At 37.0% G+C, this 72,089-nt stretch overlaps 2 protein-coding genes across 6 annotated transcripts; one reads left to right on the top strand and one right to left on the bottom strand.

Annotated features, from left to right (window-relative positions):
* The first annotated feature begins 14,404 nt into the window (after positions 1–14,404).
* On the top strand, positions 14,405–42,831 carry LOC135638826 (glutathione reductase, cytosolic-like). The gene is made up of 16 exons (XM_065152276.1): positions 14,405–14,833; positions 15,317–15,381; positions 22,268–22,337; positions 26,475–26,546; positions 30,733–30,936; positions 33,898–33,971; positions 34,054–34,137; positions 35,414–35,501; positions 35,603–35,684; positions 37,403–37,476; positions 37,791–37,898; positions 37,999–38,063; positions 41,368–41,481; positions 41,813–41,912; positions 42,109–42,162; positions 42,556–42,831. The coding sequence occupies exons 1-16, from the start codon at positions 14,693–14,695 to the stop codon at positions 42,649–42,651; spliced, it is 1,491 nt and encodes a 496-aa protein (XP_065008348.1). The 5' UTR covers positions 14,405–14,692; the 3' UTR covers positions 42,652–42,831.
* A 1,295-nt stretch (positions 42,832–44,126) lies between these two features.
* Positions 44,127–70,410, bottom strand: LOC103972992 (transcriptional corepressor LEUNIG_HOMOLOG). 5 transcript variants are annotated; one of them, XM_065152570.1, is made up of 19 exons: positions 70,214–70,395; positions 70,109–70,144; positions 69,910–70,030; positions 69,709–69,806; positions 68,364–68,473; positions 67,985–68,268; positions 67,817–67,892; positions 67,604–67,715; positions 62,650–62,699; positions 62,266–62,571; positions 60,258–60,335; positions 59,805–60,032; positions 59,566–59,707; positions 59,383–59,492; positions 58,229–58,378; positions 45,686–45,841; positions 45,488–45,604; positions 45,179–45,376; positions 44,127–44,675 (listed from the first exon to the last, which is right to left on the bottom strand). In XM_065152570.1, exons 3-19 carry the CDS (start codon positions 69,939–69,941, stop codon positions 44,532–44,534), a joined length of 2,391 nt encoding a protein of 796 aa, XP_065008642.1. In that variant the 5' UTR covers positions 69,942–70,030; positions 70,109–70,144; positions 70,214–70,395; the 3' UTR covers positions 44,127–44,531. The 5 variants fall into 5 exon arrangements, with proteins under 5 accessions (XP_065008642.1, XP_065008640.1, XP_065008638.1 ...); XM_065152568.1 differs by having other exon boundaries at positions 70,117–70,144; XM_065152566.1 differs by having other exon boundaries at positions 70,117–70,410.
* Positions 70,411–72,089: the final 1,679 nt, after the last annotated feature.

The following is a 72,089-nucleotide window of genomic DNA, read 5'->3' as shown; positions in this document are numbered from 1 at the left end:
TCCGACGAGCTTCGCTTGGCAAGCTTCTGGACTTCTCGGATCTGTTCTCTCTGAACCTCCGACGACCGTCCGAACTTCCGTCGAACTCTCGAACTCCCAACGTGATCATGATCTTGACTCCGGCGCAACTCCTGCTGCTTGTCTTACTCTTATCGTAGTTAATCCTGCACAACAAAAACAAAACTTCGATCGAGACAATTAATCCTAAGCAATTAACCAAGTTGTCCGACATGTCATTGGTCTCTCGACGCTTCGTCCGATTCTTCGGCGCATCGTCCTCTCCTGCAGCCTATTGCCCAATCGGCCAGTTGACTCCGCAACTCCGATATCCTTGGCACAATACCTGCTCTTCTTGGGCGAATGCCCGAGTCCACGGCCCGAAGCCTTCTGTCGATACGCCGACCGATCCACCGGCCCGACGTCCAATCTTCTGACATGTTCCTTCGGCACAACATGATTTTTTTGCTTTAATTGTCTCATCGCCTGATCGAAGCATCCTGCGTCACTCAAAACGCAGATTAAATCATAAACATATATCAAGTAGTTTCATCATCAAAATACGAGATTCAACAGTCAGAAGATTGGACGTCGGGGCGGTGGATTGGTCGACGTATCTACAGAAGGCTTCGGGCCGTAGACTCGGGCATCGGGCCAAGAAGAGCAGGTATTGTGCCAAGGATATCGGAGTTGCGGAGTCAACTGGCCGATTGGGCAATAGGCCATAGGAGAGGACGATGTGCCAAAGAATCGGACGAAGCATTGAGGGACCAATGACATGCCGGACAACTTGGTTAATTGCTTAGGATTAATTGTCTCGATTGAAGTTTTGTTTTACATATGCAGGATTAACTATGATGGAAGTAAGACATGCAGCAGGAGTTACGCTGGAGTCAAGACTATGATTACGTTGGGAGTTCGAGAGTTCGACGGAAGTCCGGACGGTCGTCGGAGGTTCCACGAGAATAAATCTGAGAAGTCCAGGAGCTTGCTAAAAGAAGCTCGTCGGAACTTGCCAAGTGGATCGTTGCAAGTCCAGGAGTTTGCCGGAAGTCCGTAGGAGCATCACCGAGGGTTCATCGGATGATCGACGAAAGTTCGCCGGAAGCTTGCCGGAAGAAGCGATTGACGCACCGGAGCAAGTTGCAGTAAATGTCTTAAGAAAAATCGTAGTTAGCACGATGATTAAGTTAGAAATGTGAGGTGATCCCATTAACATAATCTTGAGGCAATTGGGCCCTTAACAGACCCAAATTGGGCTGAATGGATCAACCCATTCGGACCCAGATTTCTTGGCCAACGGTAGCACCGCTTGGGTCGGTGGTGGCACCGCCCAGGGCTTAGTCTCCGAGTGAGACTAGGCAGTGCAACCGCCCCTGATAGGCGGTGGAACCGCCTGAGCTCGGTCTCCGAGCTCTGCCAAGCGATGCAACCGCCCCAGTCAGGTAGTGGCACCGCCTGGGCTCAGTCTCCGAGCGAGACTGGGCAGTGCAACTGCCCCTAATAGGCAGTGGAACCGCCTAAGCTCGATCTCCGAGCTCTGCCAAGCGGTGGCACCACCCAGAGGCTCAGTCTCCGAGCTCTGCTAAGCGGTGCAACCGCCCCTGTCAGGCGGTGACACCACCCAGAGGCTCAGTCTTCGAGCTCTGTCAAGCGGTGCAAACGCCCCAGTCAAGCGGTGCAACCGCCAGATCACGGAATTTCGAGAGATGACAGTTTTGAACTCAAAATTCAAACTAGTTTGGAGCCTATAAATACCCCTCCCATCCCTATGTAAAACACACAAGCATAGAGAGATTAAAAGAGAGAAAACACTGCTACAATCTCTAGAATTTCCCTCCTGTAGCTTAATTGTTAGAATTCTGTTTAAGAGAGGAGAGTGAGTGCTTGTAAGGGTTGTCTCCTAAACTCGGTAAAAGGAGAAGAGGGGTTAAGAAGGAGGTTGATCTTTGCCTAATAAAGGAAGATCGTTAGTGAATGTCGGTGGCCTCGACGGAAGAGGAATCAGAGGAGTGGATGTAGGTCACGATTGACCAAACCACTATAAACTCTCGTCTTCTCTGGTTTGCATTTATTCTTGCTGTTTACCTTACTGCAAACCTGCATATGTGCTTTACTTCCTCATTACTTTTGCTGCACTCATTTACGAACTCGCTTTCAAGTTAAGTTTCCGAAAACGGTTTTACGTCGGAAACGATTTCATCGTATGAACGCAGTTTTAAATGTCGAAAGTTTTCCGCTGCACTAATTCACACCACACCCCCCTCCCCTCTTAGTGCTCTTGATCCTAACAATTGGTATTAGAGCCCGGTATTTCTCATTTCGGATTTACACCCGAGAGAAATGGCTCTTCATGGCTTTCAAGAGGGCATATCGATTGTTCGTCCACCGTTGTTTAATGGTTGGACTACACTTATTGGAAAACTCGAATGAGAGTTTTCTTGATTTCTATGAATTTGGATTTATGGAATATTATTGAAAACGGTTTTCAACTTCCCTCTAAATCGATGAACAAATGGTCGGATTTGGAGAAGAAGTATTTTTCTTTAAACGCAAAGGCTATGAATGCCTTATTTTACGCTTTGGACAAAAATAAGTTCAATTGGATTTCTACGTATGAAATAACTTTTGATATTTGGCACACTCTTGAAATTACACACGAAGGCACTTCTAGAGTTAAAGATTTAAAAATCAACTTTTTAATGCATGATTTCGAGCTTTTTCGAATGAAGCTGAGCGAAACCATTGTTGACATGTACACCCGTTTTACGGATGTCGTCAATGGTTTAAAAGCTCTTGGCAAATGTTTCTCAAATTTTGAACTTATTAGTAAAGTTTTACGATCACTTTCTAAAGCTTGGGAATCAAAAGTAACGACAATACAAGAAACTAAAGATTTAAATATTTTTCCACTTAAAGAACTTATCGGTTCATTGATGCCATATAAAATGGTGCACAATGCACATGATGAACATGATGAAAAAAATCACCTTCCAAAGAACAGGAAGGATTTGGGACATAGAACATTTGAAGACCACTCGAGCATAAGCTCAAGTGATGGTGAACAAGAACTACTCACTAAGAAATTTAAAAAATTAATGAAACGAGAATTCAAGAACAAAATAAACTTAAAAAGAATGAACCTACTTGCTTTGAACATAAGAAAAACAAAAAGTGGGATGAATCGAGCTCCTCTGAAGACAAGGAGAAAATCAACAAAGGCGAGGTGGCAAACTATGCCGTAAATGCATTCAACGATGAGGTAATCAAAACCCCCTTAATTTATATCGAAATTATATGATGCTTTTCATAATGCATTTTCTTTTTTAGTATAGAATTAATTTTCTTGAAAATTACATGTTTAAAAAAAATGAAAATGCAAAAAATTATGATCATGCTAGTAGTTTTGAAAATAATCATGAAAAATACATATTTTATGATAAACAAACAAAATAATTTTAATTGAAAATATGAAATTATGCTATATGTGGTTAAGAAGTAATAATGTGTATCATGTTGATTTCCATTGTTATTTCTCGATTTTGATTAAATAAAATCATGTTTGAAGAAATACATAATGATGTAATATTAAACATTTTAATACCATGATTAACAATTTTATGCATGAGATTTTAAGTTATACATGATGATAAGCATGTGTTATTTTCATGACTGTATTTGAAAAACATATGGCAAAACCATGTCTGAATGCATGAAAGTATTAAATTTCATTTTTGGATTCTCTTGATCTTTGTGATTTATTGATCTTGATGGTTTTATGACGAAATTCATTTTTCGATCCTAAACGTTGATACATGTTTTTATTTAACATAAATAAAAAGCATGCTAACATGAAATCAATCACTTAAAATGAAATACTTCAAAAAGGGAAAATATATTATCAATGAAATCATGAATCTACTTATGTTATGAATTTTGTGAACCATAAAAATGATTTTGGTGAATTGAATTTGAGATGAGTTTTATCAAAATCATGATCTTGATTTCTTGAAATAACATGAGATTTCCCTTGATGATCATCTCGATTATTTAAAAGAAGATTTGTCGAAATGATTCATGGAATTTTCGATTCATGGCTTGATCCTTCATTTGTTTATGAGATGTTTGAAATCTTTGTACCTTTGAATTCTTCCCTTCTCCCTTCGATTTTTGAATTTATGTATGTTATATGTTGAAGATTTGAAACCATGTTTTGATATCATGCATACCTAAGAAATGTTGATTTGACAAAATGAATGATGATTTTTCTCTTGAATATAACTTGTGATATGTTTTTTTTTCATCATCTTGATTTCTCGATATTCGATACATGAAATTTTATTATGAATCAAGTTTTTTTTTTAATCGATCTCCTAAGATTTTCTTTCGATTATTTATGAGGAGGTTTTTCAAAAAGGAATCATGTCTTTTGGTATTCACATGTTTAAATATTTCATGATATGATCTTTATGCAATTCCTTGTATTCATGAAATGTTTATCTCATCACCCAACTAATTCTTCTTGATATTCTTTATGTGATGATATGAATGCATGAAATATTCATAAATTTGTAATGATGCATGCAATACTTATGATAATAATGTACATGATGTATTGCATATGATGTGTATCATGAATGCTTTAAATGATGAATGTTTGATATCATGATCAACATGTTGATAAATGCTTAAAAATTTTAATGCTTGAATATCATGTATGATATGCTCATAATGATGATTGATTTATTTATATTATGCATGAAAAATGAAATGTATGGTTTTGAAAATGTGTATGTTTTAATTTGAAAATATGATGATAAGATTAATACTTACCTTTGTCATGATTTAGAAATTGACGCAAAGGGTCTTCCCTTCTTTTTAACATTGACAAAGGGGGAGAAATATCACTAGCTCATCTTGCAAAATTTAGAAACATGCACTTTGCAAAGGAAGCAAATATTTGCTAGCTTACATATTGCAAGGAAAAGAACTTGACATCTTGAACATCACAAAAATTTGCTACCTTACATGATGTAAAATTTGCTAGAATTGCTAGCTTGTGATCTAAAGAGAAGCAAAAAGTTGCTATCTCAAAAGAAGCAAATTGCACAATTCAAGAAGAAAGCAAAAATTACACTTATGAAAAGAGAATAAATTGCTATCTTGAACATCACCGAGAATTGCTAGCTTGAAATCTCAAGAAAATGCAAAAATGTGCTATCGTGCCTATCTCAAGAAAAGCAAATATGCCAACTTGCATATCTTTGAATTTGCTAGCTTGTATATTGTAAAACTTGCATATTTCAAGAAGCAAGAGTTGCTTTCTTAAACATCTCTAAATTTATAGCTTGCAATTACCAAAAATGCTATCTTGTATGCTGTAAAACATGTATATCTAAAACTTGATAGCTTGAATGTTCTAAGCATGATGTAACACTTGCTAAATTTTCTAGCTTCAAAATTGTATGATGATAAAACTTGATATTATGTTTTTCATGCAATGAGTTAAACTTATATTACAAACATAAGAATAGTTGTACTTCTCCTTTTTGTTGATGACAAAGGGGGAGAAGTATGTTGATGACATGACATGTTATGCATAAGTTTATGATGACATATTGTTTGGATTTTTGAATCCAAGAGGTTCTATCAATATGGCCTATTAATAGGAGTAGTTTGTCTAAACTCCAAGAGTTAAGGTTAACTCCGTCAAGTGGTTGTCATCATCAAAAAGGGAAAGATTGTTGAATCTCGTATTTTGATGATGAAATCATTTGATATATGTTTATGATTTAATCTACATTTTGAGTGACGTAGGATGCTTCGATCAGGATGAGACAATTAAAATAGGAAAAATCATGTTGTGCCGGAGGAACATGTCAGAAGATTGGACGTCGGGGCGGCCCATTGGTCGACGTATCGACAGAAGGCTTCGGGTCGTAGACTTGGGCATCGAGCCAAGAAGAGCAGGTATTGTGCCAAGGATATTGGAGTTGCAGAGTCAACTAGTCGATTGGGCGATAGGCCGCAGGAGAGGACGATGCGCCGAAGAATCGAACGAAGCGTCGAGGGACTAATGACATGCCGGACAACTTGGTTAATTGCTTATTAATTGTCTCGATCGAAGTTTTGTTTTACATGTGCAGGATTAACTACGATCGAAGTAAGACATGCAGTAGGAGTTGCGCTAGAGTCAAGACTATGATCACGTTGGGAGTTCGAGAGTTCGATGGAAGTCCAGACGGTTATCAGAGGTTCTGTGGGAATAAATCCAAGAAGTCCAGGAGCTTGCTAAAAGAAGCTCATCGAAACTTGCCAAGTGGATCGTCGCAAGTCCAGGAGTTTGCCGGAAGTCCGTAGGAACATCACCGAGGGTTCATCGGATGATCGACGGAAGTTCGCCGGAAGAAGCGATTGATGCACCAGAGCAAGTTACAGTTAATGTCTTAAGAAAAATCGAAGTTAGCACAATGATTAAGTTAGAAATGGGAAGTGATCCCATTAACTTAATCTTGGGGCAATTAGGCCCTTGACAGACCCAAATTGGGCCAAATGGATCAGCCCATTCGGACTCAGATTTCTTGGCCAGCGGTGGCACCGCCCAAGGCTTAGTCTCTGAGCAAGACTGGGCGGTGCAACCACCCCTGACAAGCGGTGGAACCACCTGAGCTCGGTCTCCAAGCTCTGCCAAGCGGTACAACCGCCCCAGTCAAGCGGTGGCACCGCTTGGGCTCAGTCTCCGAGCGAGACTGGGCGGTGCAACCGCCCTTGATAGGCAGTGGAACCGCTTGAGCTCGGTCTCCGAGCTCTGCCAAGCGGTGGCACCGCCTAGAGGCTCAGTCTCCGAGCTCTTCCAAGCGGTGCAACTGCCCCTGTCACGTGGTGGCACTGCCCAGAGGCTCAGTCTCCGAGCTCTGCCAGACGGTGTAATCGCCAGACCCCAAAATTTCGAGAGATGACAGTTTTGAGCTCGGAATTCAAACTGGTTTGGAGCCTATAAATACCCCTCCCATCCCTGGGTAAAACACACAAGCACAGAGAGATTAAAAGAGAGAAAATACTACTGCAATCTCTAGAATTTTCCTCCTCTAGCTTAATTGTTAGAATTCTGTTTAAGAGAGGAGAGTGAGTGCTTGTAAGGGTTGTCTCCTAAACCCGGTAAAAGGAGAAGAGGGGTGTAAGAAGGAGGTTGATCTTTGCCTAGTAAAGAAAGATCGTTAGTGGATGCTGGTGGCCTCAACGGAAGAGGAATCAGAGGAGTGGATGTAGGTCACGATTGACCGAACCACTATAAACTCTCGTCTTCTCTGGTTTGCATTTATTCTTGCTGCTTACCTTACTGCAAACCTCCATATGTGCTTTACTTCCTCATTACTTTTGCTGCACTTATTTACAAACTCACTTTCAACTTAAGTTTTCGAAAACGTTTTACGTCGGAAACGATTTCATCGTACGAACATAGTTTTAAACGTCGAAAGTTTTTCGCTGCACTAATTCCCCCCCCTCTTAGTGCTCTTGATCCTAACACATATATGATACTAAAGCACCATTTATCACTTCATGATACCAAATTTAACATAACATATACTAAAGCATTTTTTAACCATTTGTCACTTATGCATGATACCACATTCAACATCATTTTGGCATGATTCCAAAAATATTTATTATTTATCCCCTTTTGTTATAAAAAAAAAGGAGAATCATTCAACAATTTATGCAATTATTTTAAATTATTCAAATAAATTTTACACTAATTTATCCAAGCTAGCAAATTTATGAAATGAGAAGTTAAATAAAAACTTTGCATGATAACTACTTTTGCTTTTTGAAATGGGCAAGCTAGCATTTTTGCTTTAGACTTGCAAGCACTTTTTGATTCTTCTTTAGATTTATAAGTTTCTTTCTTCCTTTTATCGTAAAAAATAAGAAGAAGAGGAAGAAAAATAAGGGAGGAATTCAATCATCACAAGCAAAATAAAAAAACAAATCCATGAAAGGATTTGAACCAAATAAAATTAATAAAAAAAATAAGTTTCATTGAATCAAGCTTCTACTTTTGCAAAGAGAAATGATTCATCGTAAAAGATCAAAATGTGCATACTAAAAATTCATGAATCAAATCCCTTTACTTGTAAATATAAGGAAGAAAGATTTATAGGAGATGATTATCGTATAAAAGATCAAATATAGCAAAAATCCAGACAAAACCTCAAAAGGTGATAGGAAATTATCTCGATAAAGAGAAAACTTAATTTCCAAAAGTCAAAAAATCCAAAAAAATATAAAATAATTCATGCATTCGGATATTCGTAATTTTCTTCTAATAAAATCAAATTGTTCCTCATTCAATGATTTTGTAAAAATATCTGCTAATTGATGTTTAGTATCAATAAATTCTAAAGATATATCATGATTATTAATATGATCTAATGTCAATATATTTAGTTCTAGAGTGTTGAATGAGATTTTTTTGTTAAATCTATATTGAAAAACACTTTGAGCTTGGGATTTATTATCTTTGTTTTTTTTACTTCTTTTAATGTTATAATACTTCACATTTCTTCACTTCTTTAACTACACTCTTATCTTCTTGCACTTGTATTTTCATATATATTTATTTCTAAAAAATTGATGTTTCAATAACTCATATATATTTTCTAAATTTTTTCAAGGTAAATAATGTCTAATATACCAAATTATGTCGTGGTTCGAAATTTCCCTTATTACGTAATATACCATCACAATCTTTTTTTTTTCCTTCTTTGATGTCTTTTTTTAATTACTCTTATCTCCAATTATATTGATTTAATTATTAAAAATATTGATATGTGTGAGATGAATAAAGATAACATAAGAGGATAGTACTATATATTGGTAATAATTAAAAGAGTCAGATTACATATATTAAGTTTGACCTACAATTTAAAAGTTTAGGTTTTTAAGTTGAATCAGTCTCTAACTTGATATATATTAACCTTAACCTGGATAACTCGGATTCGTTGTTGTAAGATTTTTAACGTGGTATCAATCTCACTCACATCCATCCCCTTAATCAATCTTGTTATTGTTGCTCAAATTGGATTGCTATTCCTTAAGTGATGTGTTTGACTAGCAACATGGATGATCTGAATCATCTGACGATGACTTGCTGCTTTTGGAGGTTCGAGCATTCCAAGTCTTCATTATTGTAGCTTAAGCATCAGTTGTGGTTTAATATTAGTGGAAACCATCTTTCCATGAACAGTAAGACTAGAAAAGAAGCTTAAGTGGATTCAAATCCTCCCCAAACCACTGTAAGTAGCCTCGTCGGGATTATGTTGCTTCAAGACTATGATCAAATCCTCCCTTTAGTGGCTAAATCAAAAGATATACAGAATTGGATTTAAGGTTTTGAAGAGGAAATCCTATAGGCAATGGTGAAGGAAGAATTCAGCTTCCGTGAGAGAGAGAGAGAGAGAGAGAGAGAGAGAGAGAGGAGAGAGATTTAGTCTGATGTTGTGGTTTGCTCACTCGTTAATGTCGTTTATCATCTATGTCGATTGTAGTTGCTACCCACCATCAAACAGAGAGAGAGGGAGATTAGTCTCACGCCTTGAGGGAGAGGATGATTTCTATTAACTCTTTAGAGATTTCTATAATGACAATGAGCTTTCTTGTATCATTTACTAACATGGCACATCCTAATAACTATAGAGATTTATATTAGCAATAATTTTTGCTTATTTTTAATCTTATTTTATGAACTTTTAATATTCCTTTATGGGACATAAATATCTTTATTATCTTCTTTTTTCTTTTTTTCTTTTTGCTTTTCCTCATGAGTGACACAAGCGCTAAATGATATTAGATGATTGCTACTTCTTCTCCTACTTTATTTCTCAAGCGACAATCAGTAAATGATGTTGAACAATGGAGCAACAAAGAATGGCATTGACATAGGTAGGACATAAATAATTAACTATAAATGAAATGAAGGATTGTAGTAATAAATATGATTGGTAATTGATGGCCTATAAATAGTAAAATTATATTTTATTATTTTCAGTTATTACCAATAGGGTTGCCAATTGTAAGGTTCAAAACTTAAGCAAACATGATGTTTGATCTTGGCAGTTTCTTTTGTGAGGCTGAGTTGACTTAATTTGATCTTAAATGTAGGATTTGATTATGTAGATCATTTGTTATCCTATAGTGTAGATAATAATCCCTCTAATTTGATATAATATATATATAATAAATGTAAAAACATAAATATAAATTAGTGATAAAGTACATGTTGTGTTCTAGTGACAACAATAAAAAAATATTTCTCAACTTTTTAAAATACTATTTATCACAATCAGAAAGTTTTTTTAGAAACTTTTGTGACAACATTAATAACAACCTCAACATTAATATTCAAAATTTAAGGATTTAGTGATAATGTTTTAGTGATAAATGATGATTCGCCACTAAAAATATATTTAGTGATAAGTTAGTCGCTAAATCATTTTTAATAATAAATCTAAATATTTATAGACTAATTTTTGTGACTAAGAAGATGTTTCTTGTAGTGAGTAGAGTGTGTTTCCGTTCCACATGGATTTTGGATGATCAGCACAGACGTATATTACACATGCTTGTTTAACGTGATGGAACTCTTGGATACATCATCCATTTCTTTCTTTGAATAGATGGGAAGAACGCAATGAACATTGCAGAGACTCGGAAATGCTATCTCTCAATATCCAGGTTCAAGTACTTGCACAGACATATACACAAATGTTTACTGATAAATATTTTGCTCCATACAACAGCTGGAAACAGCCATTTCTGCAGTCATTGTTCTCTAGTAGACTTATTAGCCCTTAAATTATGAAACAATAGACCAAAGTTCCTAATCGCCGTATGATGTGACATGTAGCAAGTATTCCATTCACGAAGACGCAGGATGCGAAAGACAAAAGCCAGATCTTTTTCTTGTTCTCCTCAACCAATCACAGAGTTTGTAGGACATATTTGTCAAGTCAGCAGAACATTAGCCATCAACTATTTCCTTGAGGAAGCAAGAGGTCAATAGTTTTTTAGCAACATTGTAAAGATAGGTTATTCTTCCCTAATGCATTTCCATTTTATATCTGGCACTCCCATTATCAAAACTCATTCAGGTCTGGTTGTAAACGGGAAGATATCAATTTCTCTTTTTTTCTCTTTCTAATTTTAAAAAATCCAAATGCTAAAAATACCTCATATATATATATATATATTTCATTTGGCGTACAATTCCACCTTAGAACAATTGGATGCTTTACTTACGTGGGGCATATGTACAGCTTGAAGACAGTCACTGAAATTACATAATTCCCCCATCATTTTTTTTTCACTCAGGGTTTCTTTTGAGTATAAAACAATCCTGAAATCATCCAAAAACAAAAAGCTATCAAATTTTACTTTTTTCTATTTTCTATTTTATGTCTTCGGAAAAACTTGCTAAGCCTCCCGCATCATCAGCAACTGATTAAGTTTGATGTTTACTTTTTTGTATTTTATATTTTATGTCTTTCCAAAAATCATTAATCAAAAATTTAAATTTAAATTAATAATAATATATTCATCAAACATATATAAATCAAAATTTTTGATACCAGACTAATCTGAATGTTACAATCTCCCCGACTATTTGATGTTGTCGTCAATGCATTAAACCTCAACTGCAGCATACATAATGATGATTCCATTCACTTATAGCACTTTTTTATTCTATTATATTCTTCTTATCATATTTATTTTGATGGATTAATTAATCTATCAACTTTTTTTTTGACTTAAATAATTGATAAGAATATTTAAACTAAAATTAATAATAATATATTCAGATTTATATAAATTAATATTAGAATTAATAAGGAGCGTTAGAATATCAATAGCCTCATGGAGATTAAACTCGTCCAAGCTTCAAACACCAGCAAGCGCCATCCATGGTAGTGGAGATTTTGATCCGACCCTTGGTACTTTGCGAGGACAGGTCTCAGAGTTGAGGCTCTTTTGACAGAAGGCTACTGACACAACCATGTTGGCACATGCTCTCATTTAATGATTCTTTAAGAACCCATCCATTAAACATTGATCGGAAGATGCAGAGATTTCTTTGGACGTACCATGCATTCAATGTTCAAAGCTCTGGCCTTTTTCCCTCTGTTCTATACAAGTAGTGTTCATCTCCTCGGTTCAGGGATGTGTGGGCTCTTTGGTGGTGCACTCCAGATCCTGAGACTGATCGATCCCCGCATGGCAAACGAGCAAGGCCAGTGGAGATCAAACCTGTTCAAGTGTTGGCTGCTCTTGTGCCTGTTTCTGCTCCCATTGGCTCAACTATCAGAGAGCTCGAAGATCTCAGTAGCCTATGTCTCTGCGCGGCGCCTGCTGTTTCCTTCCGCATCTCAGACCTCCACTGCCGCCTCCAAGTGCGAAGAGAGCAAGCACGAAGTCCACAGCGGCCCCAACCCTGTCTCAAACAGGTAGCGCAACTCGTCTTCACTATCTGCTCTTCCTTTGGCGCATGGCCATCGCTGCTACAGACAGAGCTGTGAAGTCGCTTCGTTCACTCTACTATGACGGCCGAGATGGGATTTTTGGCGTCTTCCTTGAGTTCTTAATCGACAGTAAGCAATGTAAATTTCGATGAATATATAAATGTATGCACTCCTAGCGAAGCATCAGTCTGCAAACACTAAGAGGCTGTTGGAGTTGACATATCCCATCCTTACGTATCACTGAAGAAGCCATGATTTGACATGTAATCGAAGAAATAAAATTGGCAAGTGGGCGGGCTTCGTTTTACTCACCGTGAGCATAGCATGATGATGTGTAATTGTTAGCCATGATTTATTCTTGTCGTACTTAGACAATCAACCGGAGCACGGTGTGACAAAGTCCACCGTCATTTATCTTTATCCCGATGAGCACATGGCCATCAAGTATTGTCCGTCTGTTTCGAGTAGACTGCACAATTTTATCTCTTGTACATCCAAAATGTGTGAGGTAGAGATATCTCTGAGCTATGAGGTCAGAGATATTTATTTTTTCTTTATTTTATTTATAAATGTTATATATATTTATTTTATTATTATAAAATTTATTTTATTATAATATTATTCGTATATATTTTTTTATTTTAAAAAAATTATTCAACCTGCGGATTGGATTGATTAGCGCATCATTTCGATCAGTGAGCGAGTGACTTGAGAGTAGGTCGGGCCGATGTCCAAACCAGTTTTAGTAGTGAGTCCTCGATCATCTTTCACAAAGAAACATTTTTAATATTTAGAAGACCAGATAAATAAGTCATGTCATGCATGTGTCTCGTCCTGTCATGTTATTAGCATATTAATTAGGATTCAAATCTGTCCGAGCACTTCAAGTTAACGATCCTTAACGTCTTGAATTTTACAATTTTTAAAAAATTATATATATATTTTTTTTATAATTATAAAAATAAAAATAGTTAATTTATTTTTATTTATTATATACAAAATTAGAAAATAAATTTTTTTTTATAATCTTATCGTCTAAAAGATCCTCGTGAAAACTTTGTTATCCTTTTGGGTGATGTATCCAATAATCTAAGATCGATGATGCTAGAATAAATATAACTAAATATTTTACGTTTGTAACTATAAAGATATTAATATAATTTTTTAAAATATATGAAGTGAAATACTATTGATAGCGAATTATAATGATAGCCTTCACCTTCACCGTTATAAACATCGAGATCTAAAACATAAACATAGTCATAGACAACAGCACATAAAGACATCTGTCGCTTTTGTTTAAGCACCTGACTTCATCTCTTCCGTCTATTTAGGCGTCAAACCTTATACTAACCACATCAACTTCGAGAATGCCATCACCGGTGACGTAATAGCACGCAATCTCCACGTGGTCCAGCTCATTCATCCAAAGCCTAATAATTAATAAACTTTTGCATCCGCGTGCTGCGAGCGGTCCCCTCCCAGATCGTAACATCGTAACCGTTGAAACGCAAAATCTACGGCCGCGAGTAGAAGATGACACCACGCTGTGCCAAAGCACGTTTTCGTCGCCACCCTTCATTCGGCCACATCACAGATAGTTGAATCCCAACCGTCAAAGAACCAGAAATCCACGGTCAAGATTCGCTGTCGGTGCACGTTTTCCTCGCCGCCGTCGATTTGGTCCCCTCGTCAGTGGCAGGTGATCTGTACAGTGTTCTTTTCTGAAAGAACAACGCTTTGCTATTTTGCTACTACTCGCTCGGCTACCTGTCTTTTGATAGGTGAGAATGATGGAACCGTTGGTGGGTCCCTATGTGACATTTGGAACTTCCAATCAGGTGGCTATTCGCGTGGAGATCAAGACGAGAATTCCGAAAAACTGACGCCAGATGACGGATGCGAAGAGAAAAATAAAGAGTGTGATTACTCTACCTGGAACCCTAATCTATCGTTCGATAGGCAGATCCGGGAGATAAAAAAGGGTAGCGATGGTTTCGTTCCTAAATCGAGCAGTCGCCATTTGATGAGTCCAATTTCGATTTAATTGACCGACGGGCTACCGATTTCGCCGATCACTTTATCAGCGATTGTCGTCTTGATCCATCTGGTCACGGTTTGGAACAATTTTTTAGCAGTCTACTTTGTGACTGGGGTTGAAATCAGCGGGGAATCATCAAATGGCGAGGAAGATGCTGATAGATGGAGAGCTTGGCCAGACCGCAACGGACGAGAAACAGTATGATTTCGACCTCTTTGTTATCGGCGCTGGGAGCGGTGGTGTCCGCGCTTCTCGAACTTCCGCTGCCTTTGGAGCCAAGGTCAGGGGATGCGGATCTTCCGTTTCAGTTTCAGTTATCCTTTTCTTTCCCGCAGAATCCTTACCTTTGTATACAAATTGCTCTTTTCTGCGTGTCGCTCGATGGGCTATTCAAGAGTTATTTGATACTTTTGCTGGTCTGTTATCTTTATGATCATGTGAATGAGGATTGCTAGCATGATCAAATATTGCTTCTTCTGATAACTGTAACCAGTGTGTGGGTGGTTGTGGACCAATTAGAGCCTAAAGTTATTATTTGCTTTGCTTCTGTTTTGCTTGTATTTGTTTAGAGCTCCATGTTGAATTGCTACTTGGCATCTCATTCCTGCCGTTATCTTGGGGAGATTAATGTTTGGGATATTAATCTGTTGATTAATATCATTTCATTCATGAGTAATTGTAGTTGAGTCTTCTCTCAGATTGATGATTAGTGATTTAATTATTTCGGTTTTTTTTACCTCCTGGCTTGTTAATTATGGTGCAGGTTGCCATCTGCGAGCTTCCATTTCATCCCGTCAGTTCGGAAGTCATTGGAGGAGTTGGTGGAACGTAAGTTTTCTTTTCACGCCTGCTTTAGTTTGTTTGGTTTTAGCTCACAAGTCCTAACCATTTTCTATCTGTTGTTTATTACCTCTGTCCGAGGGATGTATGTACTCCTGTTTGCTGTTATTTCATACATTCTTAACGTAATTTTTTGAACTGGTTACTCTCCTAAACGCTCAGAAACCTATGCATGTATCACAAGAATGCAAATTAAATGGTCCTAGTGCAGTTGAACATGGCTCAATTATCCAACCTGATTGAAGCAATCTATAATTAGTTTCTTTCTATTGACCTTATATATTTTGTGACTCCTAGAATTTTCATAACAATCATGCCGAGTTTCATATTGAACCCTGAACAGAGCTTCTATGGAGCCAATGGTCTGCTAGAACCACTGAGACTCGATTGAACATGGCTCAATTATCCAACCTGATTGGATCAATCTATAAACATATTCTTTTTATTGACTTCAGATTTAGTGACTCCCAGAATTTTCATAACAATCATGCAGTTTTTCATATTGAACCTTGAACAGAGTTTATATGGAGTAAGTGATCTGGCTGGTATGGAATGTGTGCTGGAACCACTTAGGAATCCATAGATTGGATCCAGTTATAAACTGAATATTCACTGTCTGTGTCCTGAAAGCATATTACATGTCATTATGAGAAATACTGTTAATAAAGTGAGTTTATTGAAATGAATCATAAAATTTATTCAATAATATATATAATTTAGGTTGCATATGATGAATGATGGAGGTATTTTTTGTAGGACTAGTTTAACTTATTTGTTTAAGAGGAAGACATGGTCTTTTGTACCCAATAATTATTAGATAGTCAGCTTGGTGTGTTTGATTGAGTTTCTAGCTAAGATGGATATGTGTTGGGAGGATGCATGAGGACAAAATGATAGAAATTGATCAGTGCTATGGATATGAACGAGTTAGTTAGGAGTAAAAAAATTATTGCTTGTGGGGTTATTTGATTACTAATTTTCATATGTAAACTGAGTCATAAGTAGGTGGATAACTAGTACTTTTAGATATATGGTCAAACATGAAGGACAAACTTGCTCTTCTTCTTTAAGATTGATTTTGGAAGTTATATGGCTGATTATGAAAGATGCTCATCTCTCTCTTCTGCAACCAATTTCAAAGGAAAGGGAGTTCCTACTAGAGTAATTGCAGATGTGGAAGAATTGCTCCTAACATGTTCATACTCTTTAGTTTACGAGCGAAGCTATGTGTCAGGTTTACTTTATGACCAATTAAGATTGAATGGAAAAGCTAAAAGAGCATATTTTATGCAAAACACAAACAAAATAACATGCAACAGTTGGGGTTTTCTGAAGTGAGAAGGATCGTTGACCTGCTTGGAAATAACCAAATTTATGATTCATATTAAAGAAGCTTGTCAATGGAGGGATTTTAGATGGTGTGCCTGCTTTTTAATTGGATTTTGTCACTGCAATCAATTAAATTGGGAAAGGAAATGTCAAATAGCATGCTATGCATTGTAGATCTAAAGTCACTCTCTTCATCTCAAATAATTTAGACTAGTGTTGTTAGATGCTAAAAGATGCAGCTAGGTTGTTACTCGAGTGAAGCTAGGAGCTTAACAATATAAAAATTATAAAAAATAAAAAATATAAAGATAAAGATGATCATTAGAATAAAAACTAAATAATACAATAATCCAATATTCTCTCCCATATAGGAATTGTTTGATCGACAACATTCGGCCTCTTCTTGGCATGTTCTATTTAGGCCATCAAATCTTGTATACTAATTAAGACATGTGGATTTGTTATCTAAAGATGCCTTACATATTTTTCATCATTGATGATCTTCATCGGGTCAACAGTAATGTACCTTTTTTACAATAAGATAAAAAAAATTAGGTACTATGGATTATCTAATCCTAAAAAAAATTAGGACAAAGAAAGAGTAGGGGTGTTCAAATAATTTAAGTAAAGGAAGAGGTAGCTATTGGAAGAAAAAACAGGTAGAGGTATATTGACAAGTGTCTTCGGTGATGGAGATCTGTTAGTGGATGTCCGACAGTAGAGAGTTGAGGAGATAGATATGGTGATGGTGGAGGAGATAAAAAAGGGAGGCAAAGTATATATCAGGCAGAGAGACAAAGAGGGTTGTAGAGGTATCAAAAAGGGAGGAGGAGTGAGCCATTAGGTGGAAGAGGTGGAGAGCTAGGCATTGATTGGGTTGCTTGACTTGGACACATGGTCGAGTAGCTCGGTTGGGCCGTTCGATTCCTCAATCAAGTCACTCGATCAGACTAGATGAGTGATGGAGAAGCGACAATGGGAGAAGAAGCATCAGGGGTGTTTGAGTGCACGCGGGACCGAGGGGTGAAGGAAAGGAGATATATAGCAAGGTTCATCGTACCGTACCGTATCGACGTTTTGACCCGGGCTCGGTACGGTATGGTACCAGTGTACTGGGCGGTATATCAGGGCATACTGAGCAGTACACCCTGGTGTACCGAACAATTTTATACTTTTCATACTGTAGCAGTGCTACAGTATAGTACTGTAGCACTGTAGCGGCTGGGCGGTACACTTCGGTATGGCAGACCTTGATATATAGTACCTAAGGTGGTTGAGTCTAACCAAGACGTTGTTCGAGCTCAACTCTGGCTCAGATTGGATCAATCAATTTATCAATAGTTCGGCTCCATGCATAGTGGATCGAGCTTGGTTCAAGCTTGGGTATCGCTATGGGTTAACTTGGGTTATCCTTTTTGTGCCTAGTCTAGCCCAGATGAGTGCTTGGGCTGCTCTACACCCAACTTTAGGTGCTCGCCTAGGTGGTGCCGAGGCAAAGGCTCCTCGCCCCACATGTTTTTCTCTTGAGGTTCACTTCACTTGGTCTGATTGCCTCGATGAATGTCACTGATTTAGGACATAGACTATTTATTATTAACTTTTTTCTTATTGTGGTGAAGTTATACATCTAAGTTATATGATCCTGTCATACACAGCATACTAAAAAGCAAAATAATAATATGAAAGACATCATATTTATGTTAATATAAACAGGATATTAAAAGTAATCTATTTATATATATTTATTTGTAAATGACAAATGACCAAGGTGGGATTCAAGAAGTCTTTTATCAGCTAAGCTAGCCAACACCTAAAAAAATATGTTGGATGAGGTCTTGAACTTTCAACTTTTGGTAACTGAGTTTGTACAATACCACCAGACCAATGTTTAAGGTGTAAAAATACATGAACCCTCAACATTTGGTAAACGGGTATAGTACACTACTATCAGACTAATGTTTAAAATGTGTAATGCATTTATATTAATAGAGGATAAAAGCGAGCAAATTTCACCTCTCTCAAATCATCTTCCTTTGTAGATCCATTTATTTGCATCAGCCTCTAATTCAACATCGTCACTTACAATATTGTAAATGTTATATCCAAGGTTCGCAATACTGTACCGTACCAGTATTTCGACCTGGGCTCGGTACCGATACTGTATGGTATACCGAGCGGTACATCCAGGTGTACCGAGCGGTACATCCAGGTGTACCGAGCGGTACACCTGGGTGTACCGAGTAAACTGCTACAGTACTACAGTACCTCGAAACGATAACAATCGGTCCGCGTACCGAAAACCTGTCAGACCGGTACATACCGCCCGTACCGGGCGGTACGGCTCGGTACGGCAGACCCTGGTTATATCTAAATGTGGTTCACTAGTAGATATCACAAAATTGACAATATTGCCAATGTTTTATCTAAATGTGGATCGCTAGTAGATATCACAAAATTGGATCAACATCATGTATTCTATTGATTTTATCTATGGAGAGACAGGGATTGTAAGTATCTTAAAATACAAATATACCCCAATGGAACAATAAAGATTATGCATATAATAAAATTTGTAAATTAATTATTTTATGTAAAAATGCATTGCACATAATTAGAACAAAGAATGCGTAACTAATGAATGATAACATTTATTATGTGTTTATCATATATTAATATAATAATATAGATGTTAATGTATTTATTATCTTAGTGTGGTCGCGTATCCATATCTATCCTTTGTTTTTTATCGGTCTTATCAAATTATATAGCATGCATTTTTTTGCTGTTTTCCTGGAAAATATAATTTCTACGTTGTTAAATCCAATAGTTTCAACTTTACCCTATGTATAATATCTTAATGAAGTTAAATGACCTCACATGTCGGGTTATGAAATTATTAACCAAGAGTTCAATTTTCATACATTTCTCCCAAGATTATATCACAATTTTTGCACAAATAAGATGTACATTATTTTATTTAAAAAATATTATTACTAATTTCTTTTGCTAAAGCTAGTAATTGGTATAACTCGTATTACAAAATTTACTTTCACTTTGGTGCACTTAAAGTCTTAAATAACGTCTTTTCATTTGCCCTAAGATTTTGAAACCTTAGAATCTTTATAGATTATAAACATATTATAAGAAAAATACCAAGAATTTAACTTGAAATTAGTTTTTTTTTAATGAATATGAAATATAAGCACTGAATAATCGGTCATATATTTCTACATTAGTCACAACTCATTTATATATTTCTTTAAAACATCAATTCACAATTTATCATAAACATGCATGAAGCAATATTAAACACACTCATAATTTAAAAGCAACTCATAATACATGTTATTGTATTATTTAATTGAATTAATAACAACATACTAAGTACATGAACTTTTATCATATATAATCAACTCATGAAATCACTGGTTTTCATGAAAAATTGTATTAAAATAATATTAATTTTCTGTTGAATTACATAAAGTATTTTAAATTATTCTAATGGATACAAAAAATTTCTTACCATAAGTCCAAGAGACAGTTAAAATTATTCAATAACTTTAAATATAGTCCTAATTAAGAAAATGATATTTGGTCATTTAATAGGTCAAAATCAACAAACTAAGAAAGAGTTAAAATTACCTATTCAATAACTTTAAATATAGTCCTAAACTCCTAATTAGGAAAATGATATTTTGGTCATCTAATAGGTCAAAATGATATTTTGATCAGGCTACTATGAAGAAGAAATCATAATTATCTATTGAGATTGAATATGTCAAACCAGATTAACTTAAGTATTTATAATCAACAAATATTTAAATATGCATAACCGATGGTAGCCGATGCAACAACTTGAAAAAGAGTTGGATGTAGTTGGGATTTGATGAGTTGGGTTGATTTTGTAATTTTTCCTCATTGGGTAAGTGATCATTAGAAGGCATGACCTCATGGCAATATTGTTTACCTTACAACTTAAGTGTCTAGAGTTTAAGTCATGAAAATGATCACTTTGCTTGCAGAGACAAGGATGTACAAACTGAGGTTCTTTCCTTAAAAACTACTAGCTTTTACGTGCGGATGATGACTGCTCATGAGATGGTTTTTCATGAAAAAATCACATTCAAACAAAGAGTCCTTCATTGGAGTGTACTAATGAAACAATAACATGGGGAACCCATGTGATACTTGTCTGTAAGGTTAGCCAAGTCTCAACCTCATGTGATCTGTTAAGGGCATGCAAAACAAAACCAAGATAGTTGAAGAGGTGAGTGATGAGCAAAATGTCGTTGTTGTCCTAGAAGGCACAGGGAACAAACAATTGAACACAATGAAAACTTAATTTTCCTTAAAAGACAATTGCCGTCTCGAACGATAGTAGGCTCTCGAGCTGTTGGAGAGCTTGATGGAGTTTTATGCTTGCATGAAAATGCTATTTATGGCCTCACAAGATGTCAAAACTCTCCAACTACTATATCAATGCCCCATTCGTTCTAGTGCCACCTAGAATTCCAGGGTGCTGAGATGATTGACATTTTCCGCCACAGCCAATGACGTGAAAAGGGCTATTTTGATTAGTTTTAGCTTGAGATGCTGACGGTCGATGGAATGACATACAGATTGCATGTACAACAAATAACAAGCAAATTACTTGCAAAATGAGGCTTTCGGCTTCCGCATGCCTTTCGTATGCCTCGCTATGTAAAGTCATAGTCATACATGGAAAAGGGTAACAACAAACAAAAGATGGTCTGCTTGAGCAATAAAGGTGCTACATCGTGAGCTTGTTGCGGCCGTCCATGACACACTTATCAAAAAGTTGGTGTCTTCAAATGAAACATGAGTTAAGATTAAGCTAGCCTTCATTTAAGTGTTTTGTGTGGCTGAGAACTTTTTCTATAGTGTGGTGGCATATATTTTATTGGGTTCTGTATATGAAACCATGTTGAACATTCTTGTGCTTTCCCTTCAGGTATCCCGATTACTTGTTTGTCCTTAATAAGAGATATGGGATCTTTAGACAAACTTATACGCATATCATAAGAGAGGAATTTTTACTCCCAAGTATTTATTTGGGTTTCTTCTTGAAAGTTGATACTAATCTATGATTCTATATGTCATTTTATTATGAGATGTTGATGCTACAGTGGGAAAATAGTGACCATATGGTTGTAATAGCAATGTATGAAAGTGACTATATAGTTAAAAACATCTATCACATGTATAAATTATTTTTGTTGTCTAAAGCTGCAACTTGCCGTAATCTGCCCATTATTATGGCAAGTACTTCCTAAATGCCTCTTTTATGAGGTTGATATAGAAAGACATTTAAGTTACAATTGATGCATTTAGAATTTAGAACTGATCTTAGTTTTTTCCTGTATAATTGCTGGCAACTAGTTCAGTGAATTCATTCTGGTCTGTTAGTTGGTTCTATCCGTTGCATATGCTTGATGGAACTGCTGCTAATTCTTCCATTTTGAGAGGAAGATTTTGAAGTCAACAAATTGTATCTTCTAATTATAATCCTCCTTATGATGTTCAGGTGTGTTATACGTGGATGTGTTCCTAAAAAGATATTGGTTTATGCTGCACAATTTAGAGGTGAATTTGAGGTATGATCTTGGCCACATATTGCAACTGATTTAGTTTCCTAGTTGTTATCTAATTCAGCAAAGTCATGTGGTCTGTGTGATGTAAACTGCAATGAGATTCTCTCTCTTTCCACTGAGCAATCTAAACATCATGCTGGTTCAGGGACACCTTATGCTTTTGTACTTTGCCTTTCTATGGAAATGGGACGAGCCTGGCTATAATGGTTGCTCTTTTGCTATCTGGCTGATTAGGGTCTAAGTCTTAAAAATAAGCTCTGTACTTGTAGAATAAGGCTGTGTACATTGGACCTTGTACCCAACAATAGCAGGAGTCTCATACACTAGATCCACCCTTCTTTTGTTTTGTATGGAAAATGTACACATACTCCCAACTATTTTTTGTCTGTAAATTTCTAGTAAGTCTTACAAAGTCATTACAATTTAATTGACATTCTCAGTATTCATGTATATCATATGTTTACATACTTCTATTATTTATTATTCTGCATTTTTGACAAATATTTCCTGAATTGACATTTTTTTTTTTAATCCAAAACAACTCAATTCTGCAACCTTATGCCAAACACCAAATTTGTGTCTCATGATCAATTGAGAGCATTCAGTTCCTTATATTATCATTGGCCTAAATTTATGGAAGCATGATAATTTTGTGGAAGAACCATTATACTGCCTTATGACTTGATTTTAAGAGTGCAATATTTGTTCTTTATATGCTGATTTTTAATCCATGTGCCATCTTCTAGAGAATGAGTTCTACATGTATTTTATTGAAACTCGTTCACTAGTCACTCATGTTTAATGGAAAATGTTATTGGTATCAGTGTTGATTTCTTAAATTTTTTATGATGTGTAGTATGCTGAATTGCTTTATTTTAGGCTTTTCTGGTGAGTATACTGTGTAGTTTTTTGTTTTTGTTTTGGCTTCTTATATTGTCGCTGAATATTTAGATATGATAAGCGAGATTATTCATGTGGGGTGAGATATAATAAATATGACTAGTTAGTTGAAAGGTTTTTTGTAAGGCGTAAGTGCTTCTGGATTGCTGTTTTTCCTGTCTAGAAATACTGCCTTGATGACAGGATATTTCAACATTTTCCTGTAAAATGTCTTCCCTTGACATAGGGCTATGATGAGAATTGTGTCATTAATTGTATTGATGCCTTTGTTATTTTTGGGTGGAAGATGAACAGTGTAGCTTGGACTGTGGATAAATCTGGTGTATTTTGTGGCAACTCTTTATTCTTATTCTATTTTGTTTCCTTTCCTAGTTTGCTTTTTTTTATAATTAAAATTAGAAGGCTTAGTTTCAGTAAAGCATTTCCCGTGTCTTCGGTCTTTTATAATATCAACAGCAACAATTTCTTGTTGTAAGTGTGGAGGCTTGGGAAAGCAGTGTCTCTTGAACATTGTAGTGTCTTATTGTAGTTGTGTTCATGATCATCCTTATTTGGCATGTCCTGTTTCTAGCAGCTTCTAGAATGGATTTTTGGTTTTCTTTGGAACAATGAGCTTGCCTTCTAGATATAGATATGTTTTTTATTGCGGGTTTAACAGAAAGGTGGTGGAACTTATTTGGAACTATATATGTAGCTTGGTGTATTTGTTTGGATTGTTTTATCAAGAACTAGTTTCTTTATTAATCTCATTATTGACTTTTAAATAGGTTCTTTAAGTGGATATTGAGAGTTTCTTTTTTTAATTTCTTGTTTTATTCTCTAGTTTCTTTTGGAGGATGATTTGTACCTCTTCCACTATAAAGTCTTTCCTTATTTAATTGTCACAAAAGAGGTTTTCATATGTTCTTTGAATCAAGGTTTCAAGGCTCAGTCTAGAAACCTATATCGGTCTTGGACGGACTGGCATGGGTCTGGTACATATTGGCAACTGACACATAGTATGCCAACAAAGCAGTAAACATCGACCAAAGAGAAAGATGGAGAGGAGGGCCGAGGGGGGTGGGAGTAGGTTGAGAGAGGAAGGTGAGAAAGAGCAGGTAGAGGAAGAGAAGTAGAGGAGGAAGGATGCAGCAGAGGAAATGGTGACTTGGTGGTAGTATAGCAGCAACGTAGCACGATAGTGGTGATGTAATGAAGTGGTGGTGTTGGTAGAGGTGAAGTCACTAAGTGCTCGAGTGCTCACCTAGGCAAAGTGAGCCCCGAGTGCCTTGAACAGAGGGTGAGTCATTCGCTTAGCCCAACTAAGCCATCTCGGGCTAATCTAGGCTTGCACTACATGCTTTAGTTGATATGATTGGACCAGGCTTGACTTGAGATTGATCTGAACTCAAGAGGAGAGACGTAGACAGGAAAATGGTGACTTGGTTGTACGACAGTGTCAACTTAGCAAGATAGTGGTGATGTAATGAAGTGGTAGGTGCATAGGTAGTAGTGAAGTCATCGGTCCTCAGGCACTCGCCTAGGCAAATAAGTCAGGTGAGGCAAGCTTTTAGCCACTCCAACAGACTTGTGTGACTTGCTTGCTTGGCCCCGCCACGGTAGCATTACATCTCGATCTAACCCAAGCTTGCACCATATGCATTAGTTGATATGACAGGACCAAGCTTGCTCACGACTAATATAAGCTCAAACGGAGGGACATAGAAAAAGAAATGGTGACATCATGGTAGAACAGTGGCAGCGTAATGGGATAGTGGCTATATAATTAACTGGTAGAGGCATAGGTAGCAATGAAGCCACCAAGTTCATACCTAGGCACACATTTTAGGCATGAGGTGCTTCAAACAAACTCAAACGAGTCGTTTGCTTGGTCCAGCCCCAATAGTGCTACATCTCAAGCTAACCCAGGCTTAGACCAGATGCATTAATGGATATAATTAGACCAAACTTGACTCAAGATTGATCTAAACTCAAATGAAGTGGTTTGGTCCAATCAACTAGGTAATCATATGCCCTTTGCCCCTGCACCTAGGTGGGAACTAGAAGCAACCCAAAGGATCTTGTTTGCAATTGAAACCCTCCTTTAAGCCCCTTGTCAATGACTTTCTACCAAGGATTGCAATTTTGTGTCGACTGGCCATGCTGATCTTTGGCTAGTTCGGTCTATACTGATGTATTGTGTGTTGGTACACCGGAGGCCAGAAATGTGTCGACTATTCCGAAAAATGCCCAGGAAATATCTGAAAATACTTGAAAATTAGGAAAAAAACCTATATTAAGGTATTTTAATTAAAACTAAATGCAAATCTAGTTTTATTTCAATAAAAATATAAATAAGGAAGGGATTTATCTTTTTTGGACATTGATGAACAGTTTTGCGGTTAGAAGATGTAATAACCCTTGTTCAGTAGGATTACCATGTAATAACCCTTGTTCCAGACCAGATGAGGTGGAATTGCTCCTGTTTTCTGGTCAGCTTGAAAAATTCTGGTTGGTCACTCTGATAGGTTTTTTACTTCTTGCTTTGAATTCCGACTATGGTCCTTCACCCTGGAGTCAACACCTTTATGTTACTAAGCACTATCACCAAAAGCTTACCTTTCACCCTTTTTTGTTATTTCTTCATTGGAGTTAGTTTTGTTTATGTGACCCCTAATTCATGTTATATTCTTTAGAATATAGTGACTCTTAAGCATGGTTTGCAATATCGTACTGTACCGCTCCGATAGAGGACCGATACGGGCGGTACATTGGTACACCGTAATGTATCGTGTGTCAGTGTGTTTAGTACAGCTTGGTACATACCGTACTGATAACTGATCAGTATACCGGTACGGTACGATTTTCAGAACCTTGCTTTATGGAAGAACTAGAAAGATAATTGTATATTTTATATGCAAGTTATTAAGTGTGAAGACAAATACACCAAAACTAGTTGATTACATACATGAATTATATAGATACTGTAACTGAAATTGTTGGTTCTCATTGTGTTGTAGCTGAGGTTCTTACATTTTATGACATGGTTACACTTTATTTTCTGTTCTTTTGCTTTCTTGTGGTGATATATTATTTCTTAAAGAGCTTAATGGTAGCAAAAAAAATCTATGGAACAGGTCCCAAATAATTGGGATATTATGACTTGTCATTGTAGTTGTGGATATATATTATTCATCACATTGTTGGATCCCAATATATGATTTCAGATGCTAATATTTTGACGTGTCCTTTTATTTACAGGATTCTAGAAATTTTGGGTGGGAGCTCAGTGATGAAATTGGCTTCAATTGGAAAAAACTTTTGCACAATAAGGTCAGAGTAAAAACTAATTATCTTGCTATTCTGCTTTCATGCTCTATTTCCTTCTCTTTAAGTGCAACAATATATATATAATAAAGTCCAAAAATTTTAGATGTTAGTTGGTCCTATCTTTGGTAGTACTTTGTTGACAGAGTGTGTGGTTCATCTATCAATTTTTTATGGACTATGGACTGTGTCAGAAGCAAGGTCTTCAATTTCGAATAATACCGCCTGGTATGTACCGATCCGTCAGCAGACTGGTACACGGACCGCCCGTTATCGGGTGGTGTATATATATATATATATATATATATATATATATATATATATACATTATAAAAGGCGACGTCGCCTTTTATAATGTATGTATATATAATATATTATATATATATATAATATGAAGTCGCCTTTCCCTTCTCCCATGCGGGGCGACGGCGCCTTTTTCGGCAACGTCGACGACGTTGCCTTTCCCTTCTCCCACTTGGGGCGATGTCGCCGACGCGACACAATGTCACCTTTTATAAAAATATTTATATATAAATATATATAATATTTTTTTACTTATATATATATATATATATATACACTTATATAAGCGATGTCACCTTGGCGACGTCGAGAAGAGAGAGGCGACGTCGTTGAATTTTTATTTTATTATATATATATGTATATATGTATATGTATATATATATATATGTATATGTATATATATATATATAGTATCGTACCGTACTGAGCGAATGTCGAAACTCCGGTACGGTTTGATATTTTAATGCTTGGTCAGAAGTATATAGGGCTGGCTGATGATGTCTTGAGTCAATATGCTAGGCAGATATGGGAACTATAACCTGGCTCACCAATTTCTTCAATATCTTTTTGGCTTGCCATTATTTCCCATTCAACCAAGCCCTAAAAGGGTTCAAATACTCGGATGCTTTTGTTTTGGAAGAGTTCTAGTTAGATATGTTGTTCTTTTAAAGTAGTTATTTAACCCTCTTAGAGTTCTGATAATTTCATAGAATTTTATCTTTTCTGTAATAGGAAAACTTGTTGTGTTTGGTTTGTTTTGAGAAGACAACAGACCTCTTTGTTCTTTACTTTTATGCTGCTTCTTTCATTTCCCCTATTTTTCATATTTTACTGATATCTACTATTCTATGTATCTCTTTGTATAATTTATCTGCTGTTGGTGATATAATAATACTTCATATTTGGTCCAACCTTCATATAGCTAAGCCAGAATAAGTTTCTGTCAAAAATTTTCTTTTTTTTTTTTAAATCTTGTTTGCAACTGTCAGCTAAAGGGATGAATCCTCTTCAACAACTATGTATGTTGTTTGCAACATTTGGTTAAAACATGAAGTGTAAGTAATTGTGAAAAATTTTTGAATAGATTTGAGTTGATAATATATTTTATTGAATTCATTGTGCACAAATGTGCATAATCATCTCCTGATTTCAAATCTTGGCTTACAATATTAAGTGTCAGGCAGATCTAATATGAGCCTGCTGTGCATTTATTGGCTCTATTTCGATTTTATATGACATGTAGGAAAAGTTAAATAGAGGATCCATAAACGCTATTTCAGGTTCTCTTTAATGGTATTATCGATTATCAACCATCATGAGTTACAATTTAATTAAATGGAGAGAGAGCCTTTGTACAATGGTAAGCGTGTTCCTAGACTTTTGAGTCATAGGAACGACCTTTCTGGTTAGGGGTATGGTGGCATACATTGGCCCTCCTTTGGCCCTATGGTGGTGGGAACCTTGCACACTAGGTTCACCCTAAAATGAGTTACTCCTGTGGCCAGTTGGTTTAGCTGTGACTGGTTTGCAATTTCCAGCTGCCGGCGGCGGCCACTGCAGGGGGCGGGGGCGCCGCCCTTGCCCGTGGGCGGCTCGCCTGCGGGCGGTGTTCCCACGGGCGGCACTGCCCCTGCAGGTGGGCACCCCTGTGGGTGGCTCTGCTCACGAGCGCAGCCCCCGCAAGCAGCTGCCGTTGGCGAGCCTCGCCCCTGCGGGTGGCTCGCCCGAGGGTCCAGCGACCACAGGCGCCGCCTGCGCCCGTGCGCATGCGGCCGCCATGCCTACGGCCCTGCTGGCGGGTGCCGCTGCAGGCAGCCCTAACTGCGGGCACAATGCCCGCGCGCAGGCGGCCGCCGCTGCGGCAACCCGTCAGCCGCCGGCCGCCAACCGGATGCCTGCACACAGATGGCAGCGCTGCCATCTGCGAAGGCAGCAAGAGCAGCAACAGTTGCTGCCCTTTCTCGCTATTGCATCAATGATTTTGACGTCAAAAGCTTCTCCAAAACACAACACACGCAGTTATGGATGTCGCTTTGGTGGTCCTTCACATTCAGCTCTCGAGTATCATTCAACTCTGAGTATGATTGTGGCCTTGTTGGTCCTATCTAGTTGCACAAATTCTGAAATAAATTTTACTTCATATAGAATTTCGAGAAGCATTTAAAAGGCTTGGAACAGTAATCACTACTTAGATTCCATCTTTTACTACAACAAAAGATTTTCCCTTTTAAAAGTTAAAGAGGCCGTAAAATCAACAACTAGGCTTATATGGTCATGAAATTATATGTACAAGCCTAACTTCTTACAAGTGGAATTTCTGTGGTTGTCTTTCTTAGATTGTTGACTGATCAGTGAAGTCACTGGGCTCTCGCTTAGGTTCCCAAGCGAGGCGGGGCAAGGCCCGAGCGCCTGGAAACTAGTCTAGGTGAGCGCCTAGAAACTGGGCACACACCTAGGCCTAGGTGCTAGGTGGGCTAGGAATCCACCTAATTCAAATTAGGCCTGGGTTGAGCTCAATCAATGCATCTAGTTCAAATTAGGCCTCGGTCGAGATCAATTAACAGCATCTTCCTCTTCATCAGTGAACGGCGATGGCGACAACGTCTTCCTCCGGCAAGCTCTTCCTTGATATCCCTCTCTCCTCTTCCTCCTTCGTCATTGCACACCTTTGGACCTTGATATCACCCCTTTCCCTCCTCCGTTGCAGCCGCCAACATCTTCCCCTCCCTCTCCCCCCCTTTGTCGCAGCCCTCCGCGTCAGCATCCACCAACGTCTTCCCCTCACTCTTCCCCCTCTTTATCGCAGCTTACAGGACCACAAACCCCCTCCCTTCCCCTTTGCAGCTTCCCCCTTCCCCGACAACATCCTCCCCCCTCCTAGACCACATCCCCCCTTTCTGATCACAGCTTCTCATTCCTCATCCCGTTCCCCTTCCTCTTACCCCCAGTCACAACTCCCCCCTTCCTTGACAGCATGCTCCTCGTCCTCCTTGATAGCTCCCCTCCCTGCTCTTGGACCACGGCCCGCTCTCCTTTCTCCTCCTGCCTCCTCCCTCTTCTCCCAACCGACAGTAACCCATAGCTACCCAACAAACAATAACCCTCTCCCATACCTCCTCCTCCTCCCTCTTCCACTCCCAACCCATAACAACCAACAACCACCTAACCGATAATGTAATTTGATACTTCAAATAAATACAATTTTGACTTGTTATTTTATTTTAGTAATTATATTTATCAATCATGATATATATTTTTAATTTTAATATTTGGGAGCATCTCGTTTCGCTTAGGCGAGCGCCTAAAGCGTTGCACATTTTGGAACCTTGGCCCTTATTGTGCCTAGTGCCTTTGACTACACTGTTTCTGATATCAAACTCAAGTTCGTGCCATTTCTGTAGTATTTGCCCATGGAACTTTGTGAGATGAGACTTAGAAAGTTTGTTCTAGATTAAAGCTCTTTGAAACTATGCTTCTAGTCTTATCATGGTTTCTTATGGACTATCGATAACCTAACTAGGTGTTTTATTGTTTCATTAACTTATAGTTGTCATTATTGGTGATATTGTTTGCATTTATGGCCTTCTCATTCACTAGTTTGCTCACTTGTAGCAGCAAGAGCAACATGTTCATTTCTAGTGTTCATTTTCTTTGCTTGATGAAATGTCCCCTTTTTGTTCCAGAAGTTTGTGCTTTCTCAGAGGCTATTCACACATTTTTTTAATGTTATGACTTGCATTCTTGAAATATCTTGCATCGGTACTTATATTATTTGATTACTTAACTATCTCCGTGCTTAGAGGCCAAATTATTTGTTGAAATGTCATTAAATGCTATTGTATTCTTCTTAGATTAGAGCTTACTTGATTCAATTTTGATTGCCATACAGACACAAGAAATCATTCGGTTAAATGGAATATACAAGAGATTACTATCGAATGCTGGTGTGACAATGTTCGAAGGAGAGGGCAAGCTAATAGATGCACATTTAGTAGAAGTGACACAACCAGATGGTACAGCAAAGCAGTACTCTGCAAAACATATCTTGATTGCGACTGGTAGTCGAGCTCAGCTTATGAATATTCCAGGGAAGGTTTGTGTCAATATTTCTTTGTTTTAAACAAAATTGTAATTTAAGAATTTCTTTAAACAGTACTTTATTTTGTGCAGTTTGATAGTCTAAATAATCTGAGTTTTATTGGTTGTACAAGTGGTTGGTGGTTGTTTTAATTGATTGCTTATCCTTGTATGATTTAAACCAAGGTTTGAAATATCGTACCGTATCGACGTTTCGATATTCGCTCGGTACGGTACGATACTGTATACCGAGCGGTATATCATTCTGTCATGGACTTAGCTGGTTTTGCCTAAGTCGTGTGGCACCCTTGCATGTCCGTCTGCAAATGTCAGTCTCCCCAAAACCTCCTAGGGTCCCATAGGATCTACAAAAGAGAAAACGGGTTAGAGAAAGCGCCTCACTTGGGATCCACAAGCAATCATTTCAGAAAACACTTCATAACCAATGTAAATTACAAACAGACTTCACAAGTTTTGAACGGTTGCACAACAAATGATCCAAAATGGTCCACTACAAACCAAAATCTCCCACAAGTATCCACATGACACAACCTTTATTTACAAGCCTAAAATGACCACCAAACCCAACTAAATTGGGGCTGTTAAGCCTTCGACCGTCCCTCTACATGCTATGCAAAGCATGAACAAACTAAAAGACACGGACATACATGAGCATTACATTAAACACCATGTTTACAGTTTTGTCTGTGACATTCTCCCCCACTTATTCTCATTCCACTTTACATAATTTCATCCTTTACCAAGTGTCTCGCTTGCCTTGAGCACCATCAAGTATGGTTGCCAACGTTGAGCTATAGCTCAAACTCAGCCATCTCAACCTTTGTGCGTTACGCATTCTTCTCAGCTTGCTTGTCCTCGTAGTGCCTCTTGCGCGAAGGGTTAGCCATTCCTCTGAATGTCAATCTCAGATACCCGCTCCTTTGAGCGACTCCTTTTCCCTACATCTTCATGCCCGTTTTTCCCGTAAACGGTCGCGTGTGCTGGCTGCCCTCAACACAGCCTCGCTAGGTCCCCCACGTTTGCATGCCAAGTGTTTTTATGAGTGCTTGTCTCGCTTTGATACCAATTGTCACGGACTTAGCTAGTTTTGCCTAAATCGTACAGTACCCTTGAGTGTCCGTTCGCAAAGGTCAGCCTCCCCGAAACCTCCTAGGGTCCCTTAGGACCTACAAAAGAGAAAACGGGTTAGAGAAAGCGCCTCACTTAGGATCCACAAGTAATCATTTCAGGAAACACTTCATAACCAATGCAAATTACAAACAGACTTCACAAGCTCTGAATAGTTGCACAACAAAAGATCCAAAATACAGATCGAAATCTCCCACAAGTGTCCATATGACACAACTTTTATTTACAAACCTAAAATGACCACCAAACCCAACTAAATTGGGACTGTTAAGCCTTCGACCCTCCCTCTACATGTTGTATAAAGCATGAACAAACAAAAAGGCACGGACATACATGAGCATTACATTAAACACCTTGTTTACAGTTTTGTCCGTGACCGTTCGATATACCGCTCAGTATATATATATATATATATATATATATATATATATATATATATATATATATATATATATATATAATTCGGTGACGTCGCCTCTCTCTTCTCCCCAGGCGGGGCGACGTCGCCTTAAAAAAAAGAAAAAATAATATATATATATATATATATATATATATATATATATATATATATATATATATATATATATATATATATATATATATATATATATATATATATATATATATGTATGTATATGTATATACCTTGATTTAAACATCTTTTCACTGAATATGGGTAATGGGCGACCATGTATTTCAATTTTCAAGATTAGTGTTCTTAAGATTTTCATAATGTTAATTATTTTTAGGGTTGTACAAATATTTTAACATTGTTGGTTCTCAGTTCTCTAATGCTGTAATTGAGCTTTTCCGGTTTGTGGATATACAAGTTTTAATGCTTGTGTCTTGCATTGATATATCACTATATGTGTTATCATAAACTGTACTAATGCAGAGAGGACGAGAATAAATTTTTTAGGTTATCGAGCATGTAAGCCCATTAAATGCTCTTCATGATTTTTTTACTCTTGGTAATTTTGTTACAAGATGATCAATGCTAAACAAAAATGCATTTGAGGAAAATGGTCTTAATAGTTTGGGATTTTGTGGAATGAATTGAATTTACTTGAATCAACTATAGCAACATGTTATCTGCCGGTCATGGTTAGCTTTACTCTATATGCTTAAATTGTTTTCAATAAACATAATATTTTTTGCCTGTGCAATGCCTTTCTTTAGATCTCATTTTATGAGTACTTATTTTTTCAAGGTTTCTTTCAACTATTCATCATTCTTCTTTCATATTTTTGATGACTTTATTTTAACTTTTAGTAAGAACTAAGAACTCTGAATGTTTTTTCTATTCAGAAAGAAATATAAAAAAATGTTTTGGCAAATTCTTGCTATTAATGTAATTTAGAATCTTGATTCATGGATCTTTCTTCTTACTCTTTCAATTTTGATAAATATTGGTTTATCACAATCCATTGGATCTCTCATCATACTTGTGCAAGTCTGGTAATTATTTTTTGATCATATATTTTCACCAGAGTTATATGATTTATTTTCTATTCGAAGAAGTTATCTGATTTTGAACATGAGTTTTATAAAGTGGAGATGAAATCCGTCTTGTATGCCTTCTGCTATTTGAATTTAATTGGATCGTTTGCATTTGAATTTAATTATATGTAGGACTTAATGGATGTTACATGTGACTTTGAACTGCTCAGTTTTCACCGATCTTTTTGCCATTAATTTGTTTCTGTTATTTCAAATTACTGTACTTGGTTTTAAATTTTTGACATCCTTTGAACATGTAAAGTATACTCTAATCCTTCTAGAGTTTTATTCTTTGCCAATACATCCTAATTTCATGTTTCCATATCAGGAATTGGCTATTACTTCTGATGAGGCATTAAGCTTAGATGAGTTACCAAAACATGCCGTGATACTTGGTGGAGGGTGTGTGGATATGCCCCTGTGATACATTTAATACATAGAAATATTTTCCTAGGGCTGCCAATTTGATCCATATGTGCTGCAGATATATTGCCGTTGAATTTGCTTCAATATGGCGAGGAATGGGTGCAGAAGTGGATCTATTTTACCGGAAGGAACTTCCATTAAGGTGGCATTTAGAATTCACTTATGTGCCTTTTTTTTGGTTGCTTACCTGATTTTTTTTTTTATTTAAGTAGATTTGATATGCTTTTGACAATGTTCTGACCACTAACTAGGCAGTTCATTTGAATTTTTATAGCACTAATGGAAAATTTTAGATATAGTTTGAAACAGAGAACTTTTGATAGAGACATGAACAAGTTCTTCACAGGTTTTGGACAATGTTGACTGTAAAAGATATCACCTGAGGTGAATCACCTCTAAGTGTAGTTTCCAGTATCAACCATATCAAACTGATCGACCTCAAGCATATGTAAACTTTTATGGAATTACATTAGAATTGTAATACAGTCGTGTGGAAGAAGACACCAGAAAAATGAACACATTCATTTTTAATATTCAAAAAGAAAGGAGCAAGCAGAATTTAATTATCTTGAAAGCGTTGGATATTATCCAACTGGAGGTATACACCCGATGTCCACAAATACAGTATTGAATGTTATTTGATTGCAGGCTGCCCTTCATCACTACCATACAGCCATTAAACTAAACATAAGACAAAAACTGCTACTACATTTTTTTTCATTCAGATTTTTGAGGTAAATAACTCCGGAATGTATATTTGGGCCCATCTAGAACATAAATTCATGTATTGTTTGTTAGGAATCCTAAATGTACTTTGTACCCTTTTAACATCTAAACAACATTCCTATTGAAAGCGTTGGATATTATCCAACTGGAGGTATACACCCGATGTCCACAAATACAGTATTGAATGTTATTTGATTGTAGGCTGCCCTTCATCACTACCATACAGCCATTAAACTAAACATAAGACAAAAACTGCTACTACATTTTTTTTCATTCAGATTTTTGAGGTAAATAACTCCGGAATGTATATTTGGGCCCATCTAGAACATAAATTCATGTATTGTTTGTTAGGAATCCTAAATGTACTTTGTACCCTTTTAACATCTAAACAACATTCCTATTCAACCTTTTTTTTTGTTGCTTTATAAATCACATAGTATACATGTTGTAATGTTTGAGGTGATAAAAATGTAAACCTTTTCTAATAGCATTGATATAATTGGTTGTTCTTAATTGGTTAAACAGATTGTAGACCTGTATTCTGTTGGTATGACAACCATCAAATTCCTGAAATGCCTTTGTACTTGATAGAACTTCTTATTAATTGTTCTGTTGTTTGCTGTATCTAAATTGATGTATCATTTGCTCTTGTGATCTTGTAGCATTTAACTTCTCAAATCTCCTTATTGCAGGGGCTTTGATGATGAAATGAGAGCGGTTGTTGCAAAAAACCTCGAAGGAAGGGGCATACGGTTGCACCCAGGAACAAATTTGTCAGAGGTTCAATTAATTGAAGGATTACTTTACCAGTTTTCTCGTACCGCTTTTGCATCATTATGTCTCCCAGAAGTTGCTAAACTTTCTCCTACTATCTATATCAGTTGCGGCAAAGTGGAGATGGCATAAGAGTTCTGACTGACCATGGAGATCAAATTACAACAGATGTTGTCTTATTTGCAACAGGTAAGCCACTGTCCAACATTCATAATCACAATGTATATATTGGAGGATAAGAACACAAAAGCCAATCTTAACATTTTGTGGGAATTGAATTAATGATATGATTCTGAATCACCTGAAATAGATATGAGAGAGTGATTTAGAAACTTCATCTCCCACTGAACTCTTTGGACAACTGCATTTTATTTGTACGATGAGAACACTTACCATCCTTTTGCCTTTTCTCTGAAAAAGCATCCTTTAGTCTGTATTAAATTAAAAGCCCATAGTAGTATGAACCTATTATCAGTGATAGGGTTTTCCTGACATTTATTGCCTGGTTCAATTATGAGCAATTTTCCTTAGCATGTATATATTTTGATCCATTCTTTTGTTCCTCTTTGGAAGTTTACCAGCATTTCTGCAGTATAGATTATATGGTGATTTGCAACTCTTGTTTTGTCTGCATCAACAAGGATCAACTTTGTTCTAATCTGAAGAGTGATTTTGTTCACATAAAGACGGCTTAATGCCTAAGCATTTTGTAAATCCATGTGTATATAAGGTTAAATTTCAGTGTAGTTGCTGCAGGATTATGCAAGGATACAGCTATGCAAGCAGAATAAAGTTTGTCATACTTCTATACTTGTTGCAGTGTTTTGAAGATGTAGTCTTCATGTATTATGCATATTGTGTGATAAATTTAGTGTCTCAAATTGTGGAAATGCATAAGTTGTCCTTAATGTGACATTACATGTTTTTGCAGATAATATGACATCTAAATGTGATCTGTTAGCCACATAATATCTGGGATATTAACTGAAGCTTCAAAAGGAAATAATTTACATAAGGAGTTTAGTTATGGGCTGATTAATGCCTTATCTATACAGTACAAATTTCTGGGGGTGTTAGTGCAGAAATTGTTTTTACATATCACTAAATGCTGGAAAAATAATATGTGCCTGTTTAAGAGTAATTTTTAGTTTTTTACATGAAATGTCAGCATACTGTAACTCGACTAAATAGCAGTGATTTTATTGAAAGGCACCAGTGGATCGTTCAGCTTCTAGAGTCACATGAAATTGTAATGTGTTATGGGGATGTCTTTAAATTATATAATTATCAATTCTATTAGTATTAGCAGGAAACAACATTTTTTTAGTGTTATGAGTTCTTTATTTCCTGTGCAAAGGTGTTGGCCCTTTCTCTCACGTTCCACTCATGTATTCTAAGCAAGGTTCGCAATACCGTACCGTACCGGTATTTCGACCTGGGCTCGGTACCGGTATGGTACGGTATACCGAGCGGTACACCCGAGTGCAAGGTTTGCCGTACCGGTCCGACAGGCCAGTGGTATGCGGACCGCCCCGTACCGTACCGCTGTAGCAGTGTACAGTAACACTGTAGCAGTGTACCGCTCGGTACACCTGGGTGTACCGAGTACTGTAGCACACACGGACTCTGCTACAGTGCTACAGTACCTCGGAACGGTAACAAATCGGTCTGCGTACCGAAAACCTGTCGGACTGGTACGTACCGCCCGTACCGGGCGGTATGGCTCGGTATGGCAGACCCTGATTCTAAGTTCTAAAAAGTATGAACATTTCACCTGAATCAGCTTCTCTTAATAACTAGGATTTCAGGAATCTTTTAGTCATTTTTCTGTTGTTTCCTTTGGCATAGCATGACCAAACTGCAATCAATGTGGCCATATTCTACTAACGTCATATCTGGAAATGCAGGTCGGCTTCCAAACACAAAGAGGTTGAATTTGCAGGCTGTTGGTGTTGAGGTTGATAAAACAGGAGCTGTTAAGGTTAATTGCTTGTCAACTCATTTTTGCTACCTGTTTTTTCAACTTTTTTTTTTGCCACTTATATTGATTTCTCATGAATGACTTAAAAGACAATATATGTTTGACAATTTTGTTCTCTAAGTGTGGAAGTGTTGGATTTGGATTCATAAGTTAAGTTATTAAAATCCTTTATATTTCTTTTGTTTGCTTAAATTGTTCTTGTAGTTCCAATCCTGCAACGGTAGGAATAACTAGAAGTATGTTAGTCGGGCTTATGAATCCTAAATAGGGTCACAATTTTGCTAATTGTTATCATTGTCTGTTATCATTTCTAGGTTGACGAATATTCTCGCACTACAGTTCCCAACATATGGGCTGTCGGTGATGTTACAAACCGAATAAATCTGACCCCTGTGGCGTTAATGGAGGGAACTTGCTTTTCTGTAAGTGGATTGTGTGTGCTCATAACATTGTCGATCTTTTAGATAAAATTTTTGTTGATGCAGATTCAAAACAATTGCTGATATATTGTTTGTGTTGCAGAAAACTGTTTTTGGTGGACAGCCAACTAAACCTGATTATATTAATGTACCCTGTGCTGTGTTTTGGTAATTTTACTCCATTATAACTTAAAGTTAATGTATTACAATTGCACCTGATATTATTCATCACATGTGAAGCACCTGATTGTTTAAATTCTATGAAAATTTAAAGACTGATTTACATCAAAGCTTCTGAAAATCAACATGTATTTTGAATTCCATCTAATGGTTTCTAATGCTTCGATTTGGGACATTTAAGATGATTATAAAAAGGGTGGAGGATATAGGGAAGGCTATGAAAATGGATACTGAACAATTCTTGCTGTATCCATATTGGATAAGTATTTGATAGATATTTGTAGAATCCTTCTTGGTCAGGTTTTGGACATTTGGAAGAACCTGTTTTATTTAAATAATTAATAACAATATATTAATATTTTATTATGCTTCTTGGAAACACTTTGTTTTACGTAAATGTAGTAGATATCTTTGTTTGCGAGATTAAACTTCAAATGCAACTAGAATTGCTTAATCCTTTATGAGAGCGACAGTGTTTTAGTTTTGCATGTCCAAATTGTCTGTTCTCAAATGTGAACAATGTCCTGTTTCCAGTGTCAAGCCTTTTCTTATCATATTGTTGGGCAAAATCAAAATGTAAAGGACTTCACTGAGAATTTAGTAGACTTCACAACCTGGCCTTCACATTAACCCTTCAAACTTGGTGTTTCATTTCTAGGCATTGTTTATTTTCGGAAATAAAGTGGTTTGTTGGAGAATATAAGATGGTAGTTCACAGGTGAAAATGTATTCTTTAGTGGCTACAACACATTAATGCAAACAAGATGAATCTTATGAAATTCTTTTGGACGTGGAAAGTGTGTAAAAGAGAGAATGACATGCTTTGTCTCAGGGAACAATGTTATCTCAAAAGCAAAAATTAGCAAATGAGCCAATCAAACACTCCTTTGGTCAAAATCAACTCACCCTCCATGATCAAATAATTTTAGAATCTGTTTATGTACTTCCCAATTCTATTTCAGGATTTGTTTGGTTGGACATATATATTCTATAGAAATATTTACACACAACTGCAAGAAATTAATGTGCAGCATATACAGTCATTAATGTTGTTTGGTTGGCTGCATTTGGAAACGAAACACTTACTTCTTTACTGTTTGGCTGATTTGGAACTTCAAACCTGTAGTTGGAATGGAAGATTTTTCCCTGTGAAGAGGGAGATGTGGTTACCCCATTTAAAACTTTCTTCCTGAGCACCAATCTCTGCCCAACAATTTATTCATACCAAATAAAAAATGAGAAAGGTTTGACAAAATGGAACAGAAACAATCATAATTGTGCCTTTTTTAGTCTTAACATAGGCAGAAAACAATTAAATCATTGCGACTTTAAATTATCTCCAAAGTGTTTAGTTAGTGTTATTGGTTCAACTTGCTTAATGGAAATGTCTGATGAATAATAACATAGGCACTAAAGAGTTTTTTAGTGCAAATTTACTTGAATAAGAGTGACATACAAGATTGTTCAAATTATAGAGGAATTAAAATCATGAGCCATGAAACTTTGGGGAACAATTATTAAAAGTAGGACAAGGGTTGAAATATATATCTCAGGAAAGCAATTTGGTTTTATGTTTGGAAGATCAACTATAGAAGTTATTTATTTATTAAGACAATTAATGGAAAAGTATAAAGAGAGAAAGAAATATTTGTATATGATTTTTATTGACATAGAGAAAACCTATGACAAAGTTCCTAGGGATTTATTACGGTGGTTTTTAGAAAAGCAAGGTGTTTCTACTAATTGTATTGCTGTTGTTAATGATATATATAATAATGTAGCTATTAGTGTTAGAACTATAAGGAATGTGTCTAATGAGTTTCTTATTAGCATTGGATTATATCAAGATCTGTATTAAGTCTCTACCTTTTCACGATGATAATGGGTGAAATTACTAATCATTTATATGATAGACCTCTCTGGTGTATGTTATTTGTTCATGATATTGTATTATTGTCTTAGTTGATGAGAGATTAAGTGGAATTAATTATAAACTTGAGTTATGAAGATTATTCTTAGAAACTAAAGGTTTTATATTAAGTAAGACTAGAACTAAATGTATGAAATGCAATCTTAGTAATACTAGGAATAGATAGGAGAATATAGTTAAGTTGGATAGACAAGAAATTCCTTTAAGTAAAAGCTTTAGGTATCTTGGATCCCATTATTTAACAAGATGGAGAGATCGATGAAGATATTATTATAGAGTTAAAATATGATGGTTAAAATGACAAGGGGTATTAGGAGTCTTGTGTGATTATCAGATATCTTTGAGACTTAAAAGAAAACTTTATAAAACAATTATGAGAACAACAATGCTTTACAAATCTAAGTGTTAGACCGTTAAGAAATAACATATACAAAAAGCATATGTCGCTGAGATGAGAATACTGAGATGAATGTGTGAAGTTACTAAGAAAGATAGAAAAAGAAATATTTTTATTCCTGAACAATTAGGTATCGTTTTGACAAAGGATAAGAAAAGAGAATTGTTTAAGATGGTATGGACATGTGCTTTGAAGATCTCAGGATGTAGTAGTTGGAAGAATTGAAATGACTAATGTTAGTGGTACGATAAGAGATAAGAGAAAGTACTTTAGACTTAAGTAAACATATGACTTTTTACGGATTCAATGGCGACAAAAAAAATCATGTTGCCGATCCCAAATAGTTGGGACTTATGGCTTTGTTAATGTATTGATTCAACCTGCTAGATGCTCATAGAGTTGAAGAGGGTTAATTGGACCCGTTTAAAGATTTTTAACATGGAGAATCCAGGATATGGGTTAAAGATCACTTGCTTCCATTCTCTTTGCTAATCCAAATAACTCACCCTTTAACAACCAAACATTCAAAGGGAAAAAAATAGAGGGTTAAAGTTAGTTTGCCAAATCAATAATTTAACCTAGATGTTTTAACCTTGAACCAGTGACAGCATTGGTGTTGATTTTACATGTTGCTCCAACCAAACTATGTCCACAAAGCCTTGGCATAATGATGACAGCTATGAATTTTCATATGATGCTGCTAATTAGTTAGGCTTTATTTCAAGTCTCTATTGCTTCAATGCCATTTTAGCTCTTTATGCACTCAGTTCTCTTTTGCCACTGCTAAAAATACATTTTTGTCTATGTTTTTATACTCATCTTTTGCCACTGCTACATATATCTGATGTCACATGGTGTTTGTTTCTAAGATAGAATTGCTTAAATTTATTTTTACTCAAAAGGTTGTGTATCTTAACTTTTACAAGCTTCCCATGATAAGTTTTGACATATGGTATACTCTTCAGCATACCGCCACTTTCAGTAGTAGGTCTCAACGAGCAGCAGGCTCTGGAGCAAACAAAGAGCGACATTCTTGTTTACACATCTTCATTTAATCCCATGAAAAACACTATCTCTGGGTCAGTAAAGTTTCTTGTCAGCACAAAAAGATGATAATTATATTTTATATTATAGTGATAAGTAAAAAATCTGACCATCCATTTAAATGCATTTTTCAATTTTTATGCTTGCTTTTTCTTAAGCTGTGATATATAGGGGTAGTTAGTTATCTGATTCAGTACACTTGTGTGGTATGTGAGGGAATACTGTGTGCTAGTAACATGTATAGATACGACTCACATTCCTTTCTCTTGCATGGTCTGAGAGTTTTTTGACACAATTTGTTAGCAAGTACATCTAGGTCTTATATGGCACTGCCAATGCCGATCTCTTTCATTCTTTGTGGTTCAGAAGGCAAGAAAAGACAACTATGAAGCTTGTTGTTGATGCAGAAACTGATGAAGTACTGGGTGCATCCATGTGCGGACCTGATGCACCTGAGATTATGCAGGTGCATCGCACTCACTAATCACTACCCGAGTCATTAAATTATTTTTACAAAGAATCTGCATATTTCATATGAAACCATTATTCTGAATTGTATAATTTTTTTAATATTACATGTAAAGATTTACCTTAAGTTACACCTTAACTAACGACACTAAGCTTTCTATTTACTAACAGTACTCATTTGTGGTTATATACAGGGTATCGCAGTTGCACTCAAATGCGGAGCCACGAAAGCACAATTTGATAGCACAGTGAGACATCTTTCTTTTATTCCACTAAACATTTCTTGATAAAAGATTTATGCCTGCCATCAGATGAAAGAGCCATTCTGTGAGTTTATTGTCAGTAGTCATAAAGCTATGCAGTTAATCAAATCAATCTAGTCATCAAGTAACCAGAACTGGAAGTGTTTGACCTCCACGTTAGATGTCATATGAGGTTATGGTCTCTGCACAAGTGGTAACCTCCAGACTTATGAAGAAAGATATTAACTGGTCACAATAACTGTATCCATCTTAGCCTCTAGTGAGATTTTGATGGATGAAGTTGAGACTGCATCAGAAAGATGTAGTTATATGCACGTGTTGCTATACGATTTACTTATTGCTTCTATAGAATCTAAAGATCTACTGTTGTTATGGCAGGTGGGAATCCATCCTTCAGCTGCTGAAGAATTTGTGACTATGCGATCCATCACAAGGCGTGTTGCTGCAGGAACGAAACTGAAGACTAATCTGTAAATGAAGGTTTGTAGTTTAGGAATGAGAACAATCTTTTGATTCATCAGAACAGGTGTCGTGTTTCAAATTAGGGCCACTTCTTTTCCTTCGACAAATACACTGATGAAACCGCGAGAAATTGGTTTTGCTGGATCTCTCAGTATCTGAATAAAATGGTTGCATTGTTGATTTCTGCCTTCATCAGGTTCACACAATTCATCTTGGTATTTGTGATTGCTGATGGTGATGTGGTCACCAGATAATTTAGCTGTCTTGGATCGCCGTCTTCTTAAATTCATGCTGCATAAGTAGTCGTCTCTTCCTAGACGATTCAATCCAAATGGTGACATGGGCATCATGTCCATTCTGCATCAGTATGATTCTCTGATCCGATAAACATAACTATAGATCCTGATTTGATTTCATCAGTTGAACGTCATGGATGTAGATCTGATAATAATAGGCATTTCGTAATTGTCAAGCTGTATGGATTGTTTACTTTCAAGATATGATAATAATTGCTTAATTTTGTACATATGCAGCTGATATTTGGAGTGATTTTTGGTCTTATCTTGACCTCTATCTCACACACGGTATTTATTTTCCATCTCTTTCACTCGTTTCAATGTTGTAGTATGTTTTACTCGTCCGCAATTTCTCATTGCAATTCGGTTATTTTTAGATGAGTCAAACCAGAGTTTGACCACCACCAAAGTAAACTGACACATTTTGCTCACTCGAGCAACCCTGTATTTTTTTGGACTAATCGAGTCATTTCAGTTTTGATTACATGGTTGTATAGCATATAAGATATTATTTAAGTATCCAAATTTGAATTGAATTAATTAGGAGTAGATCAAATATTATCACAACCCGAAGGCTTATATTAATGAAGTTATGGATGAAACTCAATATATATATATATATATATATATATATATATATATATATATATATATATATATATATATATATATATATATATATATATATATATATATATATATATATATATATTCTGACTTAATTACTAGTAGTGTAGAACTGATCGACTATACTTAATTTCTTGTAAGTCCAGATCTAATCACTGATTAGTTTTAAAACATAATCAAGATTGACTCATTGTGTGAGGCCTTGATGATATCTAATTAGTCCAAAATCTAATTAATACTCAGACCCTTGAGGTGATGAGCAACACTCGTTGCTGACTCGACATGTATCTCATGGTTGAATCTGGTGGTCCATTAATGTGCATTAAGGTGGAAGTGTTCTTACCTTTCAGAATTCATGTTTATAGTGGTGCCATAGCAATTAACAAATGCTCTAGTTAGGCTAATCTCGGTATCTTTTCAATAAGAGTACTCATTGCTAATTAATAAGTAGTGCCTGTCCTCTCTCTCTCTCTCTCTCTCTCGTGGTAAGACCAAATGGTGCAAATGCATCTAGTCCACAGATCATTCTTATCTGTAGGCATCACAAAGTGAAAGGCGCATACATCTGCCAACCACATCCAAGAGATTTCACATTTAAGGTCAATTTCATTTGCATATCGTTACATCAATAGTTTTCCATCACCTCACAATAAAGAAAATTCATGTGTTCCACAGGCTGTTGTTTCATACAAATATAGCCCTATGAATAGCAGAAAAATATAAGTGGCAAAGATCAAATATAAAACATCTGTTTTTTTTTTTTTTGCCCTTCTATTACCCAAGGCCCAATAGGTAGAACACTTAATGCATTTGATTACATATTTCTCCATAACCCAACATCATAGATACCTAAAGCTAATTTTATTGTGTTGAAAGTAAACCAGCCAACTGAATAAAATACAATGCATGTTATTTGTTCCTTTTCTGTTTCTTTTCCATCAATGGTATCAATAGCCAAAATCCTTTAATCTACTTCCACAGCTTAACGGACTTGTCGTGGCTTGCTGATGCCACCAATCCTGTGGCTGGTGACTGTGCCAAAGCTGCAATCAAACCCTCATGTGCCTGGATTGTCTTGGTTTGATTCTCTACCATGTTCCACAGTTCCAAAGACTGCAGCAGTTCACATATCAGTGAAACATAAAGAAAGAGAAAGCACAAGTAAAATATGGAAAATGATTGCCAAATCCTATTACATAAAGATAATTTGATCACACTGCTAGGTGTGGAGAACAAGAGTATGGGTAAGTGACAAATACAAAGCAATTTCCTAACAGAAAGAGTAGGTTCGTGTATTAACAATGGGGAAGATTGTCCAAAGAATCTCCAGAAGGAAAGTGCCAAGATTAACAAAGATTATTACCACAAGATCGTGTGGTGATCATCTTGTATGGGAACAAGTGTATGGGAAGTAACAAATACAAAGCAATTTCCTAACTAACAGAAAGAACAGGATCGTGTATTAGAAAAATGGGAGAGACTGTCCAAAAATCTCCAGAAGCAAAGTGCCAAGATTAACAAAGATGATTACCACAAGATCGAGCACATAAAGATAACTCGTGTCTAAGAGTGCCGAGGACAACCATATTTGTCAACATAAGTTTGACCAGAAGTACCTGATATCCCCCGATAACCAAGAGGTTGGCATAGCTTGGATGAAAAACACAAGAATGGAACTTGTTCCTGTTGGAGCTTAGCTCATGAATGCACTCGCCTGTTGTCAATGACCACACCTTCACACAATCCTGACTAACAGATGCCAGGAGTTCTCCAGTACTGTCCCAACAAACAGATTGCACCTCTTTTGTATGAACCTGTAAATATTAGTGATGACAAATACTATGAAAACTTAGATCGGTATTCTTGCATCTGGCGTTCAAAAAAAGAAAAAAAAGGCAAAATGCCATTGGGTACTGGTAGAGCACCTGCCATGTGTGTTTCTTTATCTCTGTCTCAACATCAAAAATTGACACTACATTTTCTGCAGCTGCTGCAACAAGCTGTCCGATATTGGGCTGAAACCTAACTTGTACAGTACCACCCTGGAGTGCAGAATACTATTTAATAAAAATATAAAACCTTAAAAGAAAGTTTAATATAGCAAAGGAACCATGATTCTTAACCTTTGAAACACGTGAACATGAAAATTGGCTGACATTCCACAATCGAATTTCACCATTGCCATCACAGGAGCACATTAGATCAGTCTTCATTGGATGAAAATCCAGGGATGTCACTTGTGAGTTGTGCCCAGAAAAAGTGTGCAGGGAATAACTTGGCTACAAGGAAAAAAATAAATAAATAAATAACTTGGCTATATGGTACCCAACGTAACACCGAGAGCACCTTGCTATGAGATTGTTGAATAACAAGAAACATTGCCTTCAATTTTAGCTTATTTTTATCTTCAATAGGCAAAATTACATGCATGATGCTATGAATTTCTACCATTATGCAGACATTAAAACAACGAGAAACTCCAAGAAGTTATATGAGGATCAAATGAAAAAGAGGTAAAACAGGAGCAAGACAAGCCTACACACTGAGACATGACAAGAATTACATGCCCTGTCATGCCAATAATCTGCATGCCCACCTTGCCAACAGCACTAAAACAACAAAAGAAGTGAAAATGCAAAGGAAAATCAAATGAGTCTCAAGATCAGAGGAAGAAGTACCTCAAGTATGCCATGGAAGAGAGCATCAGACAGGTGAGGTCATCAGAATCAGGCATTGAAACAATTTGAAGACAAACTGACATCAAATGGAAACCTAAAGCAGAAAATCCACTTTTTAAGTGGCAAACTAGACAGATCCATCCTAATTTGGCCCATGCCACATCAGAATGCATAACTTAAGTCTTTAAAAGGCTCTTACATTATCGGGCCAAAGAAACATTGTCTACATGCTAAAATACCAAGGTAAATGCCACCAAATAGGGGCCAGCACACACCACAAGGTTAGTCTTTGTCAACTATTTCTCTAACCCCTGATAAAGAAGGATGAAGATAAACAGTAAAACAAAATACCATTTTCCTTCAAGAGTTCAAACTAAGACACGATGTTCAACTTGAAGTGAGAATCACCAATTGGTTTGGAACAACTTACTCAAGGCTTAGTAGATTCTCAGTGAGAACAAAATAAGCCATCTATATCCTTGCTCAGAAAATTTACCTTATCATTTCTTAAAAGACCTAACATCTTAAATAGATGGAGGCACTGCCATGCACGAAACCTATAAGTAAGAGCATCATCTCATCTCCCAGTATTGCTCTATTGTTGCCCACTGTAATCTTTATAGAAGATTATGACGTTCAAATCAAGGGCAAAAATGATTAAATTGCATATCAGTTATTTATTATCTAAAATGGGGCCTATTATAAAGCTAGATTCATTTGGTCCCTTCATTTTTATTGTTGGACTAGCTTCTAGCATCTCCTTTGGTGATTGGAGATAAGCTATAAATTACAGAAAGGAACAACTAGAAACAAGTTTTGGCTAGAGGCATCCAAAATTGGCTAATTAACTGAAGGCTAATAAGGAGCAACAGGCAGTGGCCAGCTGACCTCACAGTAGGAGAAAACAAATATGCTACCAATGGTGCATACTACTGCTTGTGCACACTTGGCCATCTAGAGAGAGAGAGAGAGAGAGAGAGAGAGAGTAATGTCATAAATAGAGTAGCTCAGAAAATTAATCCTACCACCTCCATCAAGGTAGGTCCTGAGGGATACAGGAGAAAGAAATGAGAACAAAAGCTCTGAAATATGGATAGGTCATATTGCTTATCATATATGTAATGGGCATGGCTCAATATAATGTTTCTTGGATATGTTTTCAAATGCAAAGTATCTTATCGCTTAATTTAATTTCTTTAAATGAACTAGTGATGATAAATGAGATGGAGAAATGAATATATGACTAGATACATTTTTTAATTATTTGTATAAAACATCATACAATGATTAATATAATGATTTTAGTACACTTATTAGTTCTTAATATCATCAGAATATTCTTGAAACTCTATACTTTTAGAAGCAAGGAATTCAATTTTGGGTACCACACCCATATCAATTTGTGGCTAGATAGATATGGTTTCGGTCCATACTAGCCAGTGATTTAAAAAGCGCTAGGTGCCAAAAGGCGTTAAGATCCTAAAACTCCCGAGGCACCAGGCGCTTGCCCGAGCGAAGCGAGGCGCTAAAATATAAAAATATATAATATAATTAATAAATATAATTATTTAAAATTTTAAATAAAAATATAATATTAAATTAAGAATAATATATTATTAATCTATTAATAGTATTGAAAATTAATAATTTCAAATAAACCTAACAATATTAACAGTATACAGTATACTGTATACTGTTAACAGTATACAGAAGGAGAAGAAGGAAGAGTGTAAGGGGGTGCTGACTGAGAAAAGAGGAAGCGGTAGCGGTAGCGGGAATGTAAGGAGGCAGCGGCAGTGGGAGTGGAAGGAGGCAACGGCAGCGGGAGCGGGAGTGTAAGGAGGCAGCAGCAACGGGAGTGTAAGGAAGCAGCGGCAGCAGGAGCGGGAGTGTAAGGAGGCAACGGTAGTGGGAGTGTAAGGAGGCAACGGCAGCGGGAGCAGGAGCAGCGAGCAGCGACAGCGGCAGCGGCTAGTAGCGATAGCGGTAACGACGAGCAGTGGGCAGCGGGAGCAAGAGCGACGAGCGGCGACAGCAGCAGCGGTTGTGAGCAGCGACAGCGGTTGCAAGCAACGACAGCGGCGAGCAACGGGAGCGGGAGTGGCAGCGGCAACGAGCAGGGTTAGGGTTGGGCAGCGATAGCTAATATCAATTTTAGTTGGTTCGATTGAACCAACTAACCACCGGAGACCGAACCAGACCTAAAATCCTGGTTCGATCACCTGGTTTAACCCAGGCGCTCGCCCGAAGCGCCCAGCGCTTGGGCTCGGGCGAGCGCCCAGACGGCACCTCTTCGAAGCGCGCCGCTTGGAAGTGAAGCGAGGCGCTCGGGCCTCGCCTCGCCCGAGCGCCTTTTTAAATCACTGATACTAGCATACTAACAAATGGTATGTTGGCATATATCATGGTACTAAAAAGAGGAGGAAAAGACAAAAGTGGGGCAGAAGAAACAAAGAGGATGAGTACTAGGAGGCTAGGCCTAGCAACTAGACTTGATCCCGATTCGGTTGTAGTGAAGAATGGAACCAGAACCAGTCAACAATTCCACGATTCGTAACCGAACTTGAACTGATAGTTTCAGTTTGAATCGAACCGGAACCAATAGTTCCGATTCGATTTTGAACGGTGTGAAAAAAAAAAGAAACAATCACATGACCGTTGTAAGAGTCAACAATCAACTTGACCATTGCAATGATGATCAGAACACCATTTTTTGCTTCTTCCAACAACTTAATAAACCACTAATTGAAAGGAAATTTTGGAGAATTTGAAAATAAAAAATATAAATTTTAAAATTTTAAAAGATCATTTTGTTCCTTCCAACAACTAAATAACAACTAGTTGGAAGGGTATTTTGGAAAATAATCTGTAATAATACATGTAAGCCCTCCTTTTTATTATTCTCCACACCAAATCAATAGCAATCTCTCTATACTCTAGTGCTCTCTAATTGCAATAGCAATATCTCTAGTACTCTCTAATTGAAATGTCAATCTCTCTACTGCAATCTATTGCCATAGTAATCTCCAATTGCAATAGCAATCTTTATGGTGTACTCTAATTGCAATATGGAAATCAATGCCTCCAACTTCAACAAGTATGCATATGGAGGAGAATTTTGATTGTCCAACCATTTGTGCCAACTCAAGAAAGTCAACATTTTAATTTAGAGAAAGAAGAAAATACAGTAACAAAATCAATCAAGTCAAATTTACAACTTTGTTTGAAGAATAAGGTGGATATAGGACATTTAGAAAGCATATTGGCAAAATATATCATACTCAAACTGAACTTGAGAAAGCCCAAAGTTTTACGAAATATTTTTCGATCTTTTGATTGATGGATGCATTTCTATTTGTACTAATATTTGTTGGAGTAATCATTGGCAAATGATTACTCCAACAAATATTAGAGTTTTTATGTCATTGGATTGATAGTGATTGGATTGATTACTCCAACAAATAATTATGTCATTGGATTGATAGTGATTGGACCATACAAAAAAGAATAATTATCATAAGAGTTTTTATGAAATATATTGTTGATAATATTTATAAAATGATAGAAATCATTTTAAAAGAGTATAATTTGATTTGAGGTTCGTCGTACCATGGCATATCACTCGATGGGCGGTACATATTGGTTTGATAAGGGACTGGTATGGGTAATACATCGATAAGCCCTCATGTACTGTGTGTTAACATGTTCGGTATAGCTCGGTACGGACTATACCGATAGTTGGTCGATATAACGGTATGGATCGATAAGGCGAACCATGATTTGATTTTTATTTTTTTTATTTTTTGATAATGTATCTTCAAATACTACCTATATACAGAGTTACACAAGTTTACCAACCAGCTTTTAATGGTATATTTTTCCATATTAGATGTAGATGCCATGTTTCAAAATTTGCGTACAAGAATGGTTAAAATTTCTTGATATTTTTTAGTTCCACTAAGCGAGCAATTTCATTTTTATGGACTCATCCACAAATAATGAATAAAATTTTACAAATTAAATGATAAAAAATCCAAAAGTTTTGAATATAAAGAATTATTATGTACTTTTGTTCCAAATAATATAAGGTAAATCAATTTATGCCACCATCATTGAATGTTTATTAAAAAAATTTAGATGCTTTAAAAGTTTTTAATGATGCTACATATACTTTAGCTTGTATTAATTATCCTATATCTTATTTACTTTTAATTAAATATATTAATGTTATTGGTGCATTAGAAGATTATGAAAATGATAAAGCTGAAGTTGACTATTAGGGTAATAAAAACTAAGTGATTTAGTTATTTTGAAAATATTCTACTTATTTACTTTATTATGTAAATAGATTATTCTATATATTTATTTTGAAACTATGTTTGTATGATTATTTGAGTACTTATTATGATTGTTTATATTTAGATATTCATATTAGTGAAAATTTGAGGAAAGTTAGAAAAATGATCATTGATTTATTACCATTTATAGTAGACAGATTAACTCCAATTTTCTGAATATATGGATCAAGTTGGTGAATAATTATGATTGTAAAGATAAAAGAAACCTAGGGGATCGACAGGCTCGAACTCCTATCTTAATATTTATCCATATACTTCTTTTCAATTTGTTATAGATTTTCCAATTCTTCAATGGTAGGCATGCCATTCAACAATCATTTTAATTTTATCAATTATTATAAAACAAAATTAAGCAACTTCGATGTCAATAGTAACTGTAGAACAAGCTTCTAGTCCAGGGGAGGTATATTTGATGAGACCCATTTGAGTATAGCCTCTTGAATCAATTGAGGCCTAAGCATGTCTTTGATGATTGAACAAAAGCAAAGAAATGAAGATTTACTTGATTTATCAACCCAAGAAACAATAAGAATATCTGACAGCAATTGAGGTAAGAGGTTATTTAATTTATATCATTCTGTGTATAAGATTATGTAAAATTTGATAGAAATTAAAAAGTTATAAAAAATAAAAAAATAAAAAAGTCAGTTCCTACAGTTCTGAATGGGAACCAAAATCGCCTGGAATTGATCCGGTTCTAGCTTCATGTTTCGATAGATTCGGAATCATTGTTCCGAAACTGATATTTCTGAAACCAAAGTCGGTTCTACTAGCAACAATGACCGAGCAGGCAATAGTTGGAAGTCGAGTCCATGTGTAAAGCCCTAATTAGACTGCCCAAAAGGGGATAGTTCATACACGCCTGGACTACTAATACCGACGAGTACAAAATTACAATCCTTGATTAAAAATAATTCCTTTTAGTATGAGTAAGCTAGGAATACTAATTACTAACATTATTAAGAAAACATATACTAATCAAGGATGATCAAGCCATGTTTGAGTCGAACTCCAATTCGGCTCAACCGATGTTCGAGTAGAACTCCCAATCAATTCCAAACAATCCAACCAAACCAATCAAAAGCTCGAAACCAAGCTCAAGGGCCAGTTTCAAATCAGCTCAAGTTTTAATCAAGTTTAGCTCAACCGGAGTTCAAGTCAACCTCCACTTCAGCTCAACCAAAACTTGGACTCGAATTCCGATCCAACCTCAATCCTGCTGAACTCAACTCGAGCTCAGTCTCAAGCTTCAAAGTTTGATGCGGCTAGACCAATTGCAAATCCCACCAGCTCAAACCAGCAACAAGACCAGATCAGGAGAGGAGCTAGCAGCCAATTGAAGGCATAAAAATGGGGCATCAACCCTAGGAGAGTCATAAACTCCTTAGGACTCTCCCCTGTGCCCCAACCTATAAATCAAGGGGGTGTGCAACCTTTAACTCTTAAGAAACCAGCTGACCCTAGCCTCTGAACCAAGAGAAAAAGAGAAGAGAGAAGAGGAGAGTTTGGTAGCTTCATCTTCCTCAAGCAACAACTCAGTTCAACCCTTCTTCCACCAAGCCTGTTGTAGTCTCCTTGCAGCAGAGAAAAGGTTCAAAGCCAGCAGGCCCTAGCAGCAGCCTGTAACACGAGTAGTCAGCAATAACTTGCAACTAGAAGAGTCACAACTGTTACTTCTGAAAGTCGAGAACAGCCAGCTACGACTTCGTCTTCCTCATCAACAGCAACACCAACTGCAATAGCTGCTGATCCCAACCATAGGAGTAGGTACTTGTGGCCTAAAAGAAAGGAGAAGAGAAAGGGAGAAGGTGGTAGCAAGCTATAGCACCTTCGATCAGCACTTGTCGTGCGAGAACTTCGAGCATTATCGCACACGAAGACCTTACATTACAAAACACGTAACTCGCCCGCGAAGACATCAATCCACTTTGAGGAACATTCAGTGTTGTTGAGTCCTTTCCCCATATGAATCAAGTAGTATTAGACAGGGGTTTAAATAGGCGGTCAGGCACTTGCCTAGGCACTCAGGTGAGGCAAGGCAAGGCCCGAGCGCCTCACAGATTCGCTAGGTGACGCACTTCAGTGAAGCACCACCTGAGCGCTCGCCTAAACCCAGGCGCTGAGTGCCTCAGGCGAGCGCCCGATTGAAACCATGCAACCCTAGCGCCTACAGTTCGGTTGAACAGTAGCTAGTTGGTTCAATTGAACCAAGCTACATCAAGTTACTTTACTTGCAAAACCCACCCCCAGCCTCCCCATGCAACCTCGAGCAACCCCAGTGTCGCCTCTGCCTCCGCCGCGTCTTTGTTGTTGCCTCCACCACCGACACACATAATCGACACTTCCTCTGTCGCTACCTCTATAGCTTTTGTACGCAATTCTCTCTACTGCCACTACTTCCGTGTGAGCTCCTTCCACCGTCGAGGGAGAGGACCGCAGCTTCCTCCACCGCCGACGGAGACATCTGAAGCTTCCTATGCCCATGCCATCATCATCCACAGCTTCCGCTGCCGCTGCTACCGCCGTCGTCTGAAGCATTCTCCATCGCTACTGTTGCTGGCCGTAGCTTCCTCCACTGCTACTATCGTCCGAAGCTTCCTCCATCACTGCTGGTATTGTTGCCGTCTACAACTTCCTCCGTCGTCGCTGTTGTCATTCGTAGCTTCCTCCACTGCCGCTGCCATCATCCAAAAGTTCCTTCGTCACCGTCGCCCTCTCCTTCCCCACTTTACATCGTCGATGACTCTTTTCTCCCCACTAATCACTATTAACAGTAGATTAAATACTATTAACCAAGGTTCGTAATACCGTACCGTACCGGTATTTCGATCTGGGCTCGGTACTGGTACGGTACGGTATACCGAGCGGTACACCCAGGTGTACCGAGCGATACACCTGGGTGTATCGAGTACTATAGCACTGTAGCAGTGCTACAGTACCTTGGAACGGTAACAGTCGGTCCATGTACCAAAAACCTGTCGGACTGGTACGTACCGCCCGTACCGGGCGGTACGGCTCGGTACGGCAGACCCTGCTATTAACAATAGATTGTTAACTACTGTTATCATATAATAATTTAGATTTTAGCATTGTTAATCTCTATTTATCAATTATATTATATTTTTTATATTTTAATATTTCAGAGCCCCTCGCTTCGCTTAAGCGAAAGCCTAATGCCTCGAGCATTTTGGAACCTTGGCATCTATCGCTTTTTAAATCACTAGTACTAGAGTAACGATCCTCACCTATGGATGGTTACCATAAAAGGATATAAAGACTTTGATGAAGAATTAAAGAAGTTAGAGTTTTTACCCTGCTCATCGATGAAATGAGACAACGATGCAATGACAACAAGCAATTCAATAGCATATGCGGACCTTGCTGCCCAAGTTGCTATGCTCTCACAAAAGATGGAAGATGTGTTGGGTTGGATCCGATCTCAAGTCAACCCAATAGCGAAAGACGATGGAAATAAGTGTCGCAGTGAAGGAGAAAGGGTCATCTTCATCGAACATCCAAACTGGTTAATTGAAAACACACTACAATAAGTAAGTGATGATGATGTTAATGTTGCAAAACCGGTGGCAACAGAAAGGCTTAGACCCTTCTGAGTTAAGGCCCAAATCAACATCCCCTCCTACGACAACTCTATCAACATTGAGGTATTGGATGTGGCTTGATTAACTTGACATCTATTTTACTCTCTATGGGTATAGCGATAAGGACAAAGTCACGTTTGCATGATTCAAATTTATCGGTTATGCTCTAGCATGGTGGAAGGCATACCTCCGATCTTATGGCAAAGAATAGGTGACATGGGAACAATTTAAAAGGCTCCTACGTTAAGAATTCTACTTGACGAGATATGTAGAAGACTAGTGTTGTCAATGGTATGGCTTACAGTAATGATAAGACCAATCGTTTTGGACTACATCGAATTCTGACAAGCGATGGTGCTTGGTATTTCTCTTGATGACTACTCGACGATTACTGTTGGTTTTCATGATCAGATAGCACTAAATTGAGCCTCTTCAAGGTGTATGACATCTTGAGTGCTAGCGGGACAATTATGGTGATCGAGAGTAAGAATACATTCCATAGCGTTAAGACTACAGAGAAGGACAAAGAGGCCTACTCGAAGGCCAAGGAAAATTATGGAAACAGTAAGAATTCCTCTTCCTCAAAGAAAAGTGGTATTTTCTACGATCACTGTAAAATTGCTAGTCAAACAGGGAGAAGTGCTAAAAGGTTCACCCGGATCTCTTCCCAAAAAGGTGAAAAAAGAATAACCAAAGTTGAAGGATAGTGGTTGTGACCGATGGCAATGATTCCACTAAACTTGCACCGGTTGATCGTACGGATCCAAGTCTATTGTTGATGACAAAGATGAAGGTTATAAACTCGAGTCCATCCCCCGATCCAAAAGTTCGAGAAGAACTGTTCACATTAAAAATTCAGGTGAAGCAAGAGGTTGGTGTTATCCTCAATAACGGTTGCTAGAAGAACTGCCAATGCAAGATCCGCTTCGCAATCACCAATCAATAAATCAATGAGGTGACATGCAAAGTGGTGTTGCTTGACATATGTCAAGTCATCATTGGGAGCCCCTACCTATGGCATCGATATGTTATTTATTTTTGTTGAGCCCAACAATATCAATTCCAAAAGGATAGAAACAAATTTCTCATCACACGAGATCTGATTAGTTTGACAATAGATTAAAATCTGCTAACTAAGCAAAACGAATGGTGAAGCTTGCTGGAAGCTTGTGGCTTTAACTACTGCATGCAGGAAATCTCAGTCTTCCTATATGACAAAGAAGGAGAAACAAAGAGGGGTAACAACAAGCTTGTAGCCTCAAAAAGTCCAAAAGCAAGACCCTCAAGTTGATGATGTGATCGACGACGAGGAGAACCCTATCAAGACGGTGCAAAAGAGGTCATGGTCGGGCACGATGACGGTAATAACAATGACGAGCCAAAGCAAAATCTCTGATTGCCTGCACCCGCAGATGGAGAGAAGCAAAACCTCTGTTCCCAATTCAACAATAGCTGAATCACCTAAATGGGGGAGCCATGATAAGGGATGATCAATCTGAGTTTGAGTCAAACTCCAATTCAGTTCAACCGAAGTTCGAGTTGAACTCCAAATTGATCTTAATCCAACCGAACCAACTGAAGCTAGAATCCGAGCTCAAGGATCAAATTCAAGTCAGCCTAAGTCTCACTCAAGTTCCACTCAACCTGAGATCAAGTCAAACTCTAATTCAGCTCAACTGGACTTTGACTCAAACTCCGATTCAATCTCAATCTTACTAAACTCAACTTGAGCTCAATCTCAAACTTCAAGTTAGATGCAACCAAGCCAATTGCAGATTCAACCAGTTCAAACCAGCAACAAGATCCAATTCTGACTCAGATTAGGAGAGGAGCTGGCAGCCAATTGAAGGCAGAAACAAGGGGCGCCAACCCTATGAGAGTCCTAAACTCCTTCGGACCCTCCCCCATGCGCCAACCTACAAAACAGGTGGGTGTGCCTGCAACCTTCAACTCTTCAGAAACCAGATGACCAGTTCAAACCAGCAACAATATCCAATTCAGACTTGGATTAAGAGAGGAGCTGGCGGCCAAATGAAGGCAGAAACAAGAAGCACCGACCCTATGAGAATCCTAAACTCCTTAGGACTCTCCCGCATGCCTGAACCTATAAAACAAGGGGGTGTGCAACCTTCAACTCTTCAGAAACCAGACAACCATAGCCTCTAAGCCGAGAGAAAGAGCAAAGACGAGGAGAGTTTGACATCTTCATCTTCCTCAAGCAGCATCTCAGTTCATCCCTTCTTCCTCCAAGCCTACTGCAGCCTCCTTAAAACAGGGAAAAGATTAAAAGCCAATGGACCCTCATAGCACCAACCTGCAACAAGAGTAGTTGGCAGCAACTTGCAACATGCAACAAGAGGACGTCCTTACGATCGAGAAGGAGAGAAAGGGGGAGAGGGCAACAGCAAGCTGGAGCCCCTTCAATCAGCGCCTATCGCGAGATTAATCCAAGCATTATCGCTCATGAAATCCTTACATTACAAAAGGCACAACTCCTCTGTGAAGACATAAATCCACTCAAAGGAAGGTTCGGCGTCATCAAGTCCATTCCCCATGTGTATCATAGACTATCTAATATTATAAACATATATCAAGACATATTATTAAATGACCTAAATCACAAGGCTTAGATGCAAAGTCTAAAGGTGCTAATGCAAGTAGTCCTCCCCCTTCAGTAGAGGCTATATCTCAAATATGAATCTTTGTCATTCATATTGCAAAAGAGAATCATGGTGTCGAGGCTCACCCTTTCAATATTAAGCTTCACCATATAATATTTGATATTAACTATTGTTATCATCCTATATGTGCAGTATCACATTAGTTTTTAAAGATTTGACATATCAATATAACCAAATTGTATCATACCATTATCATGTATAAATGTGTCACAAGAGGATTGAAAATAGAAGGCAAAGTTAAATTACTACTAATTAGTTATATTTAAGATAAAATTTTATTTTAAAAATTAATCTTTATAACATAAGAGATAGAAATAATATATTTTAACAACTCCACATGTAGTTGCCTGAAATTTGACAATTGGAGGTTGATTCTACACATTTAAGATAAGTTTGACATCGTTATCCATATTTGCAATGAAAACTTTGTAACTGAATCAAGCAACAAAAACAGTAGGGATACAACTAAATTGTTATACAGCCACATATCTATGATGTCATCTGACTACCTCAAATAAGGCTATGCAACCACAATTGATATTTTATATGTGATATGCACAAGGATCAAAATGTGATCATATATGTGAATTGTATTTCCTCTTTATAAGTATTGATAGCATGGTATGCAGTACCGAATGGTACCGCCCGATATGGGCGGTACGTACCGGTCCGATGGTATACCGGTATGTGGACTACCCGGTACCGCTACAGTGCTACAGTATTATATTGTAATAGTGCTATACTGCTACAGTAATAAAAAAATATATAAAATTATTCGGTACACCAGGGTGTACCACTCGGTATGCACTAGTGTACCGCTCGGTACACCGGTATCGTACCGTACCCAGCCAACCTCAAAACACCGGTACGGTACGGTATTATATACCTTGATTGATAGTATCATATATATGATTACATTATCATGTGACATTCATCAATTAGACCTATATCTAACCTACATTTTATAAATTAAACCTCCATTTATTCTAAGAAAAAAAGAAAGATCTTGACCTGCAGGTAGGTTGGTCAAATCAGGCCGAGTATATGTTCCCTTGATACTATGGATCAATATGATCCAAAACATAGTAAATTTTTGCTAAAAGGCAATGTCAAACATGCTTTGAAGTTTGACCCACCAATCCACCAATATAAACCCTTTCACCTGACCAAACCCTACCCACTAGCTATATGGGTTAATTAAAAGTCGAGAAAACCTAGGTCAGATCTATGTCCCCTTTTCTACTGCCTCTCAAACCTGACCTGACCTAACCCATAATAAACACACAAGGCACAACCACACAGTAAAATGGAAAAAAAACAAGGCAAAGTTAAGAAAGAACCAATCCTTACTTGCGCAGAATCCCAGAGTTTCACAAGTCTGTCAAAAGATGATGTCGCTAACTGAGTTGAATTTGGCCTAAAACGAACATCAGTAATGATAAGACTATGCTCTTCTTGAGTACTCTCTGTTTGCCGGGTTTCCATATTCCAGAGAACAGCCTACACCATGACATATAAGCTGTTAGAAGGTCCAGTTTCACTAGCATGATATTACAGATTAACATGAGATGCACTGAAGAAACTTTAGTATGAGTTGATAATCATAAAATCAAATGGCATAATACTTAAAAGCAAGGGTTGAAATTTCATATTGTACCGAAGTTTCGAGATTCGCTCGGTTGGTACGGTATGGTACTATACTATATACCGAGCGGTATATCATACGTACCGAGCGGTATATTTCGATATACCGCTAGGTATATATATATATATATATAAACCATTTTCGCCGAGGCGACGACGCCTCTCTTCTCTCCGCGATGCCAAGGATTCTTCTCCTCGCGTAGATGAGAAGTCGCCGACAGACAAGGGAGAGCGGCGCCGATCTCTAGGTTCTCTTCTTCTCCCTTTTCTTTCTTCCCTCTTCTTTCTTCTCCCTCAGTCACCACCCGATTTAAAACGATAACGGGTGAAAACAGCCCCAATCGATGATACCGCCCGATAGCGGATGGTCCATGTACCGGTTTGCCGGCCGGGTGGTATTATTCGAAATTAAAAACCTTGCTTAAAAGCACAAATAGAAATTAACAATATTCAGCATCCAACTGATAAAGCCTGTTCTATTAACTATTGAATGATTATATTATTATTATATACCAATGATTAAATTATATGCAGCTAGTGTAAGAGTCATGGTATACATTCCTGCTGCTGTTTTTCTTTTTCAGTGGCTACTCATGGTCCAGAATATGGACAAGGAACATGTACCTCAAAATACACTCATCGTATTTTGACTCCTATCTACAGTTCATGAGCAACAGGCAGCAGTGCCAAAAGCTAACTAATGTTTGAGATTTTCAATTGCTGCTTAAGGGAAAATCATTTTTGTCCAGTCCAACATTTATTATAAGCTAATGATTATTTTCAAGTCTGTTGATTAGCAATCCCAATTTGTGCAGTAACCGTTGTCAGAGCAACAATGTTATCTTAATGCATGGCAATACCTTCTTCTCATGTCCAGCACTGGCCAAGAATTTTCCATCAGAAGAAAAGTGGCAGCAGACAACCTTGCTGTTACTAGTACGAATACAGTTAACCTCCTTAAATGTAAAACCTGGATAAAGAACTTTGGAATATTCAGGATCATCTTATAAAAATTATCAAGCAAACATCAGTGCCATATTTACCTTTAAAAGACCCTGGATTTTGGTCAGCAGGACTTCCTTTTAGTGCAGCAAATATGTCTCTTGGATCTCCATCATCTTGTGATAAGAACGATTCAACATTATCTTCCAAAGAAGCAACATCCCCAAAATGTTCCAGATCATCCTAACAAAATTCTTTGTTAAACTGGAACGAATTCCTGAAATTCCTCCAAGAAACTTCAAAGATTGAAAAGAAAACAGAAAGTAAACAAAATTGATACCATCTGATTTGAAGATGAAGCAAGTCCTGGCCCATCTGCACCGTACATCATTAAACTTTTTGGCATACTGCTAATATGGTTCAAATTACCAGCAATCCCCACCCCATCACCAGCTGTATGAGTAAAAGGGATCGATGAAGGAGAGTTGGGAGAAGGACCCATAGTATTTCCAGTGCCAGTACTGTTGGCAGCTCCAGATGAAGAAGGTTGCTTTCTTTTCCTATTGTTCTGGATATTGCATTTAAGAACTGTCAGAAGTGTACCCCCCTTATTTTATTCTAAAAGAAGGAACGAAGACAAGCAGATGCATGGAGGTCAGTCGATGACTGACATTGAAGAAGGCACAAAATGATGGATTTGCAGCAAGAGGGCCCATGAGAAGAGATGAACTATAATAGGGGAAAGTAAATGAGAAGAAGTGTGAAAGAGAGGCAGAAGACTCATCAGTATTACCTGCTCTAACTGTTGTTGCTGCTGTAGCTGTTCCTGTGGCTGCTGAGTCGAGGACTGCTGCATCTGTGCAACTTTCATCTAAATTCATAAATAACCAGAGAAGCATGGGAGCAAAAATCTCAGTCAGAATTATTCACATAAGCTGTGAGAAACCAACCGTTGATACCTAAAAGTTCTGAAGAAATCATGAATAGTTGAATACTAGTAATAAATATAATGCACAACAAGAAGCAAATCAGAACATATGTCCTTTATGTCATAAAAACTGAAGCAAAATCTAATGCCCCATGCACTTATCACTTAAGGCTCTCAAATACAACAATCATCCATAGTGGTGCAATTTTCAGAAAGGAAGATTTGCTTCTAGGTGTCTGTCTCCATGACCATAAGAGAATTCTAAAAGGACACATTATGTAGGATGGTCACTATTATATAATTGATTTTCTTGAAAGAGTATAAGTGCGGTTTCAAGAGACAATAACATGGTGAAAATTCTTGTCGTGACTTAAATCAATCCACCATCTTACTTATGTGATCAGATTTTAAATTGAAATGTTTCACTAAATTTTCTCTGTAAATAACAGATATACTAGAAAATGTACATGACTGCATGAGTTAGTTTCACATTATGGACCACCAAGAAAATATTCAAGTTTGACACCATAAAGATCACCAATTTAATGTTTTAGGTGACTATAATGGACATATGGACATCAATGCATGTGTTTAGACTCCAATGTAAGGCTAAAAATGAATGCTAAGAGAAAATAGAATTTGATGGTATGAAAATATCTTGGAAGTTGATAATTAATAGAAAAAAAACATTCATGGTGGTTTTAGACTTTAGTTTGATCATAGATAGGTTTAGGTTGATTGCGTCAAATGTTTGTCATGTATTTTCAACAGGATGAATTTTCTTTCTTCTTTTAAGTTGCTACTTTAGGAAATCTTTTAGAGTATTATTGTTTTTATTTTGAGTCCTATTTTAGGTGCAGGCCAAATTAGATGGGTTGAAAAAGAAAAGAAAGCCATTAAGAATCACTTTGGAAGTGTCTTTCTCTGTGTGTAGACTTTTGGTAATTGGGATTTATAAGAAAACTATTAAAAGTATCTCATCAGTATATGAATATTATAAGCCTCTATGAAGGCTAATCCTTGATGTAATAGAATTTATTGCATTAAACTTCACAAAGAAATTAATGATAGTTCTTGGTTTATACTTTAATTTCCATAACTTGATATCAAAAAGTTCTATTATCTACCTTCGAAGCTCTAGAATTGTGATGTATCCTTAATTGCCTAAAATCTCAACAAACCATTTCATGCTATCTGTCCAACAACGGTAGGAAAAGAAACATAAGATGAAAATGTAATATTGCTATCTCATTCACCAACCTGCCAAATTTAATTTGACAAATGCATACTTGAATTTTTTTCATATATATGAGACTTCACCAACTAATCTGTATAATGTGAGGCATATGTAAAATTCCTGAGGTGCTTTACCATGTGTTAACATTTGTATCCACAGATATGTGGATAACATCTTCTTGACTTCCAACCCAATCTCCATCCCCCAACCCCAGCCCAAGCCCAAAAGATAAACTTTCTATCATTCTTTTCCCTTTCTCTTCTGCATACATAAAGATTGGACTCTGATGACTAGTGGATTAGTAGGTGGGAGTCTCTAAAATGAAATGAATGTAATTGTGACATCAATCATATTGCTAGTGAGCTTTGGGCAAGCCCACAAGCTTATTTTCCATGATTTTCCTACCTAGTGGACAAGTCTGTTGCCTATTTGCTCTTTCCTCTAAATTTCTTCTTCCTGCTGAAATACAGTATTCTATGATCCAATACTACAATCTCAACGTATGGACCTCTTACAATCCTAGGTAGGAAAGCGAGTTTGACAATGAGACTAATAACTTGTTACAAGTACTATTACATAGAGTGCAATGAAAAACTTAAAATAATCTTAATACTTTTACAATTCAGAAAATCTAACCTTCATTAGGTATTCAGCTTGATCGTGTCTGATCTTCAGCGAATCTGACTGAATTGGTGAACCTATAGATCCATCAGTTCCAGTGGGCTGGCCCTCTTTGCCATTTAAACTACCCTTGGGCAATGCTCTAAATCTTCGAGGATCCATATCTTCAATGGTGGAAGAGCCAGCAAGATTGCCTTGAGCATGTGCCTGTGATAAGAATTGTTGTTGCTGCTGTGGTGACATCAGCTGAAATTGAGCTGGTGTAGATATAAAAGGCTTCTGCACTTGTGGACCTAAATTAGGCCGAAGTTGGTCAAGACCCTGTGCAGTATGTCATTGAAATTAGTCAATGGAAACAGACAACCAAATAAGAGCAATTTCCTGTGATATATCACTCACAGTTAAAGGCCAACCCTTGAGTGGAAGACCACTAACACCTTGGTTCAGTCCTGTAAAGACAAGCAATCATGGGCTTTATTAGAATAAAAGATTCGTGATTTTTGGAACCACTTTTTGCCGATCATATCTGGGATGAAAATAGATGCTACTGCCAAAACCAGGATAACACCCAAGACACATAGGTCTGGGCATCAGTGACAGTGACCATCAGTTTGTTCAATATTTTTAGAAACAATAATCAATATGTTTGGAAGGGTAAAAAGCAAAATTCCAATTGGAAGCATATCGACCTTTTTTTTCGGAGAGGACACTACAGAAAAAAGTAAAAACTTCACTTTGCTACAATCATGAACCTTAATGCAAAATATCCAGGAAGTATATACTGTTTACTGTGATAGTCAGAGCGTCATTCACCTCTCCAAGAATTCAACATACCATTCTAGATCCAAGCATATTGATGTGAGATATCACTGGATTCGTGATGTGCTTGAGATGAAAGAATTACAGTTGGAAAAAGTGCATACTAATGAGAATGGATCAGATATGTTGACAAAGTCTTTGCCTAAGGAGAAGCTTGAAGCATGTAGGCGAAGAGCAGGCTTGGTACAGCCCACCATATGAGATGGAGGGAGAGAATTGTTGGGTCCAGCCCATATGTGGGCTTGGACAAATTTGGGCCATAAGCCCAAATCAAAGAATTCAAGAGAGAAAGGGCAAAATTGGTGTGATGGAAGTGTGTGCGCGTACAGTGAAAGCGTGCAGCGTGCGGCGTGCAGAGGAAAGAGAAGAGAGAAATAGAGAGAGAAAGATTAGGTTTCTGAGTTTTCTACTTGACGATCGGTGGCTAAACGTTATCAGTTTCGGCCCAAATTTTGTGGAGAATCCTTGTATCAAACTCTACAATCCTAACGGTGTTGATCTGCAGTTTACCCTCTCTAAGATACTTTCCTGCGATATCCACTTTGTGAGACCTAGAATTCTCTTTTGAGAAGATTCATCCTATATGATAAAGATATGCTATTCTTTAGCTAAGATCTATGATCTTGATGTTATTCTGATCTACTAGTTATTCTAGAGAAGACCTACTGTAAACCTGTTATCATTATTATTGATAGTGGAAGTTTGAGGTGGACTACTGTCCCGTGATTTTTCCCACATTGGGTTTTCCACGTTAAAAAGATTTGGTCTCACTATGTGATTGATTTTTGCTCTATTGTTTATGCTGTGCTGGTTGATATTTTCATTTGGATATCAAGTTGGTATTTTGATGAGGAACCTATTTTAATACACAAAGAGGGAAAGAATCAGTATAATCCTATGGACTTGTGTAGCATTATGTGAAAAAGAAAGAATATATATATATATATATATATATATATATATATATATATATATATATATATATATATATTCTTTCTTTTTCACATAATGCTACACAAGTCCATAGGATTATAGCTAGTAAATAAATAAAAAGATATTTATAATACCATTGTCATTACCCTCATCCTCAGAGAACTAGCCTGAACCTCTATAAACATGTCTCTAGAATAAGCAAGAATATGTACAATAGTACAAAACATCATCATCATCAGTGTTATCAACATCATCTTCATTGAATTTGATATTCAGGACTGCCTATGCTTAAGTTTGTGGGGGAACAAATAGTGTTCAGTTACTCATTCAGTCACTGAATCTCATAAAAGTTTAAAAAAAAAGAACTGGGAAAAAACTGTGTTTACTGTTATGCCCGGTTCAGCTCATACTGGCTGGTACTTTTACTGGTTCAAGCCCGAACCACCCCTATTTCAGGTGGTCCAGTCTGACCTGTAAAAAAACCATATAACCCGTGTCTAGGGCTCGCGTTCACAAGCCCTTACCATACATTTGTAAGCTGCCTACCGCTGCCCATTTCTGCTGTCAAGTTTGGGTACGCTTCCTGCTCCTCTTCTTCTCTTCTTCTCTTCTTCTCCTCTTCCTCTTCTTCCTCCACTCCACTACTTCCTCTTCTTCCTTCCTCCTCCTCCATCGCCTCCTCTTCCTTTCTCTTCCTCCACACAAATACATGTCATAATCATACTTGTCTCAGGAGCCACCTCCAACATATGTGGTTCAGGATGATCAGACAATCACCATCACCACATTAATACACCAATGACATTTGGTCTATTAGTATACATGTTAGGAGAGCAATATCAGGATTAGGTCCAACAAATATACTATATCAAAATACAACTATATAGGATCGATGACCTCGATCCACGGACTGTGGAGTCTCGCTGTTCGATTTGGTGGTAGAGCCAAATATATCGATTGATCAATTCATTTATTACTTGATTCATTTGAATCTTAAATTTTTGACACGTAATATAACAATTTAAATCATATCTTTGTTGATAATTCAATATCAATGGAAGAACAGTTCAGAACATGTGGCAAAGCTACTCCTCAATATCCAGAAAAGATAAATCTACTATCCCTTACTTGTTTGGATATTGTTTAATGAAATTATACTAAATTTGCATTTAGTTCCAATTAAATACCTTAATTTATGTTTTTTCTAATTTTCAGGTATTTTTGAGCTTTTCTAGGATTTAATTAGGATTATCAGCATGCTCCAGTGCACCAACACAGTAAGTCGATACGGAGCGATACGTGCCGTGCCATCGGTCGATCGGCACGATCGGTCAACACAAAAGTCAATCCTTGCCTTGATATGTATATTTTTGCATTTTAAAGTAAAGAATGTGATTATAAGATAAGATCAAAATATATGAAAATTATGTCCAACATAGAATCAAAAACTAAGGATAGCAATCTCTCGATTTTCAAATATTAAAACAAAGGAGTTGCTACAAGACAAAGATGTGGCACAAATCAGTCCTTGTCAACAACTTCTAGCATAGCCAAAGTATATCCAATCCTCTCTGAAGCATAGAAACAAATAACCATAGCCAAAGTATATCCAATCCTCTCTGAAGCATAGATACAAATATTGGTTATTGATATGATAGAACACTAATACACTTGTCTTGAAATTCCTGCAAAAACTATATATGATATAGAACATATATAACCAATAAAAGTTATTCTCATGGAACTCCATTTCGCTTGGATTGGTATGTAAGAATTTAAAAAAATACTAGACATGATATGTCATAGATACAATCAATAAAAGATATCCTCATAGAACTCCATTTTGGCAAGAGTTGTATGTATTGGGCATTACGTACCGGTCCAAGCGTGAACCTATACATAGGGGCGGTCTGATCCGATATAATTACAAAAAATTAAAAGGTTGAAATTAGGGCTCGCAATCACGAGCCATCTTCCCTACAAACCCTCTTGTCATCCACCTTCATGAAACCTCCGTTCTCACTACCATAGGCTGCTTCCTACCTCCCTAATTCTTGCTTTCGTTTGCTGACCTTGTTGTCCTTTTGTGATCTTAAGTATTCTTCCTCTTCCTTTATCGCTTCCTCTTTTTCCTTTCTCTTCCTCTTTACTCCTATTCTTTCTCTACTGCCTCCTCTTCTTCCTTCCTCTTCCTCTTCCTCTTTCTCCTTTGTCTCCTCTTCTTCCTTTCTCCATTACCTCCTCTTCCTTAAAATATTGGATGGTTTCAAAAACTATGTACAAAAAAATTAATGCATCTAAGATATGAATTTTGAGATAGGGGTGTAGAATTACTAAAAATAGAATAAGAAAATGTGTTCATCCATGAACAACTAGATGTAAAATGACAAAAGAAGAATCATTTAAGATAGTATGAACATATTCACATAGACTTATAGATGTTATGATTAGATGATATGAATCAAGTAGGACAATAGATTTTATGTAATCAAGAAGATGTTGAGAGATACATAGAAACATCTTAATAGAAATAATAAAAATGTATTCAAATGCTCTTGATTTAACAACTTACATAAAATAACAACTTAGTGCTACAGCTCTTTACATATCTTAATGACGGTAAAAGATACATGAAAACCTTTTCATCATAAAAAAAATTAACTTTTAGAATCATTACACTTCAAAAATATAGAGAAAAAAACAATAACTTCAAAATTTTATGTGCCCCAAAGAACTATATATCAAGGATCCCTAAATATCCTGTATGTAGATCATCAAAGTATTCAACAAGGAGTCGAGAAGTATCCAAGTATCACAGCATATATATACATAAATATGATTTGAGTATGGAAAATAATTCAAAGTGTTTTTCATAGCCAATCCTCATAGGTGCTTCATAAAGGTTTAACTTTTAGTTAATCTAATCAAGTTTTAATGTAATTCAGGTAGAAGCTAAGTCCTATATAGTCCAGGGTTAGGTTATTTCTAATTTTCTGTTATTCTAATTTGTAGTTTTAAAATGTCCAGATTTGCGTGCACCTATTCTAGTGTAGGCAGATGTCTATGTTGGTTAAGTCATAAATATTAATTAAGTTAATCTAGCCAAAATCATACTCTTCAAGAGAAGCATGTTTGGCTAGCTACATAATGGATAGTAATTATATGTATGCTTAGACAATTTTTTTCTTTTTCAGGTGTTCTAATTAAATGACTCAATACTGAAATAAAAGAATTTCATCGCAACTCTTGCTAGATTGAGATTACCTTTTATTACTATAAAATAGAAGAAAAATATTTTTTACTGGGCTACAGGCCCTTATTTTCTTTGCTGCCTATCTCTCTCTTCTTCTTCTTTTTTCTCAGCTTATGCCTGTCTTTCCTTCTGTTTTCTTCCTATTGAAGTTCTGATCCCTTATTCTCTTCTTATTCTCCTTTTTACTCAAAGCCATAGACTGAAGGACTTTATTTTCTCTTTCCTTGGGTAAAATTTATTATTGCAACAATGAGTTTTTGTTAATGCAAGAACTTTTCAACTTTGCCCTAATCTAATTTTGAAATTAAACAGAAGCATTAGCTATAAGAAGTCCTGGTGTTTACTTACCAGCAACACCTAATCCAGACCGTGATGGTACAATGCCCTGCCCATATACTGAGGATGGGTCCATGGGCAAAGATCTTTGAGGCACACCCAAATTACCTTCTGTCTTAATGTCCTATCACAGCGGTAACACAATAAAATAAAAGAGACTCTCAAGACTATAATAAGCAAGATATCTAAATAAACAAGAAATATCAAATGAGTCCACTTAGTTACAGTTGTTTGTTGATTTCGAGCTTGCATTTGCTGCAATGTTGCAGAAATACTCCCTGAGTTACCATGGACTAACTGCCTGCAAAAGTGGAAAAGCAAATGAACAAAACAACTTAAAACAACATTAAGCAGGTGCAGTGTCAGTGCTTAACAAAAAAAAACAGATTTTACCCTGGGTTACTGGTTGTTGACTTAAGAAGGGCCATCCCACTCGGATCAAGAAGCTGTGAGGATGTTTCAGAATCCATTGAGTGTGGATTCTTCAAACGTTCTTCATACATCTTAGCAGCCAAGACACTAGCAGTCGAAGGCCCCAAAATACCATCAGGATTTACAGCACTTGCAGGAGACAAATTACGATTATTTCGCTGCAACTGAGCATGTCGCTGTTGTATCAGTTGTAGCTGTTGCATCTGTAACTGTTGTTGATGTTCCCTTGCTTTTATTTGTTGAACCTATAAGACAAGAAAAGTTCTAGTAGGAATGATTGCTTATAAAGGAGGGAGATATAAAAGATAAATATGAGAAAAAAGATTCTGTAAAATTTCACCTCTATATATGCTGCTGCAACTTCAGAATGCTTTTCATTTGTTCTTGCAATGAAGATATCCCAAAAGACAGACCACCATTCAAACAGAAATCCTCTAGGAGCATCAATCGCTGTCAAATGAAGCCAAACTTTTATACAACTATAATGAAAACTTTGCTTTAACATGTCTCAAAGCACATAATAAGTTCTAGTTAAGGGTGGACTAGCGCAAAAGGCTCCACGAATGCAAACCCAGGGAAGATTTATGCACATAGCCTTACCCTTACGAACAAAGAGCTCATTCCTATGCTTTGATGTTTTAAACGTGGTTTGCATTACCGATCCATACCAATGTCCCGATAAGCTGTGGGTACGGAGTACGGTACGTACTGAGTCATACCAAGCCATTCCGAGTGTATCGACACACAGTACAGTGGGGTGTACCAATGTACCACCCATTCCAATCTCTTGTCAGACCAATACGTACTGCCCGTATTGAGCGATACACCTCGGTATGGCGAACCTTGGTTTTAAACAATGATAACCTAGGTTGCAAAGGAGCAACCTTGGTGTCAAGGGCAACACAGTTCTCAAAATAATAACAATTTTTTATAAGTTGACACTATTCTAATAAAGTCAAAAACAAATTTATTTCTCACAAGATTAAATCATTGGTAGCTAGTTTCCATGAGTTGATCTTATTTCATCAAAATTAAAGAAAACTCACTTCCAAAATGATTTTAGACAGAAAAAGAAGCCAAGTCATCTATAAACATGCAAAGAGCAGATGACATTAGATGAAATTATTTTAGTAATTGGACACAGAGAAAGAGAATTTTGCAAATATAATAAACACAGAGATAAATACATTGACAAGCATATTGACTAATTTAAACATCATAGTCACATAGGTTCTCTTCAAAAGAAAGATAAATATAAGAAAAATAATAAGAAGTGGCAATAAAAGAGAAAAAAAAAAGGAGATTGTCTCTGTCATTTACAATCCATACCCCATTTACTTGAGTTTTGTAGCTCTGACGAAGCAAATTAATGGTGCACTTCAACTACTATTTCCAAGCTATCAGTGTCAAGTGATTGTAAGTCTCGTTATTTCCCCCGTTGTGTAAAGAAGCATATGAATAAAGAATTTGACAAGGGGACATCTAAATTCTTTCTAACCCATTTTAGGCTTCCTGTTCTTGATTAGACGTCATTGAATTGTTATCACAGTAATGCAAAACTAACTCCAGTTAAAATGACAAAAGAGGTTAAAATGTTTATCCAGAATGAAATCAGAAAATATAAGAAATAAGATGTATCAGACAGAGAATGAAAAAATGGCACTAATAAATATTAAATTTATTACCTACTGGATCAGCAGAAACCTTTCCTTCAGCCATGAAAGCTTTAGCGGTGGTTTGCAGATTCCTCTTCAGCAAATAATCGTATATATAGACATCGAGCCTACAAAAGAACGAGAAGAAATCCAAACAAAAGCCGCAGTTAGACCAGAGCACGACGACTCCACAAAAACTAAGAATGTACATCGTTATTGCAATGTACGCACATCTTATCAGCTTCCCAACTGCTCTGAGCCATATTCCGCTCGAATCCGCCACAACAAGAACGCTGCTCCACTACTCTCACAGAACTGATCCCTTGACCAAATCAAATCAACAAAGAAAACCCTAACACCAGCAAGAGACAATAAACAATCAGATCTCGGCCCACATTATGGATCTAGACCTCGAACATAAACCACACACCCAATTACCGAATCCATAAGCCACGATCTCCTCCACCTACAGAGAAAAAACAAGATAACAAACCCAAAATCCGATTATTCACCACGGACACAGCTCAGAACCTACTTCGAACCAACCCAATTCTGGGTGGCTGTTTTCCGTGATTCGAGCTCTCCGCGATCGGAGGAGATGGTCAGGAGCTGAGAATTGGAAGTCGATGATGGACACGGCTCGATCTTTTGACGGAGAGAGCAACGCTCTCACCGCCTCGCAAGAATGGGGCTCGTTCCACCGCTTCGCCGCGGTTCCGAACCAAAGGTTGGGGAACTGAAGTCTCGGAACTTAGCCTCGTACCCGGGCCAACCGGCTCGAACACATCTAGTTAGTTGTCTAAAGCACGAAATACTTTAACAACCAATAGAAATAAGACACGTAAAAACATGCAGTTCTTTGTGAGCACGTCTTTTCTATTGGCTGTTCAGTGGCAGTCACCGAGCCGCGTCGGCGTGGCGTCCCACACATGGTATCCCTTATCTTTGACCACGCTTTGGGGACTGGGAGGGGAGGAAAGACCGAATCTGGTGGGCTGCGGTTGAGATTTCTGTACAGGGACGCGTGTAAGGCTAAGATGAGACTAACCTCACCCTTCCTCGACGCAACTTCAGTACGAACATGACGCAGCTGTCGATCGAGACCGTTGTTTGGACGTGTACAGTTTGGACGATACCGATTCAGTTATGTTTATCGCAGCGGTGGCTTTTGTGGTGCTCCGCAGGAAAAGTTCGAAGGTCATAATTTTTTTCATGGATTTTTGCTTTTATCAGAAAAATTGATAATTAAACTGTTACCTACTATAAAGTTCATTAATAAAATTATTTTTTATCCATATTGGTCATAATATTATTAAATATAAATACTTTTATTTTTATTTTACGAAGACATTTTAGTCTTTTCTAAAAGGAATCAGATAGTTAGCTCACTATTTATAGCTTCTTTTACTATTAATAATCTCTTTTTAAATATTATTTTATTAATTATAATTCTAATATTATTAATATTATTTATTTTATTAATTATAATCCTAATCTCTTATTAGTTGTCATTATCATCAACCCTCGTTGTCATCATCGGTATTACTCGTCACCACCATCGATGAACGTCATAGAGGAGAAAAGAAAAAGAAAAAAAAAAAAAAAAAAAAAAGAATGAAGTGGAGAAGGGGGAGAAAGAAAAGGAGGAGAAGAATAGGTATATTTATAAAATGATAATTTAAAAATATTAAAATTTTATATAATAAAAATTATAAATAGTAAAGTAAGGGTTATAAATAATAATCTCCTTTAAATTTATTATCCCATCCTTCTTTCTTATTATCCTCTTTCTCACGTTTGTTGTCCAACTCATTTTTGTTGTTTCTCATCAATATCTTCTGTTATCACCCTTCTCTCGCTTTTCATCATTTATTTGTTTATTATCTCTATTCTCTCTTTTTTACCTCATTTCTATTGTACTTATTATTTTTCTTCTTTCATAATCTCACGTCAAGTGCTGCGGAAGTAATTTTTGTCAGCTAATTTAAGATCTCTATGTTGAATCTCGGATTTTGATGATGAAGTCAATTGTCATTTGTTATCTAATCTATATGTTGAGATAAGTGTGCAGGATTAACTACGATGAGATTAAGACAAGCAGCAGGAGTTGCGCCGGAGTCAAGATCAGGATCACGTTGGGAGTTCGAGAGTTCGACGGAAGTTTGGACGGTCGTCGGAGGTTCAGAGAGAACAGATCCGAGAAGTCCAGATGCTTGCCAAGCGAAGCTCGTCGGAACTCGCCAAGTGGATCGTCGCAAAGTCCAGGAGTATGCCGGATGTCCGCAGAAGGATCACCGAAGGTTATCGGTTGATCGACGGAAGTTGGCCGGAAACTCGCCGGAAGAAGCGATTGACGCATCGGTGCAAAGCTGCAGAAGTTGTCTTAGAGATAATCGTAGTTAGCACGATGA

This window comes from Musa acuminata, chromosome BXJ3-5, assembly GCF_036884655.1.
Source record: "Musa acuminata AAA Group cultivar baxijiao chromosome BXJ3-5, Cavendish_Baxijiao_AAA, whole genome shotgun sequence".
Classification (NCBI taxonomy): domain Eukaryota; kingdom Viridiplantae; phylum Streptophyta; class Magnoliopsida; order Zingiberales; family Musaceae; genus Musa; species Musa acuminata.
The sequence above is the reverse complement of the archived record's forward strand: the minus strand, read 5'-3'. Positions and strand labels throughout refer to the sequence as shown.

Coding starts and splice junctions, on each gene's coding strand:
- LOC103972992 (XM_065152566.1), bottom strand. CDS start 69,941: ATGGCTCAGAGCAGTTGGGAAGCTGATAAGAT. Junction 67,716..67,816: donor CTCGAAATCAACAAACAACT/GTAACTAAGTGG, acceptor CCGCTGTGATAG/GACATTAAGACAGAAGGTAA. Junction 62,572..62,649: donor TCAAGGGTTGGCCTTTAACT/GTGAGTGATATA, acceptor CATACTGCACAG/GGTCTTGACCAACTTCGGCC.
- LOC135638826 (XM_065152276.1), top strand. CDS start 14,693: ATGGCGAGGAAGATGCTGATAGATGGAGAGCTTGGCCAGACCGCAACG. Junction 34,138..35,413: donor CGGAAGGAACTTCCATTAAG/GTGGCATTTAGA, acceptor TCCTTATTGCAG/GGGCTTTGATGATGAAATGA. Junction 37,477..37,790: donor ATAAAACAGGAGCTGTTAAG/GTTAATTGCTTG, acceptor TATCATTTCTAG/GTTGACGAATATTCTCGCAC.